Below are 72,089 nucleotides of genomic sequence, written 5' to 3' on the forward strand. Positions count from 1 at the left end.
AGATCTGATGAACCACAGCCTGACAGTTGCATAGGTTATGTTTGTATCGGCTATTGTTTTGTCACGCACTTTTCCTTTGTTGCCAACTTCGTATACATAGCTCAGAAGTCGGTATATTTGACCACCCTGTAGAGTAGCTTTGTGCTATTCCTGGAACTGCAAAAAAATGTTTACTTGGAGTGACTATATGGTCGGTGAATGACATGAAGGAGCAGTGAATGCAGACATTTACAGTCGAGAGAGCGATGTAACAACAACACTGCTGGGAATTAAAACTGCAACTCCAAGGAGGATAGCAGATAACGAATATTTAGTTACTGTGCGTATAGAGTATAGTAGGAACAACACAGGAGTAAATATGTACGTGTTTTGGTGATGTATAGGGAGTGAAATTTAGAACACAGATCTGCCACCTCTGGCATCAACAATGGTTCTAACCTGGCTGGTCATGGAGTGGATCTGAGCTTGGATGACAGATATGGGTACGTCATTACACGCTGCTTCACATCTGATCCAGGCTTCATTAATCTTAGTGGCTGTCCAGTGGTGGCATGTCAGTCTCTCAGCACCACTACTCAGATTTTCTCAGTGGATGAGAGACGTGGAAAAGGTGCTTGCCAGTGAAACAGTAGAAAACCCTCTGTAGTGAGACTGATCGGAACAACACAGGCAACATTTGATCATCACAGAAACCTCCTAGGGCCGGCCGGGGTGTTTGAGCGGTTCTAGGCGCTACAGTCTGGAACCGCGCTACCGCTACGGTCGCAGGTTCGAATCCTGCCTCGGGCATGGATGTGTGTGATGTCCTTAGGTTAGTTAGGTTTAAGTAGTTCTAAGTTCTAGGGGACTGATGACCTTAGAAGTTAAGTCCCATAGTGCTCAGAGCCATTTGAACCATTTTTTGAGAAACCTCGTAGTTAGACAAAAGCCTTAGCACTTCAGTGGCCAGTTTCGTCACTGGGAGCAGTACTGCCATCCCCTCTTTCTTTATTGTCGCTTCAAGGGAAGCCGCAACAGTTGTCGTTCCATGGTGCCCCAGATGTCTTTCGGATCTTCATTAGGATTTGCCCCACATCCCTCGTCTGGTGAAGGCTAAGCGCAGGTGCTGTTCTTCGGGAATCTTCTTTTGGCTGTGTCTGACGACTTCCCGTTTCTGTTGTCGTGTCAGTTCACTTTTGAGATTCCTTGTGTCTCCTTCATTCCAGACGTCATTGCACTGTAAGTGTGAATAGGGTGACGATTGTTAGTGGATTAGATGGTGGCAGCCCAGGAGCGAGGGCTATCTGTTTTTCTGAGTCCTCGTCTCTGGACACTATAGGTAATGGAAGCCTACAAATCTAAACTCCTTCCTGTCTTCCTGTCTTCCTATTATCCTGTCTTTTAAATACATGAATTATCGATTTTAAACATTTTCCTCCCAGGTAAGATTTTCCTTTCCAAGTATATAAAGGTGCAACTTAATTAAAACACCATGAAACCAAATTAGCTTCATTGTAAGTACCTGTGAAATTTAACATTGTGAAAACATGGCCTGTTTTAGTCACTAGGTGGCGGGTCAAATGTAAGGGGCAGCAAATACACTGACGGAAAAACACAGCAAAACACCAAGAAGAAGTAGTGTGAAATAAACGAAAGTTGGTAGGCGTGTTTATACCTCTCAAAGATGATGTCTATTCCAATTTCGCTCAAGTCGCAGTAGCGCCATAATGAGGATACAGGTACAGTTTACTTTAAATAAACGCTGTAACGGTTGTGAGCGTTAGTTACCTTTCAGACTGGACGTGGTGAGTTGATGTTAGTGAAGAATGCCTTTAAGGCAACAAAGACGCTATTATCAACACCTCACTCAGTTTGAAAGAGGTCGTGTAATAGGGCTAAAAGAAGCTGGATGTTCCTTCTGCGATATTGCAGAAAGACTTGGCGGGAATATACCGCTGTAAATGATTGCTGGTAGTGGTCGTCACGAGAATGTACGGTCGCTACGAGACCGGGCTCCGGACGACCATGTGGCACTACCGAGAGGGAAGAACACCGTGTTCGGCGTATGGCTCTGGCGCATCATATTGCATGTGCAGCAGAAATTTGAGCATCAGTTGACATCACAGTGAGTCAACGAGTTGTTAAAAATCGGTTACCTGAAGGACAGCTAGGAGCCAGATACCCTGTAGCCTACATTCCACTGACCCCAAATCGCCAGCACTTGCGACTTCAGTGATGTCAAGCGAGAGCTCATTGGGGGCAGAATGGAGGTCAGTTGTGTTTTCTGATGAAAGCTGGTTCTGCCTCGGTGCCAGCGATGGTCGTGTGTTGGTTACAAGGATGCTAGTTGAGAGCCTGCAACCAGCCTGGCTGCGTGCCATACACCCTGGATCTACACCTGGAGCTATGGTCTCAGTTGCGATTTCTGCGATAGCACGAGCTCTCTCGTGATTATCTCACGCATCCTGTCTGCAAATTTGTTCGTCAATGTGGATGAACGACATTCCGTTGGGCGTTTTCCGACAGGATAACACTTGCCCACATATCCCTGTTGTAACCTAACATATTCTACAGAGTGTCGACATGTTGCCTTGGCCTGCTCGGTCACCAGATCTGTCCTCAATCGAGCACAATTGGGATATCGTCGTATGAGAACCGAAGCGTCATCCACAACCAGCATCAGCTGTCCCTGGATTCACCGACCAAGTGCAACAGGCACGAAGCTCCATCTCACAAACTGACATGCGGCACCTGTATAGCACAATGCATGCACGTTTGCGTGTTTGTATTCAACATACTGTCGATTACACCGGTTATTAATATACCAGCATTTCACATTTGCAATGGCTTGTCTAGCGCTTACATTAACCAGTGAGCCTTCAATGTTAATCACTTAAGTATGCTATCTAGATATATGTATTCCCGAAATTTCATTACTCTACATTAATTATTTTCCGGTGTTTCGATTTTTTTCCGTGAGCGTAATGTACATCTGATCACCAACCCTTGTTGAAACCGGGAGCAATCTGCGCTGTTTCTCAATCACTTCCTCCAGAAAGCAGCGATAAACTACTGCCAGAAGGGTCTAAACAGTCTTTCACACAATCTTTATAGAATAATCTTCATCGGTATGAGCATTACACGTGAACTAACACTAATTTTAATGATTAATGAAAACCACCTCATCTGCATTATCACAAATTATTGTGACGGCAGAATATTTGTGACAGTTATTTCAGGATTTGGTCTTTATCTTTACATACGAAAAGGAGACCATTTATGCTATGATTTAAGCACAACTCGATAAGACTGTTGGCAGTGTGAGTTGCTTATTTTATTCCGTAAGATGTTGCAATTTTGACCTAATTTCTTGTCTTGTATAACTGCAGGCAATATAAAGATATTCTAAGAACGAAACCGGTCGTAATACTATAAATGTGTAATAATACAGGTGAGGTGATTTTCCTTAATTATTAAAAATAATCTTCATAAAACCCTACAGCTATCTCACCGGTCTAGATATCTTTTCACTACTATACGAATGTAGTTTACTCGTAACCTGTGTTTGAAAGCTGGAACCGTTTACAATCAACTACTGTGAAACAACTCACGAAGGGCGAATTCAGTACTGCAGTCTACCCTCTGTCACCTTCCGTTTCACTGCCAATATGGTGACTGAATTACAGAATAGATGCATTCGATGCGCTTACTCACTGAAAAATGGCTCTGAGCACTATGGGACTTAACATCTGAGGTCATCAGTCCCCTAGAACTTAGAACTACTTAAACCTAACTAACCTAAGGACATCACATACATTCATGCCCGAGGCAGGATACGAACGAGCGACCGTAGCAGTCGCGCGATTCCGGACTGAAGCGCCTAGAACCGCTCGGCCACAGCGGCCGGCAACTGTGTTTTAAGACGACAAGTCTTGCGAGAACGTCATGGCCGTAGAGATGTAGTACATTAAAAGCTTGTTCTTGAGCCCGCCGAAAAACGTCGCGTGCAAGGTATGGTGCGAAGGAAACTAAACTTATCGTACAAGGTTATATACTTATCACCTAGAGGTTACTTTCTACGTAGCATCCATCTACGTCCACTCACTTCCATATTCGTTCTTTTCATCGACTCTTTCAGTGAGTAAGCCGCTGCTACGGTCGCAGGTTCGAATCCTGCCTCGGGCATGGATGTGTGTGATGTCCTTAGGTTCGTTAGGTTTAAGAAGTTAAACGTCTAGGGGACCGATGACCTCAGATGTTAAGTCCCATAGTGCTTAGAGCCATTTGAACCATTTGAAAACACAGTTCAAGATTGGAAAATAGTTGCGCACTAAAACTTAAACGCCACGATAAATACGAGGGTGTGCTGGAAAGTAATACTTCCGAACTTCTTGTGTGAAAACTCTTAAAACAAAAGAAAAGTTATTAACTTTCTACATCTTTGTTCTTCATGTCCACATATTTGCAACCCTCTGCCACAGGAGGGCTCCGAAATTCAGTGTTAGCATGGCGGTATGTAAGGTAAATATGCCGGTGCACGAAGGAACAGTGTGGTTAATCGAGTTTCGAATAACAGATCGTCTACACGTGGAGCACACTCACCTTCATCATGACGATGCCAGAATAGACACCGAGCGAGGTGGCGCAGTGGTTAGCACACTGGACTCGCATTCGGGAGGACGACGGTTCAATCCCGTCTCCAGCCTTCCTGATTTAGGTTTTCCGTGATTTCCCTAAATCGCTTCAGGCAAATGCCGGGATGGTTCCTTTGAAAGGGCACGGCCGATTTCCTTCCCAATCCTTCCCTAACCCGAGCATGAGCTCCGTCTCTAATGACCTCGTTGTCGACGGGACGTTAAACACTAACCACCACCACCACCACCACCAGAATAGACACGAGCGCTGCGACATACGCACCAGTCCCGTTCCTGAGGTTCACTGTCATCGGTCATCCTTCACACAGTCCCGACTTGGTCCCGTCCGATTTTCATCTGTTTTCAAAACTTAAAGAACACATACGAGGACTTTACCTTGATAGTTATGAAGCGGTGCAAGCAGAAGTGAGGTTGTGGTTGTGTCAACAAAGTCAAACATTCTGCAGCGGCGGTATCAACAAACTGGTATCTCGTTTGGAGAAACGTGTGCGTCGCGAGGGTGTCTATGTTGATAAATAAATATATAAACCTAAGGAATAAAGATGTAGAATGTTAATATCATTTGTTTTATTTAAAAATCTTAAGAGTTTTCACATAAATTCGCAGGCATTACTTTTCAGCGCAGCCTCGTAGTTCCTTGTGTGTTACGACAAGGTACTATTCATTTCCAAAAGTTACTTAAACGTTGACGAGATTCACTTTGGTGAATGCCATTTGCTCTATTTTGTCTCAAAAGAGATAATACACAAAATATCATTTACGGTCCGTGCTTGAATAATTTACGTCTGTAGGACCTACATATGGTTGGACTAACAGGGGACATCGAGTGTACACAAGTAAAGGCCGTGCAAATCATCACAGGTTCGTTTGGATGGCGAGAGAGTATAACAGAAATTTAAAAAAAAAAATCTTAACTGGCAAACACTAGAAGAAAGACGGAGTCTGTATAATGAGATAAACTTTCAGAATCTTCTTTTACGGCAAAAATTAGAAATATTTCTCAGTCCCCGACGTATAATTATGTAAAGATCGTCCAGTTAATAACAGCCCCCTCAGAAACGTACAAGCAGTCATTTTTCTCCTTATTTCATCCGTGAATGGGCCGGTATAAAATCGTAGTATGTTATATGCAGGGTGGCTTTTTTCCACCGTGTACAAACTCTAGCGATTGATCGATGGGAGGTTACGAAACAAAAAAGGTCTAATGAACTTATGTCCGAAAATGTATGGTTCCCATGCTAGAGACCATTTATTCAATCATATATTGTTACAGAGACTGCGGTCTAATAGGCGTTGTACCATGCAGGTACATTTACAGCATGTGTTGAAAATGGTTTCCATGTGCCTCAACGCATACGTGTTCTGTCTCACACTTTCACATCGAACAGGCTGCATCCGAACAGTATCAAAGGTAGAATGAATACGCTGCTCCAGTGTCTCCACATGTGGATTGGGCTCTGCATACACGATACTTTTGAGATGGCCCCATAATCAGAAAACGCACGGGTTGAGATCCGGTGAATGAGCACGCTATGCAGCTGGACCCCCTCGTCCGATCCATCCATCAGGGAAGACACGATTGACATGTGTCTGGACGTTAACGGTGAAGTGGGCTGGAGCACCATCATCTAGCGGCCACTTGGCACTTCTTCTAGCATGGGAGGCAAAGTCACTCGCAAGAAACACCGATGGTTCCGGCCAGTTAGGCGAAATGGAAGGAAGACTAGTCCCAAAATACTGTCGCCAATTATCCCGGCCCACACATTCCGGCTGCACCGATACTGATGATTCGCTGTCACCATACCATGGGGGTTCTGTATACTATGCCACAGATGACTGTTATGAAAGTTGAAGATACCACTCCGCGTAAAGATGGCCTCCATTTGTGAACAAGATGGACGACACAAATCCCGGAATCGTGGTTGCGAAACCCCGTTGCTGACAGTGAACGCTGTGGTTGTTGTCGGGGGGGGGGGGGGGGAGGAGGGGGGAGGGGGGGGGGAGATATGCCTCCTGATGCAACCTTGCTGCACGCCGCCTGTTGCGATTTGCCTTTCCGTAAGTAAATATCATGTCGGCAAGCTCTCGATTCGAATACGGAACCTTTGTGTACAAAGCTGTATCACATCCACTACATGGGGAGTCAGCAAGAGAAGTGAATCGGACACAGCATTACCAACTACCAGCAGAGTGCGCTATGGCGTGACATATGAGGAACAGTACCACCCTCTAGGAGGAAACCATACATACTGTAACTGTGGCTGCGTGGTACAGCTCATATTAGACCGCAGCCTCTGTAACAAAGTATGATTGAATAAATAGTCTTTAGCATGGAAACCATGAGTTTCCGGACATAAGTTCATTAGACCTTCTTTTATTCCGTATCCTCTCATCAATCAATCACTAGAGTTTGTTCACGGTGGAAAAAGTCGCCCTGTATATAGTAAGTGCCGTCTGCCACTCATTTTATTTTACAGATGCAGCTGTAGTTGTAATTCAGTTTAAGCCACAGAGAAAAATATTTACAAGCGATTCTTATACATAATCAGATGTTCGTGTAACAAGGACGTAGCCAGAATTTTGTCAAAGGGGAGGGGGGTTCCGACTTATTAAAGAGAACCTCAAAAAGGCTGATTTTTTTATTTATTCTGAAATAAAATTTCTTTATTTTTTAATTTTGTGTACATAATTTTCTTTCTGAGGACTTCATGCAAACACAGTATTTAGTCAATAGGATTAAGGAAGTAAAACTTTTCTTGAATGAGTGTAACATATATTCACAACGTGAGAAATGCCCAGGTGCACAGTTAAGTATTTCTTTATTTGCCAAACGAATTAAACTCTAATGTAGTATATTGCCTCTTTGCTAACAAAACACAGCTCAGTCTTTTAATATAAGGGTCACTATCGCAGAGTGGAAATATGTTAAAATCTGGCTGAATAACTTATGATGTTAAACCGTTCAAACCTCTTTTGACAATAGCTACCTTTCTCCTACAGAGTCTCATATTTAAATTTCCAGCTTCTCTGAAACCAATCCAGAATTGCTTTAGCACGTCAAAGTATTCCCAGTTCCTTAATTCAGTCTCAAATTAAGTATCTCATTTAATTAAAATTCTTCAATTTCCTTAAGTGATCAAGAACTTCTTTTTAAATTATTATTTCAACAGTAAACTTGAAAAAAATGTTCAAATGTATGTGAATTCCTAAGTGACCAAACTGCTGAGGTCATCGGTCCCTAGACCTATACACTACTTAAACTAAGTTAAACTGACTTATGCTAAGAACAACACACACACCCATGCCCTAGGGAGGACTCGAAGCTCCGGCGGGAGGGGCCGCGCAATCCATGACACGGGGTCAACTTGAAACTATAGCAACCAAATTTATTTATAAAACAATACGGAATACACTAATACTATGAGCTACAGTTTCGGGATCTTAACATTGATTCACGCTGATGAATTCTACTCGGGTTATCAGCCGAGTGGTGGCGTCGTCTTGTTGCAGCGTTCTTCTGGGCAGAAGAAACTCATCGAAACGTTGCGACAAGACGACGCCACCCCTCGGCTGATAACCTGAGAAGAATTCATCAGTGGAATACGCCGAGAATGACTGCAATCGCATATTTATTCACGCATTGATTTCAGCTAGACTTGTAATGTATGCGACGTCACAAATGAGTCTGCGTTTATGCATCGTAGTATGGTTATACAGTATTTGATGCCAATAAGCTCGTCTGTGATGTACAACGTCCGTTATGGCTTATATGATGTTCATTTACGAATGTGTTAAAGTTGTGACGGTTGGACTCACTATTCCAAAGCTACACTCCTGGAATTTGAAATAAGAACACCGTGAATTCATTGTCCCAGGAAGGGGAAACTTTATTGACACATTCCTGGGGTCAGATACATCACATGATCACACTGACAGAACCACAGGCACATAGACACAGGCAACAGAGCATGCACAATGTCGGCACTAGTACAGTGTATATCCACCTTTCGCAGCAATGCAGGCTGCTATTCTCCCATGGAGACGATCGTACAGATGCTGGATGTAGTCCTGTGGAACGGCTTGCCATGCCATTTCCACCTGGCGCCTCAGTTGGACCAGCGTTCGTGCTGGACGTGCAGACCGCGTGAGACGACGCTTCATCCAGTCCCAAACATGCTCAATGGGGGACAGATCCGGAGATCTTGCTGGCCAGGGTAGTTGACTTACACCTTCTAGAGCACGTTCGGTGGCACGGGATACATGCGGACGTGCATTGTCCTGTTGGAACAGCAAGTTCCCTTGCCGGTCTAGGAATGGTAGAACGATGGGTTCGATGACGGTTTGGATGTACCATGCACTATTTAGTGTCCCCTCGACAATCACCAGTGGTGTACGGCCGGTGTAGGAGATCGCTCCCCACACCATGATGCCGGGTGTTGGCCCTGTGTGCCTCGGTCGTATGCAGTCCTGATTGTGGCGCTCACCTGCACGGCGCCAAACACGCATACGACCATCATTGGCACCAAGGCAGAAGCGACTCTCATCGCTGAAGAAGACACGTCTCCATTCGTCCCTCCATTCACGCCTGTCGCGACACCACTGGAGGCGGGCTGCACGATGTTGGGGCGTGAGCGGAAGACGGCCTAACGGTGTGCGGGACCGTAGCCCAGCTTCATGGAGACGGTTGCGAATGGTCCTCGCCGATACCCCAGGAGCAACAGTGTCCCTAATTTGCTGGGAAGTGGCGGTGCAGTCCCCTACGGCACTGCGTAGGATCCTTCGGTCTTGGCGTGCATCCGTGCGTCGCTGCGGTCCGGTCCCAGGTCGACGGGCACGTGCACCTTCCGCCGACCACTGGCGACAACATCGATGTACTGTGGAGACCTCACGCCCCACGTGTTGAGCAATTCGGCGGTACGTCCACCCGGCCTCCCGCATGCCCACTATACGCCCTCGCTCAAAGTCCGTCAACTGCACATACGGTTCACGTCCACGCTGTCGCGGCATGCTACCAGTGTTAAAGACGGCGATTTAGCTCCGTATGCCACGGCAAACTGGCTGACACTGACGGCGGCGGTGCACAAATGCTGCGCAGCTAGCGCCATTCGACGGCCAACACCGCGGTTCCTGGTGTGTCCGCTGTGCCGTGCGTGTGATCATTGCTTGTACAGCCCTCTCGCAGTGTCCGGAGCAAGTATGGTGGGTCTGACACACCGGTGTCAATGTGTTCTTTTTTCCATTTCCAGGAGTGTACTACGAATAAGTCATTTCAAAGTAGAACATTTTTCTTACAATAAAATTTGAAGACACAATATATCGCCGTTCCATAAGTGAGCCACCGATATGTACGGATACATAGTAAAAAACGCCGATTGCTAGGTGCTTTAGGATGTAAATATCGCTAAACTACACTTATTATCGAAATATTACGTAAATCAACATTAAAACTGATTACTGACTGTCCGAGAAATGAATAACTACGAGTATTCCCCACATCAAGATTAGTACTGTTACAAAAGTAATGACAAAATTATTTTTATACAAGGGTTTCTACAATTTAAAAACATTACAGTCTGAAGATAATCATAGAACATCTAAAAACGCTTCAGTTATTGTAGTACTGCAAGAGGGTAAATGTATTATTGATAAAAAGGGAGGGAGGGGTGACGGAGGGAATGCAGGGTGCACCTGGCTCGGACGAATTCAAACAGCCTGCTGAAAAAAAAATGTTTTAGAAACGACCGGAATATAGAATGTATTGGTATCAATACCCCTTCCGCTCTCTCCACAAGCCCCTTCTTGTGTTTCTGTATTGGGATTGGATTTCATAACTGAGTACCACCGCCGGCCGGAGTGGCCGTGCGGTTCTAGGCACTACAGTCTGGAGCCGAGCGACCGCTCCGGTCGCAGGTTCGAATCCTGCCTCGGGCATGGATGTGTGTGATGTCCTTAGATTAGTTAGGTTTAATTAGTTCTAAGTTCTAGGCGACTGATGACCTCAGAAGTTAAGTCGCATAGTGCTCAGAGCCATTTTTTAGTAGCACCCGGGTGACCATATTGGGAGATATTTTGCCATCTGGGCTACTAATGATAGAATTTTGAGCAATTTTTTTTTAAATAAATGCAACCATCACCGTTTGGGCGATATTTTTGTTGCTCAGCGTCATTTCTGGGGAACACAGGCCCTTTATTTTTATGCACTGGTTTTGATTTAGTGATATTTGAAGCTACGTTTACCGATCCGCTGCTTTGTGAAATACTGAAATATTGCTACCCCAAAGTTCTACTAGTCTCCAAATAACGACCCCGTGCTAACATTAAACTGTTAAACAAAGGTAATTAGGCTGTTATAGTACCGTGTACATATTTTTAACTTACCATAACGATAGTGGACGAATCGAAATTGGTTTTCCTCTCCTTTTTTGTTGCAAACCTACATATAATTAGAAACTATTACAACAGCACCCAGAACAAAAGCAATAAACAGCACCACGTACATTAAATTCAACTGCGAGGAAGAACTGAAAAAATTAACAAAACAACTGATCTCAAAATGGCTCAAATCGCTCTAAGCACGATGGGACTTAACATCTGAAGTCATCAGTCCCCTAGACTTAGAAATACTTAAACCTAACTAACCGAAGGACATCACACACATCCATGCCCGAGGCAGGATTCCAACCTGCGACCGTAGCAGCAGCGCAGTTCCAGACTGAAGCGCTTAGAACCACTCGGCCACAACGGCTGATCTCAAGTAAGGCCAACAATTGGTCATTGCTAAAATGCGGATGGGCGATAGCTGATAGTGTTATCGATATAACGATAATTTAAAGCTATCGATGGCCTTGTTGACCATCGACAGCACATGTCCATTTTTCGTCGTATGATTAAAAGTCAAAATATACATCAGTTTCACTACACGACAACTAGGTGGGCCGTGTGTAATTTCATTTACGTGATATGTCTCGCCCCCCCCCCCCCCCCCCGCCTTTTCGCTTCGTCCCTGCGTACAGTGATGATTAACTGAAGCCGGAGACAAGAAACATATAGCTAACACTGATTTTTGAAAGACAAGAAGGCAGCAGCTGTCGTGCTCTGATGGCAGCGTGTGGAGTTGCAGCACACGCGACCCACGTCCCCGCCTCCAGAGACAGGAAATGCTGCAGCACGATGACTTAGCTGTTCCATTCTGGTTACGAAACATCCATAACCGCTGAATCACTACAACAAAATCTGTTGACTACTGAGGGAAACGTATTAACACTTACAGGCGCCACTTTGCTTGGTTCAGTGGATTTCACTTAAAATGGGCACTGACTAAATAATAATAATTTCGTGTGGCTCAACGTCCAGGCGTACGTCATTCGATTGTACCCAAATTTGGCGAATTGCGTGTCCCTGATCGAGCCCCTGTTGTAACCAGGGAAAGGAGACCTAGAGTTTAACGTGAAATCCGAACCACTTGTCGTTGGTGGCGACTCCTCACATCGTTGAGAGGTGAAGGCTAGATTAAAGGAAGACTGAAAATTCCCGTGGTCTGAAGGGCATTCGATCCCGCAATCTCTCGGTTTCCAGGCACGCCCTTTACTGTTAGACCACCAGGCCAGTTGCTGACTACCTAATCAGTGCTAATACCATTCGTGCCCATCATACTATTGCCCGTGCAGTATGTCAGACAGAAACTTATGCGAAGACCGAGCGAGGTGGCGCAGTGGTTAGACACTGGACTCGCATTCGGGAGGACGACGGTTCAATCCCGCGTCCGGCCATCCTGATTTAGGTTTTCCGTGATTTCCCTAAATCGCTCCAGGCAAATGCCGGGATGGTTCCTTTGAAAGGGCACGGCCGACTTCCTTCCCCATCCTTCCCTAATCCGATGAGACCGATGACCTCGCTGTCTGGTCTCCTTCCCCAAAACCAACCAACCAACCAAACTTATGCGAATGATGTAAAAGTTATGTGTAAGATAACTTTTCCCATGACGACAAGAGGGTTTTGTCTACTCTTTTTCCAACTTTTATATTTTTTGTTTCATTTCCCCACACTCATTAATTTTTTTTTTAATTATCTGATTGCTGTTGCCACCTGGTAGTGGTTTGCCCCTGAAATTGGCCTGTTGTGGAAAATAAAATATGAAACAACCGTGGAAAAATAAATGCCTTCGAGAATAACGAAATGTTGGACGTAATACTGAAGTCTTCCGACTCTTGACCAGTACTATGAACGGTGATCAGAAGGTAAGGTTACAGATCTTGCAGTGGAACGTGTATATTTTATTGCATACAACCAATATAGCCAACTGCTAGCACATACATCAAGTTATTTTTCAACATAATTTCCGTATCTGTTTAAGCACTTCTCGCTTTGTGGAATGAGTCTGAATATACTCTCCTGGTAAACAACAATCATGTCCTTGCGTGTTTGGCCACGTTGTGGCAAAACGTTTAACCTCCTCGCTTTAAAGTGAATCGTCGGCCTCCAAGGCAATGGCGCCCTTAACGGCAGGGGGAAAAAAATACTGTGTTCAGATGTTTTCTTTTCAAGTCAATAATTTCAAATTCAGTATTACGCAGGTTTTTAACAGGGTCGGAACTGGAATATTTTTATGGCTACCTACAAGTCGCCACGCGTCTTCCAAAATATTAAAAATTATGGGCGCCATTGACTCCTGGGAACTCCATCCGTTCTCTTGAGTCAGCTGCTCCACGCGAGTTGTGTTCAGATGTTTTTATGCAGTTATGGGTCGGCCAATGCGATCTTCGTCGGTGACGTTTTCTCTACCGGCCACAAACTTTCGACGAGATGCTGATTAGACATTATAATCACTCCGTAAACCTCCAGCTCCCGATTAATTTCAGCCCCGGTTACGTGTTTCGTCCACAGAAATTGAGTAAATGAGCGGATTTCTTCACAACATCAATTTTCCAGTCATGTCGCAATTTGCGTTTACCTACAAATGGCGCTGTTGGTGGCAAGTTGCTATAACTTTGCACAATTACCAACCGCATGTATGGAATTACTGCACACCGCTAATTTCTCTATAATAAGCGAAACTCCAGGAATATCGACCTTGTAACCTTACTTTCGGATCACCCCTTGTATTAACGGCTTTTGCTGGATAGTACAGACAATGATGGTTCACTTCACATTTTTATTGCCTGATTATTGTGCGTATTGTGAGATTCAGGTTGGAGGAACTGACATGCTGGCTGCCCTTTGAAAAATCGGACGCTCTAGGAATTTTAACAGTGAATCTCTCCATAATGCTCAACGCTTCTCTTATAGCGTCTGCTACAGGAGAAAGAGGAAGAAAGGCTAAGGTAAAACCTACTGCCGATGACAAAGTGACTGCAGATATAGCACAAGCTTGAATTGCGCAAGAACGAGGAAGGAAGTCGACGGTGTGTTCTTCACAGGAACCATCCCAGCATTTGCCTTAACCGATTAAAGGAAACCACAGAAAACCTACATGTGGATGGCTGAAAGCGAATGCACGCTAGCATTAGGTTTGATGAGCAACTCTGTGACGAACTCGCACTTATTAAACGAACACATGACGGAACTTGCTGCTCGTCTTTTGATCTTCTCCATCTCGTTTATTAGTGCGACCTGGTACGACGCCACACTGACGAACAGTATTCAAGAATCGATCGAACGAGATCGTTACTATTTGCAGCGATTGACCTCCCCATTTACTTGGATATGGCCAGATATTTTCTTCCCATTTACTTACAATACGTTCCATTTGCTTATGCTGAGTGTCACCTACCAGTCTCTTCACCAGGTGTCGATCCTCTGCAGGTCTGCCATCAGTTCGCTACAATTTTCTGGAGTTTCGACTTCCCCATGTACAAAATTACCATCTACGAACAACGCCATGTATCTTCCGATGTTATCCACATATCGTTTAGACATATCGTGGAAAGTAATGGTTTTATGCCATTCCACTAGAAACCTCACGAAGTTACTTTTACATAAATATATCTCTAGCAGCAAAGTATGGCTAAGATTCGAAGACAATAAGTGAGAGACATGCTACTGCCCCCCGGCTACGAGCCATTTCCATAACTGTTTGGCATCGTTCAGACGTTTCTCTAAAGGCGTAATCCATTGTTACAAGACCGTGGCTCGAATACTGACCTCCTAATACATTTTCAGGCGGATACAGTAAGCTGGAAGCTTTTTTAGTCGTAGCGTTTCTGGAAAATTATGACACAGAAGGTAGTGTTACCAAAACTCACTATTCGAATATGGTTTACTGTGGTTTACAACTAGTTCTTTTTCTGTTATCTTATTAATGTATTTACTGAGCTCTTTGTGTGCAATATAAAAATAATAAACACCGGGTGGCTATGAACCATCATTGCGTTGACTGGTACGAAATGGGTCTTTACATAGACCTGCACTGAAATATAGCGCGACAATAGTAGCACCATGAGACCAGACTGCATAGATTTGCGAAAGACATTACACACTACCACTTCAACAACTACAAACCAAGATATGATCATGCGGGAAATCTTTACAGATGTGTAATTGGGTCTATGACGTTTTGACTAATAAAATCCAGTACTGTACAATTGTAGTAATCAGCATACAGCGTATTGTGTTATTGTGTTCAAGCGTTTGTCTCCTCCCCCTATATTCACCACCTACATCCACCTCCCCCCCCCCCCCCCCCCGCCAGTAGAGAGAAAGATTATTAGAAAAATTCTGGGACCACTATACACACAAGACGGATATAGACTTCAAACCATCAACACAACAGAAAAAGTATCAGACATCGAAATTCACATCAGAAAGAGATGGATGAATTCGATGAACAGCTAGACAGATTACTTGGAATCAGACTAATTAAACGTCTATTGGTCTATTGGAGTAGGTGACATCACTTAAATCATTAATGCCCTGGGTAGCTGAAGTTAAGTAGGATTTGACAAAAGTAAAAATTGACGTAAAAAACACATCAGACAGGGGTTCATTCGGAAGCAAAATTGATAAGTGGAAGTTTACACCAGAGATGGAAGCAAAACTATACCGACCAAAGTGGACGGATGAAAAAAAGCAGGTCTTCAGGGAGAAAATGAAGAAATATTGGGAAAATAAGATCACTAAGAAAGACTGAAAAAATCTGCTTATCGTTTTTGAATGGTGGCACACTCTAATATATCACCCGTATCATGTGTCCCTGCATCAGCAATTACATGGAGATGACTTTAATAATCGAGTGAATTTCAGCCGATTGACATTAACAGAGCATGCGTTGCAGATCTACCTTTACCGATGAATCAGGTTTCACAAGCCACGGTGCAGTGATCCGTGGACAATCCTCGCTGGTTCCGACAGCTAGAGCGACAGCGACCGTGGAATGTAAATGTATGGTGCGGAGTAACTGGCGACCATCTCAATGGTCCTCACTTCACTGAAGGCACCCAAACAACTGCAAAATACATCGAGTTTCTACAAAGTGACTTGCTAACATTATATATACTCGTATACAGGGTGAGTCACCTAACATTACCACTGTAAATACCTCCCAAACCAAAACGAACACTGAATAACCAATTCCGCACACCGAAAGTGAGGAGAGGGGCTGGTGTAATTGGTTAATACAAACCACTGAGAAATACACGGAAGTATGATTTTCAACACATACTTATGTTTTTTAAGTGGAAACCTGTTATTATTTTTAGCACAACTCAAAGTAGAAAAAATATTTAATTAATTCCGTTTCTTACATTGTAAAATGTTAATTACATCCAGAGTACTTTGTAACACCAAGTTGACGCTTGATTGACTCCTCAGCAGTTCAAACGTGTGTATAGGAGAGAACCGAATTCATTAGGGATACAAAAAGAACAGTGATGTAACGTAAGTACAGAAGAGACATGACCAGCACGTTACGTCCACATGCTAACATTTTTATTAGTCTTTTTCTCTGAAGGATACTGTACGGCACTGATTTGTTAGAAAAAAATATACATTAACATGAGAATGTAGTTAAACTTACAAATTTGTTTTTTGTTTTCAATTACAGAATGTAAAAGAGTGTGTTCTGACATTTCAGGCCAATAAATGTTCAAAGTGGTGCCCATCATTAGCTGCACACATTTGCAATCTACCGCGTAATGAATGTCGTACACGACGCAGTACATCTGGTGTAATGTTGCCACAGGCTGCCTCAGTTCGATGTTTCATATCCTCTGGCATTGTAGGCACATCACGGTACACTTCCTCCTTTAATGTACCCCACAGAAAGAAGTGGTGGTGGTGGTGGTGGTTAGTGTTAACGTCCCGTCGACAACGAGGTCATTAGAGACGGAGCGCAAGCTCGGGTTGGGGAAGGATGGGGAAGGAAATCGGCCGTGCCCTTTCAAAGGAACCATCCCGGCATTTGCCTGAAACGATTTAGGGAAATCACGGAAAACCTAAATCAGGATGGCCGGAGACGGGATTGAACCGTCGTCCTCCCGAATGCGAGTCCAGTGTGCTAACCACTGCGCCACCTCGCTCGGTACAGAAAGAAGTCTAAAAGTGTAAGACCAGGAGAAAGGGGCAGCCAGTTTATATGTCAGCCGCGTCCTATGAAACGCCCATCGAACATTCTGTCAAGGGTTAGCCTAGTGTTCATTGCAGAATGTGCAGGAGCACAAGCATGTTAATACCACATACGTCTACACGTTTCCAGAGGGACATTTTCTAGCAACGTTGGCAGATCATTTTGTAGGAACTCGATGTATTTTGCAGCTGTTTGGGTGCCTTCAGTGAAGTGAGGACCAATGAGATGGTCGCCAATAACTCCGCACCATACATTTACATTCGACGGTCGCTGTCACTCTACCCGCCGAAGCCAGTGAGAATTGTCCACGGACCAGTAATGCATATTTCGTAAATTCACGGCACCGTGGTTTGTGAAACCTGCTTCATCGGTAAACAGGTAGAACTGCAACACATTGTCTGTTAATGCTCATTGACAGAAATTCACTCGACTATTAAAGTCATCTGCATGTAATTGCTGATGCAGTGACACATGATTCGGGTGAAATTTGTGACGATAAAGTATGCGCATTACACTTCTTTGACTATTTGCACTGTCTCTAGCAACAGCAGCGAACACACCAACTGCACCTGCTTTTCCTGTGATGGGTTTGTTACGGACCTGTTTGCGTGTTACGGCCATACTTGTTGCATACTGTTGTTTGAAGACGTTTTCAAATGTGCGGCGCGTTGGATGATCTCTGTCCAGGTACCTTTCTGCATAAAACCTGCAGGTTGCAACTGCATTTTGTCTACACTCGCCATAGATGTGTATCATCTCTGCCTTTTCAGAGTTAAAATAAAGCATTTTCACAATTCTTGCCACACTGTACACACTGTTGTACATGCGACGTTCTCACGTTCCTACGTGCGTACTGCTGTTCTTACTTTGTACAGTACACTATTACAAACGTCCGGTAACACAGTGTACTACAGTTATTCTGAGTACAAGGACTAATTCAGCAAGCGCTACATGCAGACACTGATACAGCCAAACTCGTAAACATCGTAGTCTTCGTAAACACACCCCTACACATCTTGTTTGTTACATCACGCAACTGAACATCTGAGGTTTCAAGCGTCAACTTTACGTTACCAATTACTCCGGATGTACTTAACATTTTACAATGTAACAAACGGCATTGATTAAGTATTTATTTGTATTTTCAGTTGTGCTAAAAATAATTACTGGTTTCCATTTTTAAAGAAAACATAAGTATGCGTTGAAAATCATACTTCCGTGCATTTCTCAATGGTTTGTAATAACCAGTTCCACCAGCCATTCTCCTCACTTTCGGTCTGTGGAATTGGTTATTAGTCCGTAATAGCGCTGCTGCTACGGTCGCAGATTCGAATCCTGCCTCGGGCACGGATGTGTGTTAGTTAGGTTTAAGTAGTTGTAAGTCTAGGGGACTGATGACCTCAGATGTTAAGTCCCATTGTATTTAGAGCCATTTGAACCATTTTTGAATTGGTTATTCCAGTGTTTGTTACGGTTTGGGAGGTGTTTCCTGTGGTAATGTTAGGTGACTCAGCCTGTATATATATACTTCCTTTCATTACTAAATTGACTATTCTTGATGTCTTAGGATGCTCCCTATCCCTTATTTTAATCAGGTAGCGCCGCAATCTTCTTTTTTTCCCAATTCGACTCAGAGCCTCTTCATTAGTCATTCGATCTACCCGTCTAATCTTCAGCAGTTTTCTGTATTACCACATTTCAAAGCTTCTATTCTGTTCTTTTTTGAACTGTTTAGCAACCACGTTTCACAACTGTGCAATGCAGCACACTAGGAATATACCCTCAGTAAAGACTTCTTAGCATTTCAACTTTTATTCTGTGATAACAAATTTCTCTTTTTCAGAAATGTTTTACTTGCTATTGCCAGTTCGAATTTCACATCCTCTCTACTTCAGCCATCGTTAGTTATTTTATTGTCCAAATAAAATAAACTTATCTACTGATCAGCCTAGCGCCTGCTGTTCCACCCGCGTTTGCGTAGTAATTACAACAAAAATAATTTCATGAACATATATTAGACCTACTGAAAAATTATTGTATTTCTTCTCCTACGCAATTCTGACAAAGCCGATCTGTCGTGGTGACTGTTAAATAGCTTTCACTGATTTAGTTCAAAGATTGCAACATCTTCTGAACTTTGCACGCTAATTAAGATCTTAGTAGCAGGGTCTCCTCCAAATGTACTTGCGTCCAAAAAGCGATTCTGGTAGCTAGTATCACAGGGTTATTTGGTTATTTGGTAACCGTGATAGCGTTACGGAGATGTTTAATAAACTCAAGTGGCAGACTCTGCAAGAGAGGCGCTCTGCATCGCGGTGTAGCTTGCTGTCCAGGTTTCGAGAGGGTGCTTTTCTGGATGAGGTATCGAATATATTGCTTCCCCCTACTTATACCTCCCGAGGAGATCACGAATGTAAAATTAGAGAGATTGAAGCGCACACGGAGGCTTTCCGGCAGTCGTTCCTCCCGCGAACCATACGCGACTGGAACCGGAAAGGGAGGTAATGACAATGGCACGTAAAGTGCCCTCCGCCACACACCGTTGGGTGGCTTGCGGAGTATAAATGTAGATGTAGAATGTTGTTTATCCTGCCTTTCTAGTTCTTGTGGTATTTCCACAGAAAATTTCATCCCCTAACACATTTCTTTTTTCATAACCGATTAGTCAAATACCGATTTTCATAAATGTAGCATTAAACATTTTTAATTATATGAAATTTTTTCATAAAAATTATCATCCCCTACTTCACCCCGTTAAGGGCTGACTTTCCAAAAACATTGAAACAGGTATTTTTTTTTAATTTCTAAGTGAAAAGCCAAATACAGATGCTCATAGAGTTTGCATCAAAAGTGTTTTCACAATGAAATATTTCCATAAAACCTTTCATTCCCTACTTCATCCTCTTTGGGCCTGAAATTCTAAACCGAGCGAGGTGGCGCAGTGGTTAGCACACTGGACTCGCATTCGGGAGGACGACGGTTCAATCCCGTCTCCAGCCATCCTGATTTAGGTTTTCCGTGATTTCCCTAAATCGTTTCAGGCAAATGCCGGGATGGTTCCTTTGAAAGGGCACGGCCGATTTCCTTCCCTAACCCGAGCTTGTGCTCCGTCTCTACTGACCTCGTTGTCGACGGGACGTTAAAAACACTAACCTAACCTAACCTGAATTTCTAAAAACAGTGTAGGTGGACTTTTTTAAATTTCCAACCATGTCGTCAAATAGCAATATTCGTAGATGTAGCTTTAAAAATGCTTTAGAAGTTCTTTAATAATGATTTGTTTTCAAACAAATTTCATCAAAAAAAAAAATGGCTCTGAGCACTATGGGACTCAACTGCTGAGGTCATTAGTCCCCTAGAACTTAGAACTAGTTAAACCTAACTAACCTAAGGACATCACAAACATCCATGCCCGAGGCAGGATTCGAACCTGCGACCGTAGCGGTCTTGCGGTTCCAGACTGCAGCGCCTTTAACCGCACGGCCACTTCGGCCGGCCACAAATTTCATCCATCATTATACCCCCTTATGGGCTGAATTTATAGAAATGCTGAAACACATATTTTTTTTATTTCTGACTGAAAAACCAAACGCCAATTTTCTTAGTTATAGCTTAAAAATTGCCTTAATAGCATCATATTTTCACAAAACCTTTCACGTCCTATTTCACCCCCTTAGGGGTGGAATGTACAACAACCCCTTCTTAAACGATGCCTACAGTATAAGATCAACACTCTCTCCAAATTTCAATTTTTTGTCCTAGAGGTTTGGGCTGGACGATGATGACTCGGTGTATCAGTACCAGGAAAATTTGAAACTGCCTTATATCCCGTCGCTTTCCTCTTTTTTTCCAACCAATTAGTGTATAATATCAGAAAATAGCCCGATAAAACAAAAACCCTCTCGTCCCTCCCCTCTTTTTCTCCAGCCATCCTTGTATGGAAACAGACCAACCGTGTTCCAGGATCCCTCTCCTCTTTCCAACCCATCAAAGTACCATATTAGAAAATAGCATGACAATTTAAAAATTCTCTTCCACTCCCCTCCTTATATCCATCCAATCATAACGCAGTATTAAACATCCAGTATTGGGGTAATAGACGAACTGTATTCCTGGTACATTTAAAAAATCGCAACCTGTCAGAGAATAGTATTAGAATGATGCGCAAAAAGGTGTCAGATTTCATTATTTCCGACGTACACATCAAATCACAACCCTTCCCCCTCCTTACCTCCAGTCAATTAAGGTGATGGAAACAGACCAATTCTATGCTTTAAACCCCTCCTCCTTCCAACCAATTAGAGCATAGTATTAGAAAATGGCGCCAGATGTGCTGTAAAAATTGGTGTCATGTCACATTAGTTACGTAAACATACATTCTTCTCATGTAACATTAAAGTGATATGTATTTATGTATTATTTACCTAAACATACATAGCTCTGGTTCAATACTTAAATTAGCAAACCAGCCACTAAACGTTACTTTCCGTGACAAATCAATTAAAAACAACCATCATCCAAAGTATCCTGGAATCACACTGAACCGATCACTTACGTACAGGACTCACCTCACATCACTAGCAGAAAAGTTAAAGACCAGGAACAACATTATCCGGTCAGGCGCTCAGTCCGCAACCGCGCGACTGCTACGGTCGCAGGTTCGAATCCTGCCTCGGGCATGGATGTGTGTAATGTCCTTAGGTTAGTTAGGTTTAAGTAGTTCTAAGGGACTGATGACCACAGATGTTAAGTCCCATAGTGCTCAGAGCCAGCCAACATCATCCGGAAACTAGCGGGAACTTCCTGGTGTGTACAAGCTGACACTCTCCATACAGCGACCTTATCCCTCGCATATCCTATGGCTGAATATTGCGCATCTGTCTAGTACAGGAGCGTGCGTGCCAGTAAGGTTGACGTTCAGCTGAATGACACCATGAGAATTGTAACGGGCACCCTGAGATCAACCCAACTACCTTGGCTGTCTGCTCTCAGTAGCATCGCCCCACCACATTTGAGACGACAAGAAGCAGCGGCCAGTGGTCGGAAAAGGATTAATAACGTAAAGCATTCCCAAAGGCTATCCGCCCAGGAAATACTGCTCAATCCACCCTGCGCGCATCTCAAATCAAGAAACCATTCTGGACAGGTCGAGAACCCGAACCATTCAAGATTGAAGATGGAAGGAGGAATGGAAAAACGACACCAACATACTTCGCCGTGACCTCGAAGACCCTAAATACATGCCATGCTTCCAACTACCTAGAAGAACCTGGTGTGTGCTCAACAGAATCCGATGTGGACATGGAAGAACTAAGTCCTTCAAGTACAAATTGGGACTCTCAGACTCCCCGAAGTGCGACTGTGGAGCAGCAGAACAGTCTGTTGAACACATTGTAGAGGAATGGTCCAATAGATGTTTTAGTGGAGGCTGAAACGACACAATCAATACCTGGATTGGATAGACTCTTTGGATATCAGTTTGTGATATAATTAGAGACCATAACTCTTGTACATTCCTGTTGTTATGTATAAATATTTCTTTTGTATTGTGTAAATATTGCTGTAAATTGCATGTGTATTTTCATAAGATAATAAATAAATAAAATACTTAAATGACTCCAATGTCAAAGTTATGCTTGATATCCGTCCATATACACAAACGCATATCTATTTAACATGTCAAATATTACCATCTCTACTACTAAATTCTCCCTCTCTCTCTCCCTCCCTCCCTCCTCCCCTCTCCCTCCCCCCTCTCTCTCTCCCTCCCCCTCTCTATATTTCTCTTTCTCCCTCCCCCCCTCTCTCTCTCCCGCTCTCTCTCTCTCTCTCTCTCTCTCTCTCTCTCTCTCTCTCTCTCTCCCCCTCCCTCCCTCCCTCCCTCCATCTCTCTGTGATTTGATTTCATTCCTCGCATTTTAAAAAATACTTTAACTCTTTTGTGTCGCGTTCAGTAAAGTACAAATACTTTCGTCTCTCAAGCTTTTCGTCAGTCACTCATAAACACGCATGGGATACACGTTTCAGTGCAGCACGCTCTTGGTGCTGCGAGGCAGATAAGGCCCAGTGCAGCTGAGAGAGATATCTCCACACGTCTCAGCTGTTCTTATAAGATGCAGTGTAGCCGAAAGAGAATTGCTGAAACAGACTACAGAGGCAGAAAACTCAAACACAAAAATACGCTACATACAAAATTTATTATAAAGGAAATTTTTTTCATGCAATATTTTTTCATACTCTTATCGTTCCAGTATTTACATCTTTATAACATTCACGTTACATTTTTTTAAGCATTTTATTTTTTACAATAAAAACCTAGTGGGTATTTACATTATACGCAATCATTAATTTTTCAAGCATTTACATTATTTATACATTTTTTAAATATTTACAAATAAAAACCAATCAGGTATATACAATCATCCTCTTATCAAATTTTTACATTATTTATGCTTTTTTCAGGTATTTACGCTATTTCACAAAAAATCAATTATCTACAATCATCATCATCTTTTCTGATGCGGTAATGTCCTCACGCCAAGGTAAATACACATCGTTCGTCATTCTGAGCAAATAAAGAGAATTTAAGCTCTTTAATAGTCGAAACAACATGCTCCTTCCAGTGAATGAAAAACTGCTCAGCTGTTTTCACTTCCGAATCCAGAAGACACTTGTTGTAATCGTCAATGGTGAGTCTGTTTGCAGACGATTGGTTTACACCGTTTGCTCTGCGTATTAAGCTCCCAGACTCGGTCTCAAGTGCATTCCTGCAGGCCCAAAAATTCTGCGGTAGGCTCACCATTCAGTCTGTCTTTCATCAAACCAACCATTTTTTTATCCGCCAGCGGAATATTGCATTTGTTGTTCGCTGGGAATCCCGAAGTATCGAACGTCGTATGTAGATCATTCCTGATATCCACATAGATGTTGGTAATCCTGATGTGGTGTATAAGGATATCATTGTCTTCGAAGCACAGTTTCACACGGTTTGGAGGGAATTTGTTCAGTATACATCCATAATGCAAATCGAAAAGGAGCGGTTTCCGATATATCTAAAATTGCCATTCCAACTACGATTGCTTTGTCGAAGACGACATTTAGTGCACGACGTTCAGTGACGACAATATTTTCGTTAAAAATGCCGCTCGTTTGAAAATTGGGTTTTGCAATTAATGCGGCTGTCCTAAACCTGCCGCCCCATGGTGCTGCAAGTCTAAGGTCCTGCATATTTTGCATGATTTTGCCGAATACGGCATTGTTCATGAATTTTAGGAAATTTTTCTGAAACTCGTTTCGTTCTCATATGCAGTTTTGCGCATTAATCTTACTACATGACTCAATCCAGGTAGCTAGCCTGAACGATTAGATTCGATGAATCTTTTTCAAAACCAATTTATTTGTCAAACATTGTTTTAGATTTCTATAATGAATGACATAATTTTTCTTGCCATTCAAGGTAGAAAACAACTGGTTCTTTGTTGTTTCATGATGATGCCATTTTTTCCGGCCATAAGGGTTAATCTGAAACTAAATCGTGAATACTTTCAGGGTATTCAGTATCTTCTTCCAGTATATACCATGTGTTCGAATCGTCTGGTACCTTTTCTGCATTAAAATTTTTGACGCTTTCCGAAGGAAGCCATTCAAAATTAGATACGGGAAGATATTGCAACATCGCCTAGCTATATAAGCTATTCACATCAAGTTATATGATGTAAGATTTATCGATGTTTTCATCACAATCGGACATGAATCTGTCATTAGTAGCTGCGTGTTTGCAAGAACAATGAACAATTCTCCCTCTGATGCCGCGTTCAAGAAACTGGAGTTGTTCGTCATCGCTTATTAGCTGCAACTCCTCCTTGTTAACTTTTGCCACAGGGTTCTATGCCAAATCATATACGGTAATATAATGTACGAGGTCTAATACATACGTCTTAAGGCGAAGACCGCGAAAGTTTTGAAACATGTCGGCAAGGAGCAGCCCATCAATTTTTAAATACAAATCAGAGTATTCTCTGAGTGTCTTACCAATGAATGCGTTCCATCCACTGCACGCTCATTGGCACTCGGCCTCTGTTATCGTTTCGCCCGCTAGCAAACTTTTAAAATTTTCGACAGAGAGCAGGTGATCTTCCAGAAGGACCCCTTCATTGGTGACATGCACGTATGGGAAAATTCCCTTGTGGTTAACTAATTAAATTCTCGATCGTATGGAAAATTTGACCTCATTGCCTTGAGTTCTTCTAGTTTCATGTAAGATGCGTACTATTTGAGGTAACACACCAGAAAATTTAATGAATCAGTAAATCGGAAATTAATGTTGTATCTCTTCTTCTGATGCATTACTGGAACACTCTTTGTGAAAGATTTATATATTTTTCCATATTCTATGGTATAATAGAAACACGACTCGCATTTAATGTAATTTCTTCATCACCATCTGTTGTCTGTAGTTCACATAGGTTCGTAAATAAGAAATGTCCATTGTAATTGCTCAAATTATGGATCACGGGTGGTACAGTAGGCCTATAGTGATCCTTATAATTCACACTGCAGTCGGGATGTGCTGCGCCTCCTGTGAAATGACAGTTATCCCGATGCCTTACATCGTCCTCCGCAAATGGTTTCTCGCAGACGTGATTTACTTTTGCTGAGTAAAAAGCTGATTCTTCCTCAAGGCTTTCTATCATCTGTTTATTTTGTAACAAAAAGTCAGTCCCAGTCTTGAGCAACTGCACAGAGTCATTGAGTAAACCAGTCCAATCAACTGCCTCGAAAATTTATCGAAAAAAATACATATTCAAAAAAGCAGACAAAAATTCAATTGACGCCTTTCTGAGAGACAATATCCGCTCATTCCAAATTAATAATATAAGTGTAGACCAGATGTCGCTTAAATTCAAAGAAATAGTATCGGCAGCAATTGAGAGATTTATTCCAAATAAATTAACAAACGACGGAGCTGATCCTCCTTGGTACACAAAACGAAACACTGTTGCAGAAACAACGAAACATGCGAAATTTAAACAGACGCAAAATCCCCAAGATTGTAGATCTTTTACAGAAGCTCGAAATTTAGCGCAAACGTCAATGGGAGATGCCTATAACAGTTTCCACAACGAAACTTTGTCTCGAAACCTGGCAGAAAATCCAAAGAGATTCTGGTAGTATGTGAAGCATATTAGCGGCGAGAAACAACCAATGCCTTCTTTGCATGATAGCAATGGAGATACTACCGAAGACAGTGCTGCCAAAGCAGAGTTACTAAACACAGCCTTCCGAAATGCCTTCACAAAAGAAGACGAAGTAAATATTTCATAATTCTAATCGAGAACAGCTGCCAACATGAGTAACGTAGATGTAAATATCGTCGGAGTAGTGAAGCAACTTAAATCACTTAATAAAAGCAAGTCTTCTAGTCCAAACTGTATACCAATAAGGTTTCTTTCAGAGTATGCTGATGCATTAGCTTCATACTTAACAATCATATACAACCGTTCGCTCGACGAGAGATCCGTACCCAAAGACTGGAAAGTTGCACAGGTCACACCAATATTCAAGAAAGGTAGTAGGAGAAATCCACTAAATTACAGGCCCATATCGTTTACGTCGATATGCAGCAAGAATTTTAGAACATATATTGTTTTCGAACATTATGAATTACCTCGAAGAAAACGGTCAACATGGGTTTAGAAAACATCGTTCCTGTGAAACACAACTAGCTCTTCACTCACATGAAGTGTTTCTAACATTCTGCGTGGTTTCTGTTTGTTCTATGTCGTGTCTCCCTACCACTTTCGCGCAACGACGCTCTGAGCGTGTTTTTTAGGGAATTGACTAGTTTGAACCTGGGACCTGTTGCTGGTAAGGAGACGCCAGACCACACATGTAGAGTTCAGAAGAGTTCAGTGAGACTAGCGATGATATAACCAAATACTTAATGATTTCAGCGTCAGCTCCACTGCACTCCCTGTAAAAGAATCTTAATACTAACTAAATTTAGTGGAAGGGGTTCAATACTTTCCTATTTTTAGTTATCTGGTAAAATAACGTCGAAAAAGCAGTTAAGTTTACCATTGGAAATTTTATTCTACTCACAAAACATTGTTTATAAATTGCACTATTGATAAAAGGAAATGTTTTAATACAGGATGATAAAAACCAACTGCGTTCAACAAAAATGTAAACGAATATTCCCTGAATGGGTTTCCAAGTTCTACAATGGATCGAAGGATGACCTATGCCATATCACATCTATAATCTAGGTTTAAATTAAGTTTCACAAAAGAGAAAACTATCAAAATGGTCTACAGTGACCCTCAATTATCTTTAATTACTTATCTAACTTGTCGTAAATTACAGTGGTTGATGTGGCTTCTCAATAATTATATAACAGAAAAATCATCGCGTTTCAGATTTTAACTTACGTAGCAAATGTGAATACCATGAGCTTCAATTGACGATCGACACTATTATTACGTAAAAAGGGGATGTAAGAGATGAGACTTCTGCAGTTATGAGTGAAGCCTTATGTGCTCAAAAATGCGGCATCCCGTGCATTCATTACCTTGTCGGTGTTCGTCAGTGGGCGGCGGCCGGCGCAGCTCCATACAGCTCGCCGTCTCAGAAGCAAGCCTCTCCTAACTTCTCCTTAATACAATTTACCGAAGTTGGTTTAAAAAAATAACTATCTGGCTGTGTTTTCAACTAACCAATCAGGGTCTCAATGTTAACCTTAAGCTCCGCCTACAAAAATTCTGCCCATCCAATGAGAAACGTTATACTTTTCGTGGTGGGGCAATGTTTTTAAAGTTTGCAACGTAACAGAGACGCGAAAAAGTCTCACGCTAAAACTTGCAGCTGGTGTGGCCCTTTTAGTGTTATCGTAAGATCTATACTGTTCTTCTGGAGAGCTCTATCTTTTAACATGGGCTGGGGGGTGGTCCTGGCGGTTACTTTTCGTGGTGGGGCAATGTTATTAACGTTTGCAACGTAACAGAGACGCGAAAAAGTCTCACGCTAAAACTTGCGGCTGGTGTGGCCCTTTTAGTGTTATCGTAAGATCTATATTGTTCTTCTGGAGGGCTCTAGCTTTTAACATTGGCTGGGGGGTGGTCCTGGCGGTTAGCTGGCGACGTGAGTGTCCGTCCCTTATCATAGGGCTTTCTAGCTTAACACGTTTCTGCTCTCGGCTTCTGTTCTCGTTTCTCCGCTCGGAACTGCGTCTGTCTCACGGTGGGAAGGTATGACATGCATTTAGGCATTCTTGTGTTAGTCTGTGGTATTCCATTTGCTCACTCGTTACTCATATTACTTTGGTTAATTTAATGTCACGATTTACTCGGAGCTATGTGACATACTACTGGATTTGCTTATCATGTCAGGGTTTTCATGGAAGGTGTTGGATTTGCCTGACACCTTACATGTTGAGTGCTATTGACAAGGGATTTCAGATCGATACCGTATTCCTGGATGTCCGGGAGGCTTCTGACACTGTACCACACAAGCGGCTTATAGTGAAATTGCGTGCTTATGGAATATCGTCTCAGTTATGTGACTGGATCTGTGATTTCTTGTCAGAGAGGTCACAGTTCGTAATAATTGACGGAAAGTCATCGAGTAACACAGAAGTGATTTCTGGCATTTCCCAAGGTAGTGTTATAGGCTCTTTGCTGTTCCTTATCTATATAAACGATTTGGGAGACAATCTGAGCAGCCGTCTTCGGTTGTTTGCAGATGACGCTGTCGTTTATCTACTAATAAAGTCATCAGAAGATCAAAACAAACTGCAAAACGATTTAGAACAAATACCGGAATGGTGCGTAAAGTGGCAGTTGACCCTAAATAACGAAAAGTGTGAGATCATCCACATGAGTGCTAAAAGGAAGTCGTTAAACTTCGGTTACACGATAAATCAGTCTAATCTAAAAGCCGTAAATTTAACTAAATACCTAGGTATTACAATTACGAACAACTTAAACTGGAAGGAACACATAGAAAATGTTGTGGGGAAGGGTAACCAAAGACTGCATTTTATTGGCAGGACACTTTGAAAATGTAACAGACATACCAAGGAGACTGCCTCACACTACGCTTGTCCGTCCTCTTTTAGAATACTGCTACGCGGTGTGGGATCCTTACCAGATAGGACTGACGGAGTACATCGAAAAATTTCAAAGAAAGGCAGCACGTTTTGTATTATCGCGAAATATTGGAGAGAGTGTCACAGAAATGATACAGGATTTGGGCTGGAAATCATTAAAGAAAGGCGTTTTTCGTTGCGACGGAATCTTCTCACGAAATCCCAATCACTAACTTTCTCCTCCGAATGCGAAAATATTTTGTTGACACAGACTTACATAGGGAGGAACGATCACCACGATGAAATAATGGAAATCAGAGCTCGTACGGAAAGATATAGGTGTTCATTCTTTCCGCGTGCTATACGAGATTGGAATAATAGACAATTGTGAAGGTGGTTCGATGAACCCTCTGCCAGGCACTTAAATGTGATTTGCAGAGTATCAATGTAGATGTAGATGAATCGCTGCCTATATACAGTGTATTGGGTAGTTGCCATCACAAACTTCTAGGGCTTGTAGGGGTGAGTGAGTACAACCATTTGAAAGCACGTTGGTAATGCGACCACTTTTGCAAGTAATTTACCATTTACCGCACCAGATGGTGCTGGGAGCAACATCTACCGCACGCGAAATTGCTCATGTACTCAGTGATTGGTTTTATTCAATGTGATGCAGTACGGCCTCTTCAGATACGGGTGTGCGGGGTCACCTTGGAGCACCGCAGTCACGTCTACTGACTGAAAATACTCCTTTATCGAAGTCGTTGCGTAATTGTTGCGAAAAGGCTATGCGATGGAGTCGGATTGTGGACAATTATCTTGATAAAGGTGCAGAGCAGCTCTTCCATTACCTTGAGCTTCGCCATACAGAATGATCATGTCGGTGTACTCTGCAAACATGTACTCAACTATGTTGCTCTAACACACACGGATACGTGGATGAGGCAAAAACGAGGTCAAAGAGATAGGATTGACGTCAAATGACATCGGGCGATCCGACGTAATCAGCCCTTCCACCACGACCACCGTCTTGCATATCTACCTAGCAAACATGTTTTCAAACAGCTGTAGCACGAAAAAGGTATATTTCCGGGCATGTTCCTGTTCGAAATATTCTGTACTCACTCCCCTCTACAAGTCCTAGAACTCAGTAACAGAAATTTCCAAACACCTTGCATAATTTAAACTGGAAATACTCTTCGTTATACAGCGTGGGGCAAATAAAAGTGGTCTGGAATAATGGATACCATTGGACGACTGTTTGCGGTAGCATTAACGGAGGAGGAAAAGACCTACCGTTACTTCCAACAGGATGGAGCTATTGCCTATACAGGAGACCGAGCCTTGGAGCACAGTTACACAATCATCACGCCCGACAAAGTTGTTAGCAGGGGCCAGTCTGGACGCGCCCTAGCTGGCCACTCAGGTTGCTTGACCTGTAGGCGTTCTATTACTTTGGATGGGAAACCCGCAAGTCTAAGTTGTATCGCAACAACCCTCATAGTCTTCAAGATCTGCAGCGGAACATTTCGGATCAGACAGTAGCAATTCCAGCAGTCGATCTTTGATCCGCCTTCAGCACCCTGCCAGGGCCCAAACGTGCCAAGAGATGAATGATTGTCACTTTCAACATCTGCTATAGTCAGGTTAGTACTGTATTTCCTTCCCTCTGCCGTGTTTCTTTGTACACTGGAACTCTGTTCTCCGGACCACTTTTATTTTCCCCACCCTGTAGCTGCAGTTTACTACGACTGCAACAAACGAGGGTTCCAATCTGCATTCCGTATCAGCATAAATCACGAAAGGCAGTTCCAGTTTATTACTAAATTTTGTAAATTTTACAAACTAGTTCCCTTCACTAGGTATGACACTGGTGATTGGTTTAAACTGGTCACCGTCAACTGAATGTGCAGCTAATCTTTCCTTGGAATTCTAATTTTTCCTTGGGTTGAAAATAATGTAGGCATCGTTAACGTATTAAGATATACCTATCAGAAGGAGTAATGCTGCATCTAAATCTATATATACATCAATACTCAGCAAGCCATGTGACCGTGTGTGGCAGACGGCACTTCGGGTACCAATAACACATCCCCCATTCCCAGTTCCACCCACGAAAGGCACATGGGAAGAATGATTGTCGGTAAGCTTCTGTATTACTTGTAATTCATCGAATTTTTTCATCGTGGTCATTTCGTGAGATGGATGTGTGAGATAGTAGTGTGTTGTTCGACTCATCCCAGAAAATACTCTCTCGAACTTTCAATAGTAAACCTGCCCATGATGTACAAAGCCACTCTTGTAGCGTCTGCACTGGTGTTTGTTGAGCATCTTTACGTTAATCTGTACATTTATACATAATGAATACTCTTGACAAAACTCATGGAGCATTTTTTTTAATACCACATTCATTAACGCACTGCCTCAACGAGAGCAGCCCTCGAAATTTACTTAAGATAAATATACACAGCTTCCCTTTAGAAAAAATTTTAATTCTTGTAAAGGGGACAAATGAAGTTAAAAAATATCCCACTAATAAAATACTACTTCTCGCTAATCCAGAGAACAAACTCTATGATAAAAACAAGAAATTCAGTTGAGTTCCACTTATCCAAAGGGTCTTGTTTGTTGTTGTGGTCTTCAGTCCTGAGACTGATTTGATGCAGCTCTCCATGCTGCTCTCTACAGCAACCTACATCCTTCTCAATATGCTTAGTGTATTCATCTCTTGGTTTCCTTTTACGATTTTTACCCTCCACGCTGCCCTCCAGTACTAAATTGGTGATCCCTTGATGCCTCAGAACATGCCCTAGCAACCGGTCCCTTCTTCTTGTCAAGTTGTGCCGCAAACTCCTCTTCTCCCCAATTCTATTCAGTACCTCCTCATTAGCTATGTGATCTATCCATCTAATCTTCAGCATTCTTCTGTAGCACCACATTTCGAAAGCTTCTATTCTCTTCTTGTCCAAACTATTTATCGTCCATGTTTCACTTCCATACATGGCTACACTCCATACAAATACTTTCAGAAACGACTTCCTGACACTTAAATATACACTCGATGTTAACAAATTTCTCTTCTTCAGAAACGCTTTCCTTGCCATTGCCAGTCTACATTTTATATCCTCTCTACTTCGACCATCATCAGCTATTTTGCTCCCCAAATAGCAAAACTCCTTTACTACTTTATGTGTCTCATTCCCTAATCTAATTCCCTCAACATCACCCGATTTAATTCGACTACATTCCATTATCCTCGATTTGCTTTTGTTGATGTTCATCTTGTACCCTCCTTTCAAGACACTGTCCATTCCGTTCAACTGCCCTTCCAAGTCCTTTGCTGTCTCTGACAGAATTACGATGTCATCGGCGAACCTCAATGTTTTTATTTCTTCTCCATGGATTTTAATGCATACTCCAAACTTTTCTTTTGTTTCCTTTACTGCTTGCTCAATATACAGATTGAATAACATCGGGGAGAGGCTACAACCCTGTCTCACTCCCTTCTCAACCACTGCTTCCCTTTCATGTCCCTCGACTCTTATAACTGCCATTTGGTTTCTGTATACATTGTAAATAGCCTTTCGCTCCCTGTATTTTACCGCTTGCCACCTTCAGAATTTGAAAGAGAGTATTCCAGTCAACAGTGTCAAAAGCTCTCTCTAAGTCTACAAATGCTAGGAACGTAGGTTTGCCTTTCCTTAGTCTATTTTCTAAGATAAGTCGTAGGGTCAGTATTGCCTCACGTGTTCCAACATTTCTAAGGAATCCAAACTGATCTTCCCCGGGGTCTGCTTCTACCAGTTTTTCCAATCGTCTGCAAAGAATTCGCGTTAGTATTTTGCAGCTGTGACTTATTAAACTGATAGTTCGGTATTTTTCACATCTATCAACACCTGCTTTCTTTGGGAAGGTAACAAATTAAATTGTATTTTAGCGTTTTTTCATTAAATGAAAAATTAATCTTAATCTTCGTTGAATCAGTGGAACACTTTCGATGAAGGTTTTAACAAGGAAAAGGCATAAGTAACTACCACAGAATAACAAGGAATACCCGAGGGCTTGCCATTGTGTGACCAGCCAGGTTCAGTTGCAAACAGTCAATTCGGTCCAGCAAACAAATTATTCACACATCACGAAGTAGAGGCATTGTCCAATAAATACCACCGACAACTACTCAGACTTAGAAAACTGCAATATGAAATTACTCCTGTGCTCACACCATTTTTATGTACAGTAGTCAGTTTTAAAAGGGTGATGCATTACTTTCAGATAGAGGATGCCAGTAGTGGTGCAACAGGGGCATCCATTGTTGCCAAATTTATTCAAGATGGCGTATCCAAGATGGCGGCGATTGATATGGCAATGTCGCAATGATGCCGTCGGGGGACGTTCAGTTTTTGGCTGGAAAATATGTCAACTGGGCTAACTCCACTAACCTAACCCCCCTTCCCACCACCCCTCCCCCATAAAATGGTGGGAAGTTCAAATTCCAGCAGGTGCCAAGCAGCTCTTCCATTACCGTGAGATTCGGCATACAGAAGTTCTAGGACTTGTAGAGGGGAGTGAGTACATAATGTTTCGAACAGGAACATGCCTGTAAATGTACCTTTTTCGTGCTACAGCTGTTTGAAAACATGTTTGCTAGGTAGATATGCAACAAGGTAGTCATAGTGGAAGGGCTGATTACATCAGATCGGCCAATGTGATTTGATGTCCATCCTATCTCTTTGACTTAATTTTTGCCTCATCCACGTATCTGTGTGTGTTAGCGTACACTAAAAATGGGCATCGCTCCTGATGGTGAGCATTCTTGAACTTTATGAATTTGTTTTCCTCAGTAGGCATAATATCACGTACTGGGTCCTTGGAGGCACATTCTACTAGATGTGCCACTAATAAGTTGTCTGAGGAGAAATAATTGAGGCATGTTAAGCAAGTATGCTTTTTACACTTATAGTTATTCAACTGAGAGAATAGGAGTCAGGACATGCCTTTGATCCAAACATAGTGATAATTATCACCTTCACCTTCAGAGAAGAGCAGAATGTTTATGTGCAACTCATGCTCACTGGCAAATTTTGAGAAATGGTTCAAATGGTTCAAATGGCTCTGAGCACTATGGGACTCAACTGCTGTGGTCATAAGTCCCCTAGAACTTAGAACTACTTAAACCTAACTAACCTAAGGACATCACACACATCCATGCCCGAGGCAGGATTCGAACCTGCGACCGTAGCGTTGAGAAATGGAGGGGGCTGATGACAATATGCTTGTCTTGCTCATCTGACTTGCTTTTCTTCTCCAGGCCATAGACATGAACTGATATTCCAGTATTTCGCTCCTCAAATTTAGGTATGTCCTGTATCTTGATGGGGAAATCGATACCATCAAAGTTACAACCCCAACGAATATTATCACCTACATGGTATATACTCAGACGCGCAGGATGATCGCTTTAATTGTAATTTCTTTCGCAAGCCACGATTCACCACTCAAAACAAGCCTGATTGTTTCTATTTTCGACATTAATGCATGCCCTCTTGTTAGCTATATCTTTAGAGAGCTTGATATGGCTTGAGCCTCCATTTACCAGATCATAGACATGTGTGTGGATATCCAGGTGTAGTATTCGGCTGAGTCCTTTAGCTGACCCTCTGACTTCCACCTCGGAAAACAAGGCCAGTATAGCTCTCAAGGTGGATTTACGAAACTACTCGGCGATTGACGTGCTCCGCATTATCACGCCATTTTCCCCAAAAAGACAATGAAGAGTTGTCTCTTCAACACCAGACTCAACTTTGGAGGGGAGTACAATAATTCGATGCAAAGCACTGCACTGCATTTAATGGTGGGTTACCACGGGTCATTGATTACCTTCAGGAGCTCCATTTCCACGACAGGAAGGCATGCCCTTAGAAAACCAACAAGGTCGCGGTACCCTCCTGCCGGGTTCTCGATCCTTGTAAAAGAGATTTGCTCCTCAAAAGCGTCTGCAATCACCGAGTATTCTAACTGCATTATGGAATCACTGACCTGTTGTCCTTCAATAAAAGGACGGGAGAGAGAACTGCCACTAGCCACAGGATCATCTATATTAGTATTAATGCTATTCTGAGTCCACCCCGTTGATGATGGTGTTGGGGAGGGGCAAGTCGGTATGCGGCGAGGCACACATACCTTGCATTTACGCCGATTCCGACAAGGCTCATACGATGATGCTGATGATGACGGATAAGGATGTTGCGGTGCTACCGGGTCAGAGCAATGGGAACAGATAGGCTGCGGCGATGTTTCTCGGTGCTGTCGTAGACCCGATCTGGTAACTTACGGGGTGGCGGTTCGTTGCTCGGCCCACGGACGCCAGAGCGGCGGTGCCGGGGTGGCGCCGGCGGCGGCGGCTTCCCGCGCAGCGAGTAGCGGCGCCCTTACAGGCGAGGAATGCAATATCGGGCGCCGCTTTGGTGAGGAAGACGGTTTAGCCGACACCGCTATGCGTGCCACACTGTATTGAGGCTGCGGAGACGCGACCGCTGTAGAAGAAGAGGTAAAATGAATAATACTTAAGCACATTGCTTACCGTTGCTGGAATGGTGAAAGAAAGAATTTTGATGATCACAAGGTTATAAGCAGAGTGAGTAATTACCTTTTCCGCTCTGGTTCCAAGGCATTAACACATTCATCGGGCGACTCCACCACACCCTCAAAAAAGTCATCATCATCATCATCATCATCTAATAGGGCCAGATCAGAGCGCCTTTGTCTGACACGTTCAGGTATGTCATCGTTCTCATCAGAATCTGGCAATTGGTCTGTCTCATCTACAACAACAACAACAACAAACAAGATACATAAACCGATTTGTTAAAGAAAAAACTTCCTTTACTACTACTACTACTACTACTACTACTACCACCAGTACTAGAGACACGTACAAACATAATTTTTTTTTTTAAACTTACAAGTATGCTGCTCAGGCATCTCATTATATGCTGGAGGGTGTTCCTGCATCTGCTGATGAAAAGCCTCCAGCTGCCTGTCCAGCAAATCGAACTCCTCTAGAGCTGTTCCTGTAACAGGACGAGACATAATTTTATTTATTTTGAATGTCGAGTTAGACAGAAAGATCACACATGGATATTTTTTTCTATACTTACGTGAGTGTTGTTGTTGGTTATCAACAGCTGGAAGCTGTTCCACGTAGCGTTGCTGCTTCTGCAGTGGATGTAGACCTTTAATTATGTGGAACTCTACTACGACCCTTCACGAAAACGAGAATGACCTGCGGTTTTTTCCAGTGGCTACGTACCCTACGTTGCTCCAGTGAACTAAAATAAACTGCTGCTATGAGGGGACCAAGTTCTTTCAAATAACCTCTATGGAATGTTATTGGTATCTCATCAGGTCCTGATGCGTTCCCACTACCAAGCGAGTGTAGGTGCTTTTCTGTTTAGCGACCGGTTATCTCAGTATATGCCATTTCGATGTTTGTACGATGACTGAAAGGAGGGATCGTATTACGATCTTTCGTGAGGAAACAATATCGGAAGACCGTATACAGTATTTCGGCCTTCTCTCTATTATCTTCCGTTTCGGTGTCTGTATGGTTACTGAGTGACTGAATAGATGGTTTCTAACCGCTTACTGATCTTACTTAGACCAAAATCTGTTAAGGTTTTACTCAGATCGGTAGACAAAATTTTTCTTTGTAAGTCACAGAATGCTTCTCTCATTTCTCTCCTTAGGCTTATTGCCGCTTCGTTCAGAATTTGTTTGTCAGCTAGGTTTTGACTTCCCTTGAGGCTGTGATGAAGCTTTTTTTTGTTTACACACAAGTTTTTAAACATGGCTGTTAAACCAAGGCATATCATTCCCATCTCTTAAGATTTTGTTAAGAACACACTTGTCTAAGGCATATTGAACGATGCTTTTGATTTTTTAAAAATTTGTAGTCCACATTTTCGTCCACAGCACTGAATATTTGATGTTGATTACTCACATACTCTGCAACTTGTAACCTGTTCCTCTTGCTAAGGAAAAATATTTCCCTATCTTTCTCAACATTCGTTGTAAATACCTGCACTCGTAGTTACTAACACAATTTTATGATCACTGATACATTCCACTACGTTCACTGTTTCGATAAGATCGGGTCTGTTTATTGTTAGGAGATCTATGGAGTTACTATTTTTTCGAGTTGACTTCACAATTATCTGCTCGAAGTAATTTTCGGACAAAATATTCAGAATGATGTCACACGAAACCTTTTCACTGGCACCAGTGTTACACCATGCTAAAATTGGCTAGTATTTTTTTACATAATTGCAGTGACATGTATCTGTGTCATCAGCAACTGCAACATTAACAGATTCACATGTCTGCCTTGACGGTATTTTGTAATATGCAGTGGTACGAGGCTAATTTCTTCGTCTTTCCTCTTATCTTCTACAGTCATCTGTTCATATTCTGAATACTCGATGCCGGAGACGTTTATAGACTTGTCTTGATTCTATTTTACGAAAACGTGAATGTCTTTGATCTCTGTAGGGAAAGATGCGTTGTCATATTTTAATTTACACTGAAGCGCCAAAGAAACTGGTACAGGCATGCGTATTCAAATAGAGATATGTAAATAGGCAGAATACGGCGCTGCGGTCGGCAACGCCTACATAAGACAAGCGTCTAGCGGAGTCGTTAGATCGGTTACAGCTGCTACAATGGCAGGTTATCAAGATTTAAGTGACTTTGAATGTGGTGTTATAGTAGGACCACGAGCCATGGGACACAGCATCTCCGAGGTAGCGATGAAGTGGGGATTTTCCCGTATGATCATTTCACGAGTATACTGTGAATATCAGGAATCCGGTAAAACGTCAAATTTACGACATCGCTGCTGCCGGAAAAAGATCCTGCAAGAACGGGCCCAACGACGGCTGAAGAGAATCATGCAACGTGACAGAAGTGTAACCCTTCTGCAAATTGCTGCAGATTTCAATGCTGGGTCATCAACATGTGTCAGCATGCGAACCATTCAACGAAACATCATCGATATGGGCTTCCCGAGTCGAGGGCTCACTCATGCACCCTTGATGACCTCACAAGACAAAGCTTTACGCCTGGACCCATCAACACCGACATTGAACTGTTGATGACTGGAAACATGTTGCGAGGTCGGACGAGTCTCGTTTCAAATTGTACCGAGCGGATGGACGTGTACAGGCATGGAGACAACCTCATGAATCCATGGACACTGTATGTCAGGAGGGCACTGTTCAAGCTGGTGGCGGCTCTGTAATGGTACGGAACGTGTGCAAAATGGTTCAAATGCCTCTAAGCATCATGGGACTTAACATCTGACGTCCTCAGTCCCCTAGACTTAGAACTACTTAAACCTAACTAACCTAAGGACATCACACACATTCATGCCCGAGGCAGGATTCGAACCTGCGACCGTAGCAGCAGCGAGGTTCCGGACTGAATCACCTAAAACCGCTTGGCCACAGCGGCCGGCCGGGCGTGTGCAGTTGGAGTGGTATGGGACCTCTGATACGTCTAGATACGACTCTGACAGGTGAAACGTACGTAAGCATCCTGTCTGATCACCTGCATCCTTTCACGTCCATTGTGCATTCCGATAGACTTGGGCAGTTCCGCTGGCCGTGGTGGCCGAGCGGTTCTAGGCGCTACAGTCCGGAACCGCGCGACCGCTACGGTCGCAGGTTCGAATCCTGCCTCGGGCACGGATGTGTGTGATGTCCTTAGGTTCGTTAGGTTTAAGTAGTTCTAAGTTCTAAATGACTGATGACCTTAGTAGTAAGTCTCATAGTGCTCAGAGCCATTTTTTGGGCAGTTCCAGCAGGACAATGCAACACCCCACACGTCCAATTTTGCTACAGAGTGGCTCCAGTAACACTCTTCTGAGTTTAAACACTTCCACTGGTCACTAAACTCTCCAGACATGAACATTATTGATCATATCTGGATGCCATGCAATGTGCTGTTCAGAAAAGATCTCAACCCCATCGAACTCTTACGGAATTATGGAAAGCCCTGCAGCATTCTTGGTGTCAGTTCCCTCCAGCACTACTTCAGATATTAGTCGAGTCCATGCCACGTCGTGTTGCGGCAGTTCTGCGTGCTCGCGGGGGCCATACACTATATCAGGCAGGTGTACTAGTTTATTCGGTTCTACAGTGAATTTTCATATGGAAAATATTTAGTTACACATTGTGCATTTCCATTTTCCCTTGGCTGATCGACCAGACCGCTATTTGATCAGAAGGACTGCAGATTCTCCTGTCTGCTCAATGAGGAAGACTGCAGATTCTCTAATATTAAACGAGAAAAAAACATTAATACATAGATATGACAAACAGAAGATCTGAATGATAGTATGTACAATAAGAAGAATATTTTGCAATTTTGTTATTCCACGAGCTCAAAATAATGTTTGCAGCCCCAAAGTTAAAGCAATGACCTCTACGTGATAAGCTGGGTTTTTTATAGCCAACAAAAAATTGTGGAGGAGAATTCCCACTTGAAATTTCTTCGCCAAATCGGAGCTTATGTGTGTTGGAGAAACTGCAGATTCAGTGCCAAGCCGCAGTTTCTGTAACACTAAAAGAGAACAAAAACCATGTATATACAGGGTAGTCAGAAAAAATTTGGAAAGGTTGTAAGGATGTTGCAGGATAGGTTGTGCTGATAAATAATTGTTAGGAAAAAATTCGATACGTTGTGCCATTTCCTATTTAATTAACACTGAAGTTAGCCAGTCAGGCCGCATATCCAGCTATATGTAAGAGTTTATGAATAAAAAGTGTAAAATCCATGTGTTTGTGCTTTTTCTCTATAAAGTTCTTTATATGCTAATGCAAAGCTAAAATCAGTGTCATGGCTAAGTGTAAAAACCCCGTTGTCACATAGACTTCGTAGTAACTGACCGGTCCTGCAATACTACTGTCTGGTTATAACTAGATGCGGAGATTGCAGGAATCACACATAGAACAGGTTTCTGGTTATTGATGAAACAACAACATGGAATGATGGGCGATACAGATGAAATTTACAGGAGTTACCTTTTAAAAGATAATGTACATCATATCTCTGAGAGCTGAGTTACTGAATACATGTATACAAAACTATTCAGTATGTTGATTCAGACCATTAAATGAGCGTCGGGAAACTACAGGGTGACAACTATTGAACTACACTCCTGGAAATGGAAAAAAGAACACATTGACACCGGTGTGTCAGACCCACCATACTTGCTCAGGACACTGCGAGAGGGCTGTACAAGCAATGATCACACGCACGGCACAGCGGACTCACCAGGAACCGCGGTGTTGGCCGTCGAATGGCGCTAGCTGCGCAGCATTTGTGCTCCGCCGCCGTCAGTGTCAGCCAGTTTGCCGTGGCATACGGAGCTCCATCGCAGTCTTTAACACTGGTAGCATGCCGCGACAGCGTGGACGTGAACCGTATGTGCAGTTGACGGACTTTGAGCGAGGGCGTATAGTGGGCATGAGGGAGGCCGGGTGGACGTACCGCCGAATTGCTCAACACGTGGGGCGTGAGGTCTCCACAGTACATCGATATTGTCGCCAGTGGTCGGCGGAAGGTGCACGTGCCCGTCGACCTGGGACCGGACCGCAGCGACGCACGGATGCACGCCAAGACCGTAGGATCCTACACAGTGCCGTAGGGGACCGCACCGCCACTTCCCAGCAAATTAGCGACACTGTTGCTCCTGGGGTATCGGCGAGGACCATTCGCAACCGTCTCCATGAAGCTGGGCTACGGTCCCGCACACCGTTAGGCCGTCTTCCGCTCACGCCCCAACATCGTGCAGCCCGCCTCCAGTGGTGTCGCGACAGGCGTGAATGGAGGGACGAATGGAGACGTGTCGTCTTCAGCGATGAGAGTCGCTTCTGCCTTGGTGCCAATGATGGTCGTATGCGTGTTTGGCGCCGTGCAGGTGAGCGCCACAATCAGGACTGCATACGACCGAGGCACACAGGGCCAACACCCGGCATCATGGTGTGGGGAGCGATCTCCTACACTGGCCGTACACCACTGGTGATCGTCGAGGGGACACTGAATAGTGCACGGCACATCCAAACCGTCATAGAACCCATCGTTCTACCATTCCTAGACCGGCAAGGGAACTTGCTGTTCCAACAGGACAATGCACGTCCGCATGTATCCCGTGCCACCCGACGTGCTCTAGAAGGTGTAAGTCAACTACCCTGGCCAGCACGATCTCCGGATCTGTCCCCCATTGAGCATGTTTGGGACTGGATGAAGCGTCGTCTCACGCGGTCTGCACGTCCAGCACGAACGCTGGTCCAACTGAGGTGCCAGGTGGAAATGGCATGGCAAGCCGTTCCACAGGACTACATCCAGCATCTCTACGATCGTCTCCATGGGAGAATAGCAGCCTGCATTGCTGCGAAAGGTGGATATACACTGTACTAGTGCCGACATTGTGCATGCTCTGTTGTCTGTGTCTATGTGCCTGTGGTTCTGTCAGTGTGATCATGTGATGTATCTGACCCCAGGAATGTGCCAATAGAGTTTCCCCTTCCTGGGACAATGAATTCACGGTGTTCTTATTTCAATTTCCAGGAGTGTATATGAAGAAAAACGTAAATCAATTACAAACTACGGGGTGCACATACTTTATTCAACATGTAAACGTCACTGCAGATAATCGGATTTAGGTTATGACATGTGTTCGATATGCTTTCCATCATTGGCAATGATGTGGTGCAGACGAATAGCGAAATTCTGCATGACGCACTGAAATGTCGGAACATCGATGCTATCGGTGACCTCCTGAATGGCTGTTTTCATCTCAGCAATGGTTTTGGGGTTATTGCCATACACCCTGTCTTTAATATAGCCCCACAAATAGCAGTCGCATGTGTTCAGATCCAGAGAATATGGCGGCCAATCGAAGCTCATGCCAGTGGCCTCTGGGTATCCCAGAGCCTGAAATCTCCTGCTTCGCTGGGATCGAGGTCCGTTTTGCATGAACCAAATCTTGTCGAAATCAGCGTCACTTTGGACAATGGGACCTGATCACTGTACATACCGAATCACCCAAGTACTCAACAAGGAAATGATCGTCATAGCCACTCAACTTCAGAAAGAAAATGGGCATATTTCATGGTAGTTTGTAGTTCAGCTTGCTTGTACAGTGTGCTTGTGCATTGTCAGTTAGATGACAATGATATCTATATGGAGTTTCAGCTTTATTAGTTATCGACAGCCTATAAATGTAGCAGTCAACTGCGTTCTTGTATAAAGATCTGTTTTTCTGTGATATGTTCATAGAAACCTGGATGTGATAAATCACACCAGTTTTCCCTGCAAATTCTTCATGCTCAGAGAGCAGCCATCTTACAAGATTTATCCAGAACGATTAAGACCCGAGCTGTATGAACATACAACCAGATACACTGCTGCATATTGTATGTAGCTTTCTGTGACGGTGGTATGTGAGGCAGTAGGGTCATCCTCACAGCGCGCCACAGGAACGAGAAGGCACTCAGACTCGACATATACCTCAAGGAGTACCCATTATTGGTGGGGTGGCGAAAGTCGTTAAATTTTAAGTAATTATTCGCCTTGGTATGCATCTCTACATGCACTGAGTCCTGTGTAGAGCCATCTATCAGATCCTGTCTCAGTTGCTCATTCATATAAAATGGGTTCAGGCGCCTACAGAAAATATGACATGCAAGCCAATGTGAATTTAATTGGGAAGTAATTAGACGAGATGTGTTCTTGTGTTCTTGATACAGCAGTAGCGCTGTTTATAACCCAGGAAGAATAGCAACAAATCTGCGTGTGTCTGGTGCTGACATGCGACTGGAGAAGTGAAGGGGTCCAACAAAATTATGCTGACCAGGCTTACTTTCCTTCAGGAAGTAAACCTGAAGTGATATGTTGGGATTCTTCCTCTTCTGCAGTTCCACGGAGAAATCAGTACCAGTAAAGTTATAATACCCATGAATATTATGTGTATGGTATCAAGTCATACACTCAAGATGTATCTTAATATCTCTGTCACAGGCCACAAGTGATTATGAAAAGCAAAAACTGCCGTTATTTTGGACATTAATAATACCAATTTTAGCAGCTATATCCTCTGTAAAAGCGATTTAGGAGGACCCCCATTTACTCGATCAGTTACATGTGCATGACTGTCTAAATACAGGACTCTACTTACAGCTTTCCCAGATCCTCTTTTTTGCCTGTCAGAGAATTGCACCTGTACGACAATCAAGGTGATTTCCTCAGACTATTTGAGAATTGAGTTGCCCCACAATATCATGCCATTTTCATCCCATATATGCACAATGGTTTTTTTCCCAACATTGCCGTCATATGTTAGTGAATGCATGAGTTCACTAGGCTAAATAACAGGATGCTGCATATCTTTTACAATTTTAGGAAGCTCTATTTTCATATGCTATCCTGTCCCCAAGTGCATCTCTAATTGCTGAGTACAGTAAAGCTGTAGTGTGAGATGTGGGTTGCTCACTGGCACTAATAAGATGGCCAAGAAGCTGCTTCTAGCCAAAATGTCTTTATTACAGCTAGCATAGCTCGACAGTCCAGGCTGTGGTGATTGTGATGGGCCGGCCGAGGTGGCCGAGCGGTTCTAGCCGCTGCAGTCTGGAACCACGCGACCGCTACGGTCGCAGGTTCGAATCCTGCCTCGGGCATGGATGTGTGTGATGTCCTTAGGTTAGTTAGTTTTAAGTAGTTCTAAGTTCTAGGGGACTGATGACCTCAGAAGTTAAGTCCCATAGTGCTCAGAGCCATTTGAACCATTTTTATTGTGATGGTCCTGGTTCTCGTTATCATGACTGCCCACATAGGTGTGATTGTGATGTCGATAGCTACGGCTGTTAAATACAAATGTAAATTATTATTTTTTACATGAACTGGTACTTGAATAAGTAGTTATCTGCCCATCTGTATCTGATCATATGAATTCCATCTCATCATAAATTGTTAGAGGCTCTGTTTGGGCCAAGTATTAAACAAAGTGTCAACCTATTCTTATATATTTATGTCACAATGATGCTGTGATTCAGATACCTCATGATTTTCAACATCAACTTGACATGGTTGGCCCTCAAGTGCCATCTATGAATATTATTAGGCTTGTGGTGATAGGTCTGATATATATACATATATACACTCCTGGAAATTGAAATAAGAACATCGTGAATTCATTGTCCCAGGAAGGGGAAACTTTATTGACACATTCCTGGGGTTAGATACATCACATGATCACACTGACAGAACCACAGGCACATAGACACAGGCAACAGAGCATGCACAATGTCGGCACTAGTACAGTGTATATCCACCTTTCGCAGCAATGCAGGCTGCTATTCTCCCATGGAGACGATCGTAGAGATGCTGGATGTAGTCCTGTGGAACGGCTTGCCATGCCATTTCCACCTGGCGCCTCAGTTGGACCAGCGTTCGTGCTGGACGTGCAGACCGCGTGAGACGACGCTTCATCCAGTCCCAAACATGCTCAATGGGGGACAGATCCGGAGATCTTGCTGGCCAGGGTAGTTGACTTACACCTTCTAGAGCACGTTCGGTGGCACGGGATACATGCGGACGTGCATTGTCCTGTTGGAACAGCAAGTTCCCTTGCCGGTCTAGGAATGGTAGAACGATGGGTTCGATGACGGTTTGGATGTACCGTGCACTATTCAGTGTCCCCTCGACGATCACCAGTGGTGTACGGCCAGTGTAGGAGATCGCTCCCCACACCATGATGCCGGGTGTTGGCCCTGTGTGCCTCGGTCGTATGCAGTCCTGATTGTGGCGCTCACCTGCACGGCGCCAAACACGCATACGACCATCATTGGCACCAAGGCAGAAGCGACTCTCATCGCTGAAGACGACACGTCTCCATTCGTCCCTCCATTCACGCCTGTCGCGACACCACTGGAGGCGGGCTGCACGATGTTGGGGCGTGAGCGGAAGACGGCCTAACGGTGTGCGGGACCGTAGCCCAGCTTCATGGAGACGGTTGCGAATGGTCCTCGCCGATACCCCAGGAGCAACAGTGTCGCTAATTTGCTGGGAAGTGGCGGTGCAGTCCCCTACGGCACTGCGTAGGATCCTACGGTCTTGGCGTGCATCCGTGCGTCGCTGCGGTCCGGTCCCAGGTCGACGGGCACGTGCACCTTCCGCCGACCACTGGCGACAACATCGATTTACTGTGGAGACCTCACGCCCCACGTGTTGAGCAATTCGGCGGTACGTCCACCCGGCCTCCCGCATGCCCACTATACGCCCTCGCTCAAAGTCCGTCAACTGCACATACGGTTCACGTCCACGCTGTCGCGGCATGCTACCAGTGTTAAAGACTGCGATGGAGCTCCGTATGCCACGGCAAACTGGCTGACACTGACGGCGGCGGTGCACAAATGCTGCGCAGCTAGCGCCATTCGACGGCCAACACCGCGGGTCCTGGCGTGTCCGCTGTGCCGTGCGTGTGATCATTGCTTGTACAGCCTTCTCGCAGTGTCCGGAGCAAGTATGGTGGGTCTGACACACCGGTGTCAATGTGTTCTTTTTTCCATTTCCAGGAGTGTATATGATACTCGCACAAACGATAACCCGCATTGAAATCATGCAGCATATGGGATTAGGACTCAGCTGAAGCCTATGGGATTTCCAAGATTGCAGTAGGAATTCATGCGGGACTCGTCCTTGCGTGGCACCAGCGTTGTAATGATATATGGATTGCAGACTTCCTATTCCTCGTTATTATATATATGCATGAGTTGACTGCACTTACGATTTTGGGAAGCTCCATTTCAATATGATATCCTATCACTAAATGCACCTCTAATTAGTAAGTACAGTAAAGATGTTGTGTGACAAATGTGATGCTCATTGACACTAATAGGGTGACCAAGGAGCTTCTTCTAGCAAATAGGTTATTATTTTAAGTAGCAGACGTCGACAGTCCAGGCTGAGTTGATTGTGATGGTCATATCTCAGGTTACCATAACTGTCCAGACAGGCATGATTGTGATGTTGATGGCCACAGCTGGGCTGTTGATACAAGAGCCCTCCTGATGATTGCATCATTCCTGGAAGGAAAACATATGATAGATAAGTATTGGCTAGTAAATTATTATTATTATTATTTACATGAACTGGTAGTTACATATGAAGTTATCTGCATCTGTATTTTTGACTATATGAATTTCATCTCATTAATAATTTTTTGAGGCTCTAACTGGGCCAGATCATTAAATGAAGCCTCAGCCGCTTCTGACATATTTATGTCACAATGGACATGGCTGACCCTCTTGTGCCATCCAGTTATATATTGCTAGCTTTGTGGTGACTGCTTTGGTACTTCTCAAAAAGAAAAAATTAAGAGAGAGAGAGACAAATAAGAATCACAGAGGTAACCATCTCGGGCAGTCATGTTGGACTGTAACATTTTTAAGGCCGCTGTCTTGTGCAGCAACCTTGGGTTGTGATGTCACTGACGAAGTCATCTGGAAAGTGGACTGTGATGTCGCTCAGGCAGTCATCTTTGGCAGCAGTCTTGGACTGTTGCGTCATTAGGAAGTCATCTTCAGTTTGAGGGAATCAATAGGGCAACTGCCCTTGAATAGGATAGAGAGGTGGGAGAGTGAGGGTAATAAATTATCCTAGTTATTTCAGCTGTCTGGCAGGTAGTTGTGAAGGGGGTCATAAATCATTGATAATGACCCTCGCAGTGGGTGGAGGATTGAGGGAGCGGGCAAGGGGCTGAGGGTCATAAATCATTGATGAGTGGGAGTAAGAAGACAGGTCATAAATTAATCCTCATGATACTGACATAGATGATCTTAATCTTTTCCCAGAATGTACAAAAACCATCGTACTTATCTAATGTAAAAAAACAGCTTTTCTATCACTTGGTACAGAGAAACAAACATTCTTAAGGGAAAACTTGTAAGGAAAAGTTACACCACTGCATGTAAACCTGCATTTATTTTGAACATCTTGTTAATTACCGTATACCATTGTTTACAAGTCGGTTCTTCCATATTGTAGAAGAATTTTTGTGAAAATATGCCCCAAAATGTGACATGTTTTTGAAGTGATTTCTTTAACACCTTGATGATGGTACATGTCTCAGAAAAGCGAAATATTTAATACGAAATACAACATCATTTCTATGTGCGAAATCTTCATGATAAGTTACTTGTAAGCACTTAGCACGAAGGTTTCTATAATATATGCTACGTACTTCGTGTGTCTGTCAACTTGTAGACAATTTTCTTATATGAAGGCACACAAAAATCATGAAACAAATTCGGCGCTAACAGAGCTGACATGCAGCCTGTGACACTCGCGCAAACGATAACCCGCACTGAAAGCCTGCAGCATATGGGATTAGGACTCAGCTGAAGATTATGGGATTTCCAAGATTACAGCAGGAATTCATGTGGGACTCGTCCTGGCGCGGCACCGGCGTTATAACGAAATGTGGACTGCGGGCTTCCTATCCCTCGTTAATCTCGCTCAGGTGTAAGGAGCGTGGATCCCTAGAACACAGGCAGGCCGGTGTGACCGAACGGTTCTAGGCGCTTCAGTCTGGAACCGCGCGACCGCTACGGTCGCAGGTTCGAATCCTGCCTCGGGCGTGGATGTGTGTTACGTTCTTAGGTTAGTTAGGTTTAAGTAGTTCTAAGTTCTAGGGGACTGATTACCTCAGATGTTTAGTCCCATAGTGCTCAGAGCCATTTGAACCTAGAACACATATTACTCCAGTGCAACTAAATTACGAGGGAAAGAGCACTGAACTTCACACATGAAGATATAGCACAACTGAAAGGAATCCGTTTCATCACATATTATTACGTAACTCCATGTATTGAGTTAGTATGGTTGTTCTCTTTCTCTGCCTCTGTGTGCCACATCAAGTAACGTAGCAGGACTGTAGCTATGCACAATCTGTAGCTAGCTGAAGGGACACACCTTACAATGGAAACTCCCTACCGCATTCAAATGGTTCAAATGGCTCTGAGCACTATGGGACTCAACTGCTGAGGTCATTAGTCCCCTAGAACTTAGAACTAGTTAAACCTGACTAACCTAAGGACATCACAAACATCCATGCCCGAGGCAGAATTCGAACCTGCGACCGTAGCGGTCTTGCGGTTCCAGACTGCAGCGCCTTTAACCGCACGGCCACTTCGGCCGGCTACCTACCGCATTCCATTCAGATTTAGTGGTAAGATGGATCAGCGGATAGCCCGTCAAAAAGTGAACACAGACCAAGCATGAAAAGAGGAAGAAGACGAACTGAAATGTGAAAAAAGAAGCAGAATAGAAAGAGTGAACGGTCCAAACTCAAGATGTGCAACATCGAGCGAATTCGAATAGCTACGGCGTCGTGGTTATGTGGTCATGGTGCTGAGCTGCGCAACTGGAGATCCGTGTTTAAATCTCACTCGTGCCTCTTTTTCTTCATAAAATTATGGTTTATCCATCCGGTCACTGACGCGTCTGTTCGCAGCATTCAAATTTGTGTCTGTGTTGTGGTATAACGTCCGTCTGCAACAATGAGGTGTAACGAAGGGACTTTCAGACGTACGTACCACCCACTTCTTCTAAACAAGTACCAATTGTTATGACTCTTTCGCTCCGTTTTGGAAGTTTTGACTCTTGAATTCCTTCATAGTTCACACCCGTTTATTTGTTGTTTTCATTTCTCTGAGAGGTCTACGTGACATCTCGCCTGCTCTCACTATTTATCACATTTACTTGCGACGGTAATATGTTCTTATCCCATTAATCACGTTCTGTAACCAGTGTATAGTACGACAGTTGCCAAGATTGCAGAAGGTGGGCAGACACGTCAGTGGCAGGGCGGACAGTTCATAAATCTGTGAAAAAAAAAAAGGGACACGACGGAGATTTGAACACGGATCTCCCGCTTTGAGTACAACACCGTGACCGCACAACCACGACGCCGTGGTTCTGTTTTTTCGTTCGATCTTTCACATCTTGAGCTTGATCCGTTCACTGTTTCTATTTTGCTTCTTTTTTCACAGTTCAGTACACCCTCTTCTTGTTTTCGTGCTTGATCTGTGTTCAGGGCCATTTTACCACTAAATCTGTGGGGAGGGGGGGGGGGGGGGTGCAATGGGGAGTTTCCATTGTTAGCAACCTCCATACTACCTGTATGTTCTGTGAGCATAGAACTGCAGACTCCTATCGTCTGCATGGTCCGCAATGATGAAGCTAGCAGAATGCTTCCATTTGGTCTATGTGTCACTCAGGATTATTTACTAATTTCTAATTTTGGACATTATGCAATTTACTGTAACGCTATCTTAAACAAGAAATTGTTAGATTACCACAATACTTCATTAGAAGACTCCAACATGACCAGAACTATTCCGCCTTTCAGATAAGCTACGAACTTTACTATCTCTCTTGCGGTTTCATCCTTAATGTAGTACATGAGAAATATTTCATGTGATTTCTGTCTCTGCTGAGTACATTCAGCAAGAGATTTACAGGCATTTGCAAAATAATTCACGAAATCCTTTATCTGTCCCCTTCCACATGAACCTCTGTTGTGAAAATAGACCACACATAACATTAAGAATTGCTGGTAATCTTCTTGAAATCTCAGTTTTTTACGTGGTGTTGATGAAAATACGTTGCAGCATTTGCAGAGCGTGCTTCTGTTACATTCAGTGTCCTTGACTGAAAAGTAAGTGTTAATATCAGGTTTTACTTAATGCTCCGGACAGTTGCTTAGTTCATTAGTAACTTTGATCATCAGTAGTGGCATGTCCAGGTAGACTATGCCTACATTGTTCATGAGACCTATGCATTGTTTACGACATTTGATTACACAAATTACACGCACTTACAGCTTTGACTAGTAGACTGCTTACTTGGATTTCTACAGCATCTCGTGGTGTTGTTTTGCAACATCAATAGAATGTAAAGACACAAGTGAAATAAAACAGCATGAATTTTCTGATCAGCCTCTCACTGTCCGGATCACACCAGAATTGTTATCGTTTTTGCATTTCTTTAAACAGGTCATTTTCTTCCTCTCCACAAATCTGGAATGTACACTGTAATAGGAACATGTGGTCGCAGAACCAGAAAATGCTGTCTTTCACTTTCTACTGGCATTTCGTACCCACCATGTTGTAGTTAGGCACGAATCAGAATACGAGGAACTTTGACCTGCACGCTGAAACTGTTGTATCCAGAGACCCTAGCATTTCTGAGAGACAGCCAGGACTCCGGAGTGCGGCATGTGGATCAGTTTTATCTTGTGAAGTCCGTTGCAGAGAACAGCTGTTGCCAAATATCCAGGCAAGTATCGCACTGGAAACTCATGTAGAGTGACAGATCTCATAGTTCTCATTTTCCTCTTTGCGAATTTATTCAGCTCCTGAATCATGTATTTATGTCAGATAATCACTAGAAATTCGTTGGTATTTGAAAAAGTCCCTCAATTACACGTTGTACGGTCAAGGACCTATGGCGGAAAGGACAGTTACAATTTGCTTCAGTATTTTATAAATGTGAGAGCGCCTCACTGATTATGTTCCTATCGTGTATCCTGATTCAATTTTTCTTTCCATTTACGGGACATTCCTTTGTTAAAAACGTACGAGTCCCGCCGTGAATCATTACGAGAAACACTTATCATGCTGTTGTTGTCTTCAGTCCGAAGACTGGTTTGATGCACCTCTCCACGCTAGTAAACTTTGCGCAATACTCTCCATATCTGCGTAACTACAGTTACATACATCCACTTGAACCTAATTATTGTAGCGAAGCCTTGAAATCCGTTCACAATTTAACCTCCCCACACACATATTACCATATTAATTATTTCTTCATGCCTCAGGTTGTGACCTTACACCATATTGCGGCATTAAGCTCTTTTCCTCCGTCTTCATTAGTTATACGATCTACCTATCTAATCTTCTGTAGCATCACAGTTCAAAAGCGTCCTGCTCTCATCTTGTCTGTACAGCTTATCCACCATATTTCACTTCCAGATAAGACTGGGCTCCATACAAAATAAATTTAAGTAGAGCACTTGCCCGCGAAAGACAAAGGTCCTGAGTTCGAGTCTCGGTCCGGCACACAGTCGTAATCTGCCAGGGTGTTTCATATCAGCGCACACTCCACTGCAGAGTGAAAATTTCTTTCTGAAAACAAATTTACTTATGAGGCTTACTCGTATCATACCTGCATTATCGACCATGCAATGGCATTTGAATAAAATTGAAGGCAACATTTCCTTCTATAGAGAAACGTCGTATTTTGTGTATTTTACCTTCGTTTCGTGATCTTGACAAAACACTTGTGCAGTAATAGGCAAAGAGCTCCATTCAGTTCTTCACTTCGAAGTCTATTTCTACATTTAGCCAACTCCAGGTATGGCAAGAATTCAGCTGGTGAGCAAAGCCACATACAGCTCAAACTGACTGCATGCTTGTTCCACTGCCACGCCACGCTGTCTGAAGAGGAGGAGGGAGAAACTGCAAAGATGCTGTTTTTAGATGGCAATGCAGTCGCACTACATACGATTTGGTTTCATATTTCCTATTTCTCAACGACATAGATAACAAACGAAACAAATTTTCAGTATTGTTTAATTGTTTTTGGCGCACCACGGCCGTAGCATTTAGGGGCGGGGGCATTATTGCAATGCCATACTCTAAATACCAGTGTCCTACCTTAAAAAATACCATCAACTAAGATAATATGCTAAGTAAAGTTTTGGTTCATACACTGAAGAGCCAAAGAAACTGGTACACCTGCCTAATATCGTGTAGGGCCCCCGCGAGCACGCAGAAGTGCCGCAACATGACGTGGTATGGACTAGACTAATGCCTGAAGTAGTGCTGGAGGGAACTCACACGGTGAATCCAGCAGGGCTACCCGTAAATACGCAATAGTACGAGGGGTGGAGATCTCTTCTGAACAGCACATTGCAAGGCGTCCCAGATATGCTCAATAATGTTCATGTCTGGAGAGTTTGGTGGCCAGCAGAAGTGTTTTAACTCAGAAGAGTGTTCCTGGAGTCACTCTGTAGCAATTCTAGACGTGTAGGGTGTCGCATTGTCCTGCTGGAATTACCCAAGTCCGTCGGAATGCACAATGGGCACGAATGGATAAAGGTGATCAGACAGTATGCTTACCTACCTTTCACCTGTCAGAGTCGTATCTAGACGTATCATATCACTTCAACTTTACACGTCCCACACCAGAATAGGGCTTCCACCAGCTTGAACAGTGCCCTGCTGATACGCAGGCTCCATGGATTCATGAGGTTGTCTCCATACCCATACACGTCCATCCGCTCGATACAATTTGAAACGAGACTCGCCTGACCAGGCAACATGTTTCCAGTTATCAACAGTTGGTGTTGACGGCCCAGGCGAGGAGAGCTTTGTGTTGTGCAGTCATCAAAGGTACACGAGTGGGCCTTCAGCTCCGAAAGTCCATATCGAGGATGTTTCGTTGAATGTCTTGCACGCTGACACTTGTTAATGGTCCAGCATTGAAATCTGCCGCAATTTACGGAAGGGTTCCACTTCTGTCTCGTTGAACGATTCTCTTCAGTCGCCGTTGGTCCCATTCCTGCAGGATCTTTTTCCGGCCGCAGCGATGTCAAGATTTGATGTTTTGCCGGATTCCTGATATTCATGGTACACTCGTGAAATGGTTGTACGGGAAAATCCCCACTTCATCGCAACCTCGGAGATGCTGTGTTCCGTCGCTCGTGCTCCGACTATAATACCACTTTCAAACTCTCCTAAATCTTGATAACCTGCCATTATAGCAGCAGTAAGCGATCTGACAACTGCACCAGACACTTGTTGTCTCATAGGCGTTGCCGACCGCAGCGCCGTATTCTGCCTGTTTACATATAACTGAATCTGAATACGTACCCGCGTGGGATAGCCGCGCGGTATGAGGCAGGCGCCTTGCCACGGTTCGCGCGGTTCCACCTGTCGGAGGGTCGAGTCCTCCCTTGGGCATAGGTGTGTGTGTTGTCCTTAGCGTAAGTTAGCTTAAGTTAGATTAAGTAGTGTGTAATTCTAGCGACCGATGACCTCAGCAGTTTGGTCCATAGGAACTTACCGCAAATTTCCAATTTTTTGAATATGCATACCTATACCAGTTTCTTTGGCACTTCAGTGATAGAATGATGCAATGGAGAAAAAAATAGTTTGCTACTAGCGTAGTGGCATCTAAATAATACCGAATTAACCGCAGTTTGTCACAATCATATAATAATTCTTTATTTTGCTCATAGAGGGCATTTGAAGCATGTTTGGGAGCTGTGTCTGCATTGCAATCTATGGTATGGGGAATCTGGTTTTAAACCGAAGTAGGCAAATTGAGGTTATTTGTCTGTGATGTTGGTTAGTGTAATGTAGGTACAGTGTTTCAGTGAGTTAGCGTCACAGTTGTTTATTAATTGCGGTGAAATAAAGATTGATTGATTACTCGACAGATATGCGGGCTTTCTTTAGCAAAAACCGAAGAACTGAAGAGGAAATTGACCTCAAAGAACCTCATTCCGTAAAACAAATGGATGCACAAGATATAATTGCCACTCCTAGAGCTATGGAAACGAGTTCAGTGAAACATGTAGGTAATATTAGCTGTTGCATGCCTTCTGGTATTGCACAAATCGGAGAAATGATAAAGACATATATCTAAAAGAAAATAACAGGACACTTGTAGCAGTCTGGTTCAAGCCGTATAAATGTGCAATATACTGTCTGCATTTTGCTATCCTTGCCAGCAGTTTTTACCTCATAGAAACAAACAGACTTCGCACACTTCTACAGGATTGAGAAACTGGAAAAATGCCACTGATTCAAAACTGATTTTCCAAAACACAAAAAATCCATTTCTCGTACACATGCCATAGCGATGTGACAAGGCCAGTTACATAGAATATCTACAACTACCAGTGTTAAAACGTTGATACATCGAAAAGTACTAGAAAAAAACAGGTACTACGTGAAGTCTGTCATTGAAAAAGTACAATTGCTAGTTACAAACAAATTAGTTTTGCGTGCAAATCATATTTTGGAGGAACAAAAAGAACAAGAATTATTTCAGAATTTTTTTGAATACACGTTCCCGGAAGATCCGAATTTCAAGCAGGCTCTCAGTCAAATACCACAAATTGCAACATATCGTTCACTCAAATTCAAAATCAAATAATTCAAGCAATGTTTCAAGCAACACGAAGTTCCATTGTTAAAGATATTAAGGAATCTGACGTAAAATGGTTTATTATAATGGAAGATTGGACGAGAAATAAAAATAACCGCAAAAATATTGCAATAACAATACGTTGCGTTGAGGACGAACTCGTCAATCAATCGTTACTGACAGTTAAAACTACTGAAAGCGTTGATGCAGCCACTTCTACAGAATTAACGATAAATACTCTTATGGAAAATAACATTCACCTCTCTCGTATGGTAAGCTATTGCTACGATATCCCAAGTGTAATGAGTTGGAAAGTTTCGGGACTTGCGACCAGAATAGAAAATAAAATGGGCTTAAAAACTCCTTTCGTCCACTGCTATAACTATCGCTTCCATTTGGTAGTCATCAGGACTACCTCGGAAATGACATCCATTCGTTTATTCTTTGATAACATGAATTCTTTCACCATGGCAAAACAGCTGCCTTGTATGGTGGAAAAAGGATTGGCCGGCGCCTCGGATAGCGATGGTAAGAACAACTGGCCGTTGCAAAAGCTGTAAACGACAATTATACCTCGATTTTTGCAGACATTAGATTAAATTAAAAATGACAGATTTAACAGTGACGACATTGCCAAGAGTGTCAGCGTTCAAAAGACAGGTTCAATTTAAAATTCCGAGTGATCATAAATGGGGTCAAAAAAATCTGATCCATGCTTCAGCCTGCTGACGCAGTTTTAAAAGTCCCAAGAGTTGGACTGAAAAACGTCATAACAGTCATTAAGTGCGTCCAAAATGAAATGACGAAACTGAGCTCAGATGAAATGTATCATCAAGTTTTGGAAGAGGGTAAGTCTATGACAAGCGGCGATTCCGAAAATAAGACCCAGACCCAGAACAGACAAGTCAAAAAATCAAATCAGATGGCTGACTGGACTTCTTATTCCTCCGCGAGACAAAATATTGAAGACAAGGATGCTCAGCCATTTAAATCTCAGTATTTCGAAACGTTGGACACACTAATTGCTGAATTACATGGAAGATTTTCCGAACAACTAAATCCACAAGTGAGTCTTCATGATTTAGATATAGACAAAATGGCACCGTTGAAAAAATTAGGTAAGTGTGACAAAATTGAACAGCCGTATGTTGCTGCTTGTAAAACATTAGTTCTTTAACTATGTCCAATTCACAATTTCAACTGATTTTTGAGTTCTAACAATTCCATCAAGGGAAGAGACTACTGTGGTCAAAGCGTATTTGAGCCGTCGCGAGAATAAAATGGAAAGCACAATGCAAGTTCTGTACAAGCAGCGGGGGGCGTTCAAAGATACATATGAACTTTTTGCATCTATGGCGACCATACGAGGGGCGTTTGACAAGTCTGTGCAAAGTCCGAGAGATGGCACCACCGGCGCGTATCAAGGTCATGTTTAGTTAGTAGCATCTTTAAAACGAACGCACACCAAGTTTCAGCCAAATTGGTCTATTTCTTAGTGTTTGGCATTCGTGTGAATCAAAGAAGTCGATTGATTGTCAAAAAATTGATGAAGAAGAATTTCGTGTGGTGATTAAACATTACTTTATGAAAGGCAAAACGGCTCAGGAGTCTAAAGAGAAGCTTGATAAACATTACGGTGACTCTGCACCTTCGATTAGTACAGTTTATAAGTGGTTTCTAAATTTGTGGAGTGGTCATTTGGGCACAAGTGATGCTGAACGTTCTGGACGCCCTGTAGAGGTTACGACTCCAGAAATGACTGATAAAATCCCTGATATGGTGATGGATGACAGAAGAGTTAAGGTGCGTGAGATTGCTAGTGCTGTGAGCATCTCGAATGAACGGTACATAATATTTTGCATAAACATATGGATATGAGAAAGCTATCCGCAAGATGGGTTCCGCGATTTCTCACGCTTGACCAAAAACGGAATCGTGTGAAGTGTTGCAAGGATGGTTTGCAGCTGTTCAGAAAGAACCCGCAGGACTTAAAGCGTTGTTTCGTCACTGTGGAGGAAACATGGATACGTTACTATACTCCTGAGACTAAACAACAGTCTAAACAATGGGTTACCAATGGAGAATCTGCACCAAAAAAAGCGAAGACCAGTCCTTCGGCCAGAAAGGTGATGGCGACAGTCTTTTGGGTTTCGCAAGGGATAATCCTCATCGACTATCTGGAAAAGGGTAAAACTATTACAGGTGCATATTATTCATCGTTACTGGACCATTTGAAAACCGTTCTACAAGAAAAACGCCGGCGATTAGACCGCAAAAAGTCCTTTTCCGTCAAGACAATGCACCAGCACACACCTCAGCAGTTGTGGTCGCAAAATTAATGGAAATAGGATTCCAACTCGTTTCACATTCCCCCTATTCTCCAGAATTGGCTCCCTCGGACTACTATTTCTTTCCCAATTTAAAGAAATGGCTGGCAGGACAAAGATTTTATTCAAAAGAGAAGGTGATTGCAGCAACTAATAGCTATTTCGCAGATTTGGACAATTCCTATTATTCGGAAGGGATCAACAAATTAGAACAGCGTTGGAATTTTGAAACGTCTCTCGTATGATGTAGCACTGCTGTGTGCGAATCTACGTTTTCAACTTCGACTGCAATCAGCAGGCCTCAGCGGCTGTCAGTGGGTCACGAAAGAATGGTAGGCATGGTATTTCTGGCCTTCGAAAGGAAAGAGCGAAGTTGGTTGACCTGAATGAAGTACTTACCATTTTAACAATGTGGCGAATCGAAGAATTCAGCTGTTTTAAGGAAGGACTATTTATTATTATACTGAATATAATATGTTTGGAGAAATAATATACAATGTTGTTGTTTTTTTGTTTTTGTTTTTTTTCTCTTATCTATGACCCCCTGCCGACATTAAAGTACTATCTCAGATTATTTAATACCGGTGAGCTTAGGAAACTGTGCTATTTTTGTCAGAATTTGCCCCTTCTACAATGCGATATTCTTCTCGAATGCCTCCCCATCAAATCATAAATAATTTTTTTCTCATCTGGCAATGTCTAGCAGTGTGCAGTCAAGTCCTCTTAAAATGTGTAGTCTACGACCCATTCCGGATGTTCTCATTTTAGTTCCTGCGCTCCATCTTTTCCTCCATAAATTCAACAATCTTCTTCTTCTTTCTTGGCTCTACAGCTCATGATGTGCCTTGGCCTCTTCTACAATTTCCTTCCATCTCTCTCGGTCCTTTGCCAATACTCTCCAGTTTCTATAGCCCATCTTCCTAAGATCTTCGATTACTCCATCTTCCCATCTGGCTCTTGGTCGACCACGTCCTCTCTGCCCTCCTGACTTTCCTTGTAATATTCATTTTGGTACTTCTGTATCATTCATGCGAGCCACATGTCCCGCCCACCTCAGTGTGGATGATTTCACTATCCTTCTGATGGGTTGGTCTTTGTATATTGTATATAACTCATGGTTGTATCTCCTCCTCCATCTTCCTCTTCCACAGATTCGGCCGATAATTCGTCTAAGTACCTTTCTTTCAAATGCATCCAGTGTTTCAATATCTTTAGTTGTTAATGTCCAGGCTTCAGAGGCATATGTAAGCACTGGTCGTATAAGTGATTTATACATAGTTAATTTCGTGGTACGAGTCAGGAGCCTTGAGGATAGAAGTCTTTTCAGGGCAAAATAGGCTCTGTTGGCCAGTATTAATCTCTGATTAATTTCAAAGGAGGTATCATTTAGATGTGTAACTGTCGAGCCTAGATACTTGAAATGTTCAACACTCTCAAATGTATAATTGCCCATTGTTATTGCATTTGGCATATTTTCTCTATATGCTTTTCCAGCTGCCATATATTTTGTTTTTTGTTCATTAATAATTAACCCCATGTTCCTACTGGCCTGTTCAAGAGCTGTAAATGCTTCTTCCATTGCTTTTTGGGTTCTTGCTATTATATCTATGTCATCTCCGTAGGCCAGTATCTGCACCGATTTATAGAAGATCGGTCATCTGTTCTGAAGGTTTGCGTTTCTCATCACCTTCTCCAGGGCGGCATTAAAGAGAAGGCATACCAATGCATCCCCTTGTCGCACTCCATTTTTAATACTCAATGTGTTGGACATCATTCCTCCTATTCTTACACTACCTTGTGTTTCGCTCATTGTCATTCTCACCAGCCTTACCAACTTTCTAGAGATTCCAAATTCATCTAGAGCTTGATATAACTGCTCTCTATTTAATCTATCATAAGCTGCTTTGAAATCCATAAAGAGGTGATGCGTGCCAACTCCAAATTCGTTTGTTTTTTCCAGCATTTGTCTTAAGGTGAATATTTGATCTATGGTTGACTTCCCAGGAAGGAATCCGCGTTGGTACGGCCCCGTCTCCCTCTGTATGGTTGGGAGTATTCTGTCGAATAGTATATTAGAGAGTATTTTATATCCCAAATTAAGTAGTGTGATCCCTCTGTAATTGCCACACTCCATCTTATCTCCTTTCTTATATATGGGACATATTATACCCTCTTTCCATTGTTGGGGCATTTTCTCCTCTTCCCATATTCTGGTGACCATTTTCAGAAGACTTTGTTCCAGCTCTCTGCCTCCTTGCTTAAACAATTCTGCTGGAATACCATCTGTCCCTGCCGACTTGTTGTTTTTCAATTTCTTCATGGCTGTTTTCACTTCTTCTGTATTTGGTGGGATAGTGTTGTTGTCTGGGTCCTCTTCCCCATTGATGTCTGTTGGGTTCTCTGGTATAGTTATTCTAGGATTGAGGAGACTATCAAAATACCTGCGCCATCTTTCGCATAGTCCCTTCCCTTCACTTATTATATTCCCTGTCTCATCTTTTATTAAGCTTGTTTTGCTACCAAAAGGCTTCCGTGCCGCATTCACATCTGTATAGAATTTTCTTATTTCATTTTTGCTCCTCATGAGCTCCATTTCTTTGACACTTGCTTTCATCCATTCTCTCTTCCAAGGCCACAATAAATTCTTCAAATCTCAGATTCTTTAATGCCGGTGAGCTTAAGAAACTGTGCTATTTTTGTCGGAATTTGCCCCTTCTACAATGCGATTTTCTTCTCGAATGCCTCCCCATCAAATCATAAATTATTTTTTTCTCATCTGGCAATCTCTGGCAGTGTGCAGTCAAGTCCTCTTAAAATGTGTAGTCTACGATCCATTCCGGATGTTCTCATTTTAGTTCCTGCACTCCATCGTTTGCTCCATAAATTCAACAATAGCAGGTTTTAAATCAAAAAATTCTTCCAGGCATGCTCCTTCACACAACCAACGTACTTTACAGTAATATATAGTCTCCATACTGTTCGTTCAGTTCCATCGAAAACTGTGACTTCAGAAATTTTACTATTCATACCGCCAGTATCTTCACGTGCTCCGCCGGCCGGAGCGGCCGAGCGTTTCTAAGCGGTACAGTCTGGAACCGCGCGACCGCTACGGTCGTAGGTTCGAATCCTGCCTCGGGTGAGCTTAGCCAATTAACGACAAATTTCGCAGTGCTGTCCACATTTATTTCTGTTGTTGTTTCATTAGTGTTGCTTGTCTGTTAGCACTGACAACTCTACGCAAACGCTGTTGCTCTCGGTCATTAAGTGAAGGCTGTCGGCCACTGTGTTATACATAGTGAGAGGTAACGCCTGGCACACACTCCACTCTGATCTTGGAATACTGAAATTCCCTAACGATTTTTGAAATGGAATATCCGATGCGTCTAGTTCCAACTACCACTCCGCGTTCACAGTCTGTCCGTTCCCGCCGTGCCGCCATAATCATGTTGGCAACCATCCCACAGAAGCACAAATGACAGCTCTTCCAGTGCAGTGCCCTTTTACACCTTATGTGCGCGATACTACAGCAATCTTTATACGTGCATATAGTTATCGCATGACTTTTGACACCTCAGTGTAAATGTCGCGCTGTATCGTGTACTTCCGAGTAGGACCGAACAAATCCGAGATAGGCCGAACATCGGCCCGCACATGGCTAGCACCTCCCGGCTCGCATGCGGTTTGGACTCCGACTGGCCTACACCGTCCATCCAGAAAGTTCGGAGACTGATTTTCTTGCTGGTGTCAGCGTGGAAACTACAATGGCAGCTTGAACAAACAACTGTAAACAACAGATGTGGATTTGACCAGTCAGTTGTGATCAGGCAATGTTCAATAATGGACGTGCGACCGTGGTGTGTAAACGTTTCTGTTTCACAAATCGCAATGAAACAACATCTCTAAATCAAGTTTTCAAGACATTTTTCGAAGAAGAGAAAAGTTTGTGCAAACTTTGTCCCGCACTCCTTGAGTCACGAACAGAGACAACGACGTGTGATTGAAACACAAAATGCGGAAAACTCTTTCCTGGAGAAAATCATCGCGTGTGTCGTGACGCTGTGATATCAAATCGAACCTACCACAGAGTGACAATGTACAGAAATTCACACGTACGGTCAACGCGCTGACGAAATAATTGACATTCAAGCCATTGTGATGCGCGAGTTGAACAATATCCCAAAGAATGCCTTTTCGCAGTTTCATATAACTGTCTGAACATTCTATGCGTTGTATTCAAGTTGGGGAGACTATGTAAAGTACCTGAAGAATTAAAACCGCCACCTTAACTTACTCTATTTTTTTATTAATCCAGTCTAGAAACTTTTTCAACTAAATAACTGTTTTGGAATTTTTAGTATAAATTTCTGTGATATTGCCGTTCATTTCGTCATACTTTCTGCCTTGTGTGATGTATGTCACAAATATGTGGCACTTTGTGCATTATTTGAGTTTAATCAGATGTCTCGTTGTAAATATATCCATGCTATGAAAATTGCTCCCAAGCGCAGGAGAGTTGTGCACACAGAATTCTAACACCACCCAGAAAAATTTAGGGTGTTTTTAGGGAATATTTTATGAGTATTTTGGTATATCGAAGCAGTGGGCATCGTTTGCCTGTTACAGAGTAATTGTATGTCATTAGATATCTTACCCCATTATTGTTTGTATGTGAACTGTGCTGAAAATATCTGCACAATAGTGTAAAAGTCGCCGTTATTCGCTGTGAGTCTTGTTTTGGTAACAAACTTGTTCCATTCCCTCCCAGTACTTGCTGTCGACAGCAGTAATGCCCACTTTAACCGTAACTCTCAAGCTTACATTCAGTAGTGTTCGCTTCTGTCTCGAGTTTGTTTTTCAGGCAGTGCTGCAGTGATACACAGCAGTTTGGATAGGTTCACAGATAAGTTGGTCAATATGTACCTTATGAATGGTTTCACTGAATACAGTGGAAGCGCGGTAGGTAGACGTTACGTTGAGCTGTTCCCATACCACATTTCAGTACCTTAGTATCTCTACATAGGTGCATTACATTGTGCTTTGTGTTGTACAGTTTGAAGATTGCATATCAGAGGCTTTTTTACTGTTATGAAGGTATTTTCACAGAAGAAAATTAAATGTTGTAACAAACTGAATACGTTTTGGCATTATTACTCTAAAACGAGCTACCAGAGCCAACGTGACCCTTACTCCAAATTACTCATAAAATATCCCTGAACTTCTTCCAAAATTTTGTTATTGGAGTTCGTGTTTACCCTGTACAAAAAACTAGTAATCAGGAATGAATTCCATTTTTTGCGCACCTAGGAGGTTCCGTGATCATAATCAACTCTATCATTCCCGAAACTTTCAATTATATCCTTTTCTCTAAGCACAGAAATGTGCCTTTATGGTCTCCTGCTCTCGTCCACATACGTGTTTCATAATCACTTAGAGACCGTCACAAATGGGACCAATTAAACAGTATTCCTGTTCACACCATTAGAGACAAACGAGACCATAAAAACAACGAATCACACACAACCACAATGCACAACTAGAACGGAACACTACACATACAAAGACTCGAAGGTTAGAGCAAACAATAAAAGCGATGAGATCGTGAATGAAGGATGGAACAAGAAAAGGCTTCACGAACAGTAATTGCTTCCTCATAAATTAAATGGTTCAAATTGCTCTAAACCCTATGCAAAATCAAATGCCTCGAAGTACTATGGGACTTAACATCTTAGGTCATCAGTCCCCTAGAACTTACAACTACTTAAACCTAACTAACCTAAGGACTTCACACACATCCATGCCCGAGGCAGGATTCGTACCTGCGGCCGTAGTAGTAGCGCGGTTCCGGACTGAAGCGCCTAGAACCGCTTGACCACAGCGGCCGGCTCCTGATAAGTGACTGAAGCGAAGCATTCACTATGGTTGCGCTAAATAAACTATGTCTAGTTCTTGTGCGAAACAAAACAAATATCCTAAACAGAGAGTGGCAAGACTATGCTAAATATAGATCATGTCCGGTAGCTGTACCACATGGGCATGTAAGATACACAGAACACAGCGGAAAACACCATTCGTAGTATGATATAAAAGAAAAAATATAGATTTTCTCACCTCGAAGGTTGCTTTGAACATCAAAGTGCTTTCCTCGTGTTGGTCCTACCCTTCCCTGCCTACAACTTTGTCAGTTATAAGAGGATTTACAGTTCACCATGTATCCGAATCACGGTGCAACTAGAAATATTTCAGATATACACTGATGGAAAAATATCACAGCACCAAAAATAATTAATGCAGAGTAATGAAATTTCGGGACTACATCTGTCTATATAACCTATTTAAGTGATTAACATTGCAAGATCCTTGATTAATACACATGCGAGATAAGCCATTGCAAATGTGAAATGCTGAAACCACCATAATGTTAACTGTAAGCATGCAGACGTGCATGCATTATGTTGTACAGGTGCCCGATGTTCAACTGTTCAGCTGTGTGTCAAATCTTATGGGACTTAACTGCTGAGGTCATCAGTCCCTAAGAGTACACACTATTTAACCTAAATTATCTTAAGGACAAACACACACACACACACACCTATGCCCGAGGGAGGACTCGAACCTCCGCCGGGACCAGCCGCACAGTCCACGACTGCAGCCCCTAGACCGCTCGGCTAATCCCGCGCGGCAGACGGATGTCAGTTTGTGGGATGGAGTTCCATACCAGTTGCACTTGATCGGTCAATACAGGGACGGTTAATGCTGTATGTAGATGACGCTGGAGTTCTTGTCCACTGATGCTTGATTGGAGACAGATCTGGTGATCGAATAGGCCAAGGCAACATGTCGACATTCTGTGGAGCATATTGGGCTACAATAGCGATATGGGGGCTAGCTTACCCCATTGGAAAACACCTCCTGGAATGCTAGTCATAAATGGCACACAACAGGTCCAAACACAAGACTGACGTACGGATTTGCAGTCAGGGTGCGTGGGTAAGCACGAGAGCGCTCCTACTGTCATACGAAATCGCGAGCCGGATTATAGCTCCAGGTGTATGTCCACTGAGTCTAGAACGCAGACAGGTTGGTTGTAGCCTCTCAACTGGCTTCCTTGTAACCAACACACGGCCACCACTAGCACCTGAAACGTCCCCTTAGAAAACTTAATGAATTACTGTGCTGATAAACCTCTTATATTATTTGATTTTCAAACAGCTGAGCAGAACTGAACGTACTCAGACATTTCGCTCTTTACCTATTCTGATCAACACTAAACTGACACACAATATTTTTAGCGCAACGCAGTCTGACTTTCAATAATCCCTACAAAAGAATGTCCCTGACTAACATTAACCTATACCTTTCACAAATCACTTACCTCACAAAAATCTTCGTTACTCGAACTACTGCAATACAGCGAGCGCCACTAATGCCAGCTAAATGAAAGATTCTAACTACTGAAGGCACTAACTACTGATAGGCATAGTTAGCAAGTGAAAGATTTTGATAGAGAAAAAACAAATTATTTACGTTAATAGTGTTCAAAAGTCATAATATATATATCAGTCCATGACATCAAGTCCTTCAAATTTACTGTCTCTGTCCAGATCATCCGCTCTCTAAACTCCGCCATCTCACTCCCCACATCCACCACTGCTGGCGGCTCACCTCCAACTGCGCAACGCTACGCTCTGGTAACAGCCAACTGCCCAACACTAAAATAGCGAATATTACAACAATGCCAACCAGCCACAGACTTCACACAGCACAGTCAGTGATTTTCATATAGACCGCTACGTGGCGTTACCAATATAAAAACCTAAACAGCCTACGTACACACCGAATTAGAGCCATCTTTCATCAGGAAACACAACAGACCTCCACCCCGCCCTCCAATGAGCTCTCGCTTGATACCACTGGAGTCACAAATAGCGGTGGTTTGGGGTCAGTGGAATGCACGCTTCGGGGCGTGTGGATCGGAGCTGTTCTTGAAGTAACCGATTTGTAACAGTACGTTGTTTCACTGTGGTGTCACCTGCTACAAAAATTGCTGCTGCATTCGCAGTACGATGTGACAGACTCTTACGCTGAACACGATGGTCTTCAAAAATGGTTAAAATGGTTCTGAGTACTATGGGACTCAACTTCTGAGGTCATCAGTCCCCTATAACTTAGAACTACTTAAACCTAACCAACCTAAGGACATCACAAACATCCATGCCCGAGGCAGGATTCGAACCTGCGACCGTAGCGGTCGCGCGGTTCCAGACTGTAGCGCCTTGAACGATGGTCTTCCCTCTCTGTAATGCCGCGTGGCCGCCCCGAGCCCGGTCTTCTCGAGACCGTACTTTCTCGTAACAACCCCTGCCAGCAATTACGTACAATGGCTACATTCTTGCCAAGTCTTTCTGCAGTATCTGAGAAGGAACATCCAGCTTCTCGCAGCCCTGCTACACGACCTCGTTCAGACTCAGTGAGGTGTTGATAATGGCATCTTCGTCACCTTTAAGGCGTTCTTGACTAACATCAACTCACCACGTCCAGTCTAAAAGATAACTAACGCCCATGACAGTTACAGCGTGTACTTAAAGCAAACCTGATTTTCATTTTCATAGTGGCGCTACCATGACCACTGTCAAAACTTAAACGTAGATTTCGAATGAGTAATTGAAGACAAGCGCGGAAAAACGGGCTACGTTTATCGATAGTCAAGCGAGAGGTCGTATTTAGTATGTAATAGGTTGTGGTTTCACGAAAATTTGGCGCGACTGACGGTAAAATAGTCAACATATTGTTAAATGATTTTAATTTCTTTCATCCCAGACAGACGTTGTCGCGCTAGGGAACCCCTGCCACTGAGATGACTTAGCCTAATATATTTAACGTTGTTGTTGACAGTCAAAAGTTGCTTGTAATGCTATTTAATGATTTTCAGGTACGTCTGTGTGCAACTAACTACATATATTTCACATTGCGCTATACACGGTACGCCTCAGTTCACTGACGTACACTTGCAGTACGTTTAAAACAACATAGCCATCACCCTACAAACATAGGATAAGACACGGAAGTTGAAATAAATATTTACAACAGACAACTCACTGCAGTGCAGGAAAACTAAATAAGTCGGACACAAATTAGTCACCCCCAGGAGAAATCACGCTAATACCGTGTAACACTGTCGGTATCTTTGATAACGCCCTCAGTTCGACGAGGGGAAGAATTCACAAGTTTCTTCGCGTATGCCATATCCAGCTGAAGAGACAACCGAATGGTTCAAACAACCAATAGTCCAATCGATTATTTTTTCACTCAGTCAGTTTTTAGTCAAATGAAACAACCAAATGAAATTAGTCCCTGTAGCCACGCCACCTATATAAGTGTTTTTTACTCAGTCTTCGAGTCTGGGTGGTTTTAAACTCAGTGTGAGACAACTGACTCGCGCAAGTCTCTGACAGTTGGTTACGTTCTTTACATGAATATTTTTACTGTCTCTGGATTTGAGTGATTTCTCTTAACATATTTTTCCGACCTTTATGATTGTTTTACAGGAACCATGACTAGGGTTGCCAACTTTTTAGAGACAAATAACGTACGTTATTTAAAGGAGAGAGGAATAAAAAGTGTATTTCTAAAAATATTAGTTTGTTGACGGAAAAAGTTATTTTACGTGTTTCACATTAAGGAACACTCAGCAGGCCATTACTGGATATTGCTCATGCTGTGAACGCTAACGGAAATGCTGAGAGCTGCTTCATAGGAGTGGAAGGTTACTTACTACTCCCCCTTTCCCCAGTCTCCCCCACGGCACAGACCGGAGCGCAGTCAGCCTTCTGGTAGATCAAGAGAGCAGCCGCATGCAGGTAGTAGCTCTAGAGCAAACGAGCGCCCGCAGACTTTGTGCAAATATGAAGTAATTTTGACGTCACACGCACCCATCGAAGATCGCAGGAACTACTATCGACTATCGTTAATATTCGGTGCTGCGTGCTAGGGAAATACCATATTAGATTTCGTAGTTCCGTGTCTTAACTAGCATGTTGCGAAATTATGCCGTTTCAGGGCAATAGCACATTGAAGATTTATAAAAACACGTAATTCTTGTTACGATTTGTTATACTTTAAAGTCACATAATGACGTATCGGCTGTTAAAGCCTTCGTGAGTTCTAACTTAAGGTACAAAGGCTGGAATTTCTCTACTTCATCGTGGTGTATTGGTTATAAGCGTTGAGTTACGAGGTATAGGTTAGCTATGTCGGTGGTTTTCGTTTTGCCATTTCTGAATTTTATTTTCGCCTTCGCGTTTATAAAAGCTGTTGGTTTGATGATTTGCGGGAGGTGACTAAACATCAAGGTTGGTTGGTTGATTGTTTTGGGGGAAGTGACCAAGCTACGAGGTCATCGGTCTCATCGGATTAGGGAAGGACGGGGAAGGAATTCGGCCGTGCCCTTTCAAAGGAACCATCCCGGCATTTGCCTAGAGCGATTTCGGGAAATCACGGAAAACCTAAATCAAGATAGCCGGACGCAGTGTTTGAACCGTCGTACTCCCGAATTCGAAGCCAGTGCGCTAACCAATCCACGACCTCGATCGGTAAAGGTTTTGGGACTTCGTTATTAAGTTAACAGAAGTATTTTCCTTCCGTAATATTCGAAATTGTGTACAGAAGGCTCTCTCTCTCTCTCTCTCTCTCTCTCTCTCTCTCTCTCTCTCTCTCCCTCTCTCTCTCTCCCTCAGCTGTGAGTTTTCACTGTCAATAATTTAAAATTAAGCATGAAACACGCAAATGCTCATAAATATTCACACCTTGATCATCTGGTAAAGCAAACTACCATTCAGAATAAAAAGCACAGGAAAGACTAACACATTTTCAACAGAATTAAAAGGAATCTTAGTCTTAACCATCTATAAAGTGTATAAAAGGCAGTTTACGAGCTAGCTTTTTAGAACACTTCTTTTCCGAATGTAGCATTGAATTCTTTACAATTTTTACATTTGCATCCCAAAATGGAACAAATTTTTTGTGATTACGTAGTTTTACATTTACATATGCCCCATACAATACATTGTACTTACGTCATGAAGAGCTCTCCTTTTCATATTATAAGACTGAGGTCTGACCCGAGCGGTCCAGGGCGGTGCGAAGATGATGGTTAGAGATAGGCTTAACTGTGAAATTGTGGTACTAATATATGAATGTGAATAGTATTTCTTCATCTCCGTGAAATACTGTATCTGCTACTTCTCAAAGGCTGTAACAAGTAAACAGGTTCGTCTGCATAACACATTCCCGCACAATATTTTACTTTCTCCACAAATAAATGGCTGAAGAAGTGTTTAAGCTCTAGATTCAAATGCTTGATAGCTTATGGACTTCGTCACACCTTCTCAATGAAACGAAACTCAAACAGTCACTAAAATTTGGCAACGTTCAATTCTTTTTCACATACCGCTAAGCAAACTTTTATGCTCAACTTTATAGCCCAACGATTCATTAGCTTAGTTAGTTACGTCTAATTTCACCTGGAACCACCTAATCCACAACAATATATTAAACAGTTTAAAATGATGGAAAGAAGAATTAATCTACTCAGTGCTTAATTAAATTAATATGTGTAATGCTTATTTTAACTTTGGCGTACATCCTGAGATGTCTTCACGTACCTATGGAGACAGGGCCACTCTCCGAGGTATGTATACACGCTTGTATACAGATTGGTTTTACTTGTAGATAAAGAATAATTCATTCAATATGCAAAACTATAATGGAGTGGGTCGACTGTTTTCATTCAGTTGTTCCCACCACTAGGTGAAACCCCTCGCTAAATACCGTAGAGCTATTAAATTGCGGGTACGTTGACTGCCACGTTTCACTGCTGTTCCAATTAGTCCCAGACGTTTTCTAAGAGCATTGATATCTGGTAATTTAGCCGACCAGTCGACGCAAAAGAGTGTGTGAGTGTCTGTGTGCAGCTCAGTGAACACAGCTGCTGTCATCTTGGAACATGGGACATCTACACCATACTCATCATGAGGTTGCAGAAGAAAGATCAACTCCTGGTCACTGAGAAAGTTGGGATAAACTTCCTTGTTCATCTTCACGGTAACATGAATGAGTGGACTAATGTCATGATACGAAAAGCACCCTCAAAACTACAGGTTTTTAGCCAGCTACTGCGAGTGGCACACCATTCTTCGTAGACGCGTTCGTCACTGCGCGGCTATATTCCAACAAATTGGGCAACTTCATTCTTAGTGTGGTCATGGGCGTGTTCAAACACAGTAGCTTCTTTCTGCCATTCTGTCACCTCTCTACTTGTACCCACCTTATTGTGCTGCTTCCATACAGCCGTCTAGCACATACACGTCACTTTACTGCTATGACTATCGTCATCGATAGATGGGCACGTGACGGAGAGGTAGCAGTTTTACACCATCTACAGCGGCCCAAAGGTATAATTTTGTTCTTTTTATTCAAGTAGCTGACTAATATACTGACGGAAAACAAACCATAACACCACGAAGGAGTTGTGCAACATAAACGAAAGCTGTTAGGCGTGTTTCTATATTCGAAAGATGATGTGTGCTCAAATTTCGCACCAGTTGCATAAGAGTGGCGCTCGCAGCGCCACTGTGAGTATGCAAATCAAGTTTGCTTTAAATACGCACCATAATGATCGTGAGTGTTAGTTACCTTTGAGATTAGACATGGTGAGCTGATGTTAGTCAAGAATGGCTTTAATGTGACAAAGACGCCATTATCAATACCGCACTGAGTATGAAGGAGGTCGCGTAATAGGGCTACGGGAAGCTGGAAGTTCCTTTTGCGATACTGGAGAAATGCTTCGGAAATGCTTCCATCCTTGGTCCGAAACAGTGATCATACCCTCGCGGACGTCAGATAAATCTCCATTTCCGCAGTACAACGACTGGACTACATTAACGTGACAAAAGCCATAGGATAACGATATGCACATATCCAGATGGCGGTAGTATCGCGTATACAAGTTATAAAAGGGCTGTGCATCGACAGAACAGACGTTTCCTCTCACATGAGTCATGTGAATAGGTTTCTGACGTGATTATTGCTGCACGACGGGAGTTAATATACTTTGATCGCAGAATGGCATCTGGAGCTAGAAGTATGGGACATTGCGTTTCGGAAATCGTTAGGGATATCAATATTCCGATGTTCATAGTGTCAAGAACCTGCAGAGAATAGAAAAATTTCACTCATTACCTCTCACCAAGGACAACGCAGTGGCCGCCACTTTCACTTAACGACCGAGAACAGCGGTGTTTGTGTAGAATTGTCAGTACTAACAGACAACTAAAACTGCGTTAAATAACCGCAGAAATGAATGTGGGACGTACGACGAACGTATCTGTTGTGAGATTGAGGAGAAATGTGGCGTTAATGGGCTATGGCAGCAGACGACAGACACGAGCGCCTTTGCTAACGCCACAATATCCACTGCAGCGCATCTCCTGGGCTCGTGACCATATCGATTGGACCCTAGACGACTGGAAAACCGTGGTCTGGTCAGATGAGTCCCGATTTCAGGTGGTAAGAGCTAATGGTAGCGTTCGAGCGTGGCGCAGACCCCACGACGACATGGACACAGGTTGTCAGCAAGGCACTGTGCAAGCTGGTGGCGGCTCTATAGTAGTGATGATGATGATAGTTGGTTTGTAGGGCGCTCAACTGCGCGGTCATCAGCGCCCTACAAAGTCCTAATTTTTACGCACTCCAAGTTTTACACAGTCAAATGTAGCCACTGTCACGAATAATGGTGATGAAATGATGAGGACAACACAAACACCCAGTCCCCAGGTAGAGAAAATCCCCAACCCGGCCGTGAATCGAACCCAGGACCCCGTGATCCAGAGGCAGCAACGCTAGGCCATAGACCACGAGCTGCGGAATCTGTAGTGGAGTGGGTTGTGTTTACATGGATTGGACTGGGTCCTCTGCTCCAGATGAACCGACCATTGACTGGAAATGGTTATGTTCGGCTACTTGGAGACCGTTCGCATCCATTCATGGACTTTGTGTCACAAAAAGCGATTGAACTTTTATGGATGACATTGCGCAATGTCAACTGTCCATAATTCCATAATTACTCGCAATTGGTTTGAAGGAAATTCTCGACAAGTCGAGCACCCGACATGAATCCCAAATGTCTCCGAGCACTATCGGACTTAACTTCCGAGGTCATCAGTCCCCTAGAACTTAGAACTACTTAAACCTAACTAACCTAAGGACATCACACACATCCATGCCCGAGGCAGGATTCGAACCTGCGACCGTAGCGGTCGCGCAAGTCCGGACTGTAGCGCCTAGAACCGCTCGGCCACTCCGGCCGGCCATGAATCCCATTTAACATTTGTCGGACATAATCGAGAGGTCATTTCGTGCACAAAATCCTGCACTGGCAACACTTTCACAATTATGGACGGCTATATAGGCAACATGACTCAATATTTCTGCAGGAGACTTCCAGCAATTTGTTGAGTCCATACCACATCGAGTTGCTGCACTACGTCGGGCAAAAGGAGGTCCGACACGATATTAGGAGGTGTCCTGTGACATTTTTCATCCAGGTGCATTTTCCGCATTCCCCCGACACACTTTAGATGCCCTTCACTGCTAGTGCTGCCATCTTCCGCATGTGAATCGTTATTGCACGTTGACGTGGAACATAGGCGGTGGTCTCGTTAAGGTAACTGGACCGTGTAGATACCTTCAGAAACATCTTCCTAATATTTAAATTTATTTTCGATGTTAACAAGTTTCTGTTTTAAGTCATGTTTGTCTTGCCACTGCCAGTCTGGATACCATCCTCTCAGCTTCGTCCATTATCTGTCTCATTTCCTGATCTAATTCCCTCTTCATTGCCTGGTTTAATTCGCCCGCATTTCGTTACCCTTGTTTAACTTATCCCATTACCTCTTTCGAAGCGCCATCAATCCCGTCCAACTGATCTTCCGAGTTTCTTGCCGTCTCTGGCAAAACTGCGATGTCTTCAGGAAATCTGAAAGTTTTAATTTCTTCTCCATAAGCTTTAATTCCCTTTCCAAATTTCTCCTAGGTTTCCTTCACAGCTTGTTCAATTTAGCGAGTGAATAATTTAGGGGATAAGGTACAGATCTGTCCCTCTCACTTCCTCTTCATGTCCTTCGACATCCCGCAGATATGACATAGTTTCGAGG

This window comes from Schistocerca nitens, chromosome 3 (genome assembly GCF_023898315.1).
Source record: "Schistocerca nitens isolate TAMUIC-IGC-003100 chromosome 3, iqSchNite1.1, whole genome shotgun sequence".
In the NCBI taxonomy this organism is placed as follows: Eukaryota; Metazoa; Arthropoda; class Insecta; order Orthoptera; family Acrididae; genus Schistocerca; species Schistocerca nitens.